This window comes from Neolamprologus brichardi, chromosome 11 (assembly GCF_056152115.1).
Source record: "Neolamprologus brichardi isolate AB-2024 chromosome 11, ASM5615211v1, whole genome shotgun sequence".
In the NCBI taxonomy this organism is placed as follows: domain Eukaryota; kingdom Metazoa; phylum Chordata; class Actinopteri; order Cichliformes; family Cichlidae; genus Neolamprologus; species Neolamprologus brichardi.
In genome coordinates, this window is record NC_142114.1 from 8,716,031 (window position 1) to 8,788,119 (window position 72,089).

General features: G+C 41.3%; 2 protein-coding genes across 4 annotated transcripts; both read right to left on the minus strand.

Moving 5' to 3' along the window:
* Positions 1 to 207: 207 nt before the first annotated feature.
* zhx2a (zinc fingers and homeoboxes 2a) lies at positions 208 to 27,652 on the minus strand. 3 transcript variants are annotated; one of them, XM_006794881.3, is made up of 14 exons: positions 27,221 to 27,652; positions 25,577 to 25,629; positions 13,090 to 13,577; positions 9,537 to 10,253; positions 8,726 to 8,938; positions 8,301 to 8,564; positions 7,950 to 8,165; positions 7,473 to 7,557; positions 6,429 to 6,614; positions 4,920 to 5,323; positions 3,126 to 3,372; positions 2,837 to 2,993; positions 2,375 to 2,494; positions 208 to 1,791 (listed from the first exon to the last, which is right to left on the minus strand). In XM_006794881.3, exons 3-13 carry the CDS (start codon positions 13,186 to 13,188, stop codon positions 2,377 to 2,379), a joined length of 2,706 nt encoding a protein of 901 aa, XP_006794944.2. In that variant the 5' UTR covers positions 13,189 to 13,577; positions 25,577 to 25,629; positions 27,221 to 27,652; the 3' UTR covers positions 208 to 1,791; positions 2,375 to 2,376. The 3 variants fall into 3 exon arrangements, with proteins under 3 accessions (XP_006794944.2, XP_035765407.2, XP_006794943.2); XM_035909514.2 differs by lacking the exon at positions 27,221 to 27,652 and adding an exon at positions 26,331 to 26,423; XM_006794880.3 differs by lacking the exon at positions 25,577 to 25,629.
* A 26,174-nt stretch (positions 27,653 to 53,826) lies between these two features.
* Positions 53,827 to 55,842, minus strand: LOC148100493 (uncharacterized). Its single transcript, XM_087847734.1, has 3 exons — positions 55,713 to 55,842; positions 54,924 to 55,412; positions 53,827 to 53,984 (listed from the first exon to the last, which is right to left on the minus strand). The coding sequence occupies exons 1-3, from the start codon at positions 55,840 to 55,842 to the stop codon at positions 53,827 to 53,829; spliced, it is 777 nt and encodes a 258-aa protein (XP_087703860.1).
* Positions 55,843 to 72,089: the final 16,247 nt, after the last annotated feature.

A 72,089-nucleotide genomic window follows, 5' to 3' on the forward strand; every position in this document is an offset into this window, starting at 1 on the left:
TCCTAAAACACTTTTCTTGAAACTTTGTAGTAAGTCCTGTGGTCACTGTGCATTGCAGTATTTTATATTCCTACTTGTTTTGAGCAAAAGTGTTACATACTTAAGTAGGTGAGCATCCTCAAGTAGTCTTCTTAAACCTGGATTTGAAGAAAGGCTTTTAAATTTGGTGTGTGTCATTTACACTGGAAGACCAAGGGAAGACTTTACAGTTGGTTGTGTTTTTATTGAGTTACAGCAGACTGTAAGTAGAAAATGAAAATACAAGCTGTATTTCATACTAGCAAAAAAGAAAAAAAAAAAACCAAAAACAAAATTACAGTATCCCAGATACATAACTGAAAGTGAAACTAAAGCAGTAGCAGCAGCAACAGACATTCAGCCAGCGCACAGCCATACACCTGCTGTTAAACCGAGGGTTAACTGAACTTTCTTTGACTGCACAAATATTTAATATTTATTATTAAATATTTATTCCTTTTAATCATTCCTGAAAATGAGTACGAAAAAAAAGTTGAAGTACATGCAAGTATTTCATGACAGCTTTGGGTGCTGTGACATTCCAAATGTCTGTCTGTACAGAAATCAGCTGAACCCGATCTGGCTTTGATCAGAAGAACCTACGTAATCACCAGCGGCGTGCTCACAGATCACAGCTGAGCAAAGTGGATACCTGACACGGCTCAAGTAAAGGAGCTTTGATTATTGTGTGCCATGCATTAAAAGGTTTTCAAAAATATGCTTTTGGCGTTTTCAGGCAAGTTTTTAAAAACACTGGACCGCTAAGCTGAAATCCTCAGCCCGGCTGTGCTCTGCCCACTTCTGAGGCCGACGGGAAACGTCTGATAAGAGAGCTGAAAAGGCAGCACGGTGCGATCGAACAGACACTCCGCCCTCCGCTCGGTGGAGTTAATCAGGAACGTCAACATTCTGTACTGTTTCAGTGTCTTGGACATGCCTCGGGTTCTGACGCAGGAGCGAGCCGATGAGGAAAGATAACAGAGTTTAGGATGTACGGAGCGTTCATGCATCCACCCTAATGCGGTTAGTCTTGGTCTGTGGCTGTTTGTGTTCATTCTCTGGTCTCTCAGCGGTGAAGCTGTAGCTGTGTTCAGTTTGCCCAAAAGAAAAAACAAAAAAATACCATCACTCCTTCTACTTCCTTCGCTCTGACACTTGTGAGTGATTTCCATCTTCTCTACTGTAATTCTACAGAGGGCGAGTTAAGGTGCAGAAACAAGCAAAAAGTTACAAAAGTTCCTAACAGTTTTCATTCAGGCGGTCATGACAATATCTATCACTACCACAGGGAAATATGCAAGTGCCATCAAAGTCTACTCATAATGAGTAGTGATTTTCAAAAAATACGTCTGATCTTCAGCAAATGACAGACTATATCATACAGTTTGATCTCAAAGAACAAAACCAAACTGAACATTCCAGGTTTTTGGGACAACAATCAGCCTTTTTCTTTAAAAAAAAAAAAAAAAAAAAGTCTTCTCAGGAAAACTGTACAAACTCTAGTAATACAGAAAATATTTACAGGGCTCTTTTTTTTCTTAAAAAACAAAACAAACAAAAAACAAAGAGAGCGAGCACTGTAGTAAGAGCAATGCATCAAGTCCAGCTTTGGCACTCCTCTAAATGTCAGGGTCTACGCTTCCATCAAGTGCTTTAATGGTGCAACTCCACAGTCCCCCAGGATGTTGGGATGACATCACAGGCAGACAATGACATCACTGCTTCCATGTTTGGTCATCTCAGGTCGTCGGTGACTCAGCAGTCAGTGATGTACTGTAGAGAACCAGAGACAAAGCCTGAATCAATACTTGGGTTACAGTTCTTCCTTTCGTGTTCAAATTAAATGTATTTCATCTGCTTCCCCAGACTAGAATTCAATATTTTTATGACAGTTTGCTGTTGTGGACATACAGTAGAAACAGGAATTTATTGTCATCTGCTCCCTTTGTGACTGTAATGATTTGTGTGTGAACATGTAGCCCATCTCCATGCTAATTGATGGTGTCTGCTATCTTTGTGAAGGACCAATCAGAGGTAATTGCACACTAATAACTTCCTGGGTAGCTGGAGGCTGCAGCTGTGGCCTCTTAAAAAAGGAGCAGTTCACCATTTATTTAAGCCAAGCTTCACTTGGCATGAATAAATCTCTTAGCACTATCCATGTTTCCTATAGGATGGTTTCAGAGGACTGGAACATATCCCAGCATGAGTGAGAGGCAGTGAGACACCATGAAACCTATGTGGCAGACTTTGAAGGTGCAATGCTTTCACACATCAGTCTTCTGTTTTTACTGCAACAGATTTAAGCTCACACTGCTAAGAAATAAAAAGGGCCGTTTCACCCAGTTCAACTCACCATCAACCAGTGACCCTCCCCGGTTGCTCCAAGGTCAGAATGTCCGTGTCAGTTGCCAACCTTTGTCTTTCTGCTCCTCCTTCACCATCCTCCCCCACAGCCAAGGTCACCTTTACCCACCTGGCAAGAAAGCAGACTAAAAGTTTGAACACAAACAGACTGCTTCTGGGAACTGGAAATAAAGAAAAGACTTTCTCTTTAAGCTTTGCACTGATGTTTCTAAGAAATGCAGCATAAACCCTTCATGAAAATCAGTAGCTCGGCACCCACAGCTTAGAGCGTCCATATGATGCGGTACTTCTGGACTGCTCTTGGAAAGGTATCTTAAAATAACTCCTCAGATAGGAGTTTAAAATAAATACATAAATAAAAATCAAATACTGGCAGCAAGTTGCTTCTTTTTTTTTTGTTCTGCCTAACATGACTCTGACAATAGAAGATAAAAGACTTTCTTTGCCTCACCTTCCTTTTTCAGTGGCATTTGAGCTGTTCTGGTCCGGCCTGGTCCGGCTCAGGTCGGTCACACCATCTGCCAGTCTGTCTGTCAACCGCTGGACTTTGTCCTGCTCTGGCTGTTTGGACTGTTCTGGAGTAGATACTTTCTCAACAGACTCGTCCACTGAACACAGAGATGTAGAATTTGGAAAATGAGCAAAAGAAGCACCAAAACAAGCCAAAGAGTTTCAGACTCTACAAAAAAGTAAAGAAAAGAAAAAAATGACACTACTTTATGTTCTCCTCCGAAACCTACCTTTTACAGCCTTGATTTCCAAGGAAATGCACTTGTTCTTCTCAGAACTCTGACCGTTCTGTTCCTGGCTTGCTTTCTGCTTCTCTGCAACGCCTTGGAAACCTTCCATCCAGTCGAGAGTTTCACCGTTCTTCAGTGCAGAGCGGTGGTCCTTGAACCAGCGTACAATGTCAGTGCGTCCAAGACTTGTTTGCACCTCCAGCTGACTGTACTGCTCAGGAGATGGCCACTGGGTCCGGCAAAACGTCTGTCAAGGCAAGCAACAAAGATATACGTGGAATTCAAAAATTACAAAGCAAAAACAACATGTTTTATTGGGCCTCTGTGCTCTTGCTTCAAGTTAAACAATTAGCAACGAAATAACTTGTCATACAAATATTAACAACTGGCTTATGGATTATTAAAATCTGGAATGCAGTGTTATACATTAAATGACAGACAAATGACATGTAAAAATGTGTAAAGAGCACCAATAACCAACCAAAACTAACTACAAAAGCCAACTTAAAAATGCTCACCTGAAAGGAACACATAAATATATTTTATGTATTTTATAACATTATCCAAAATAAAGCATTCAAAATGACAATGTATTTGTTCCACCCTGGATAACACATGCAGTGCTGGCACACAGGAAATGATGTCAATATCAATCGCAGTATGTCCTTTGCCGATTAGTCACATGACCTTTTCCAGCAGAAAAAGGCAGCAGCCTTGACAAGCAGTGGTGAAATCAGCGGGTTACATGTGCAAGGAGCTCTTTTGTACTCCTCACCTCCTCTACAGGACATCACCACTTGGATGACAGTCAATCAGCTCAGTATCAGTGGCAATAAAAGTAAAGTTATTCTTACCAAAAGATCAAAAAGCCTCACTTTCCAGAATAAAACCTTTTGTTATCGCTAGTGGATGATTGTCACTCTAATCCCACATGAGTAACGTCTCGTGCTCAGCTTACTTCCACCTTTGTAACATTTCTAGACTTCGCCCTTTTCTTTTTTTCTCAAACACAGCATACAAGCCTTGGTTCATAGTCCAGTCACCTCATTTGGATTATTCTAATTGCATTCTTTCTGAGGAGTTCTTTTCTGGGACACCAATTGGCTCCAGATGGTAGAGATCTCTGCAACAAGTCTACGGACCATATTACGTCCACCCAGCTCACTCGCTCCCTATTTCTTGGAACTTGTTACGATAGCACCTTCGTCAGCTTGACTCCTCGACAGAGTTCAAATATCAGCTGAAATCCCATTTGGTTCATTTACATATGATCCTGTTTTAGATGTTCTATATGTTTAATATTTTTGTTATCCTGACCTTTCAACACTGTTCTTGTTGCTTTGTGTTGTAAGTTGACCGAGTGTTTTGAAAGGTGCACACAAATAAAATTTATTATCCTTTATTTTTATTATTGCAAATGCCAGCATTTACAGCAGGCATGTGCAGTGTGCGTTAATGGTTATGCAACATGTTATTAGGAGTTTTAATGTGGAAGATTATATGTGAACAAAGTGCTAAAAATATATGCATGTTATGTGTGAAAATTTTTCTGTTCCAAATTTGCAGAGTACGTGAAACTCATCTATTATCTTGCTGTGAGTTACAGAGTCAATCATGTAGATTTTTTCTATATGATAACCGTCCACAATGTTTCACTTCTTTAACATCTCACCAATTTGAAATACCTTTCCCTAAAATTAGGTTTACATTAGTTCATGTTTATACTCTGTTGCCTATTCTAACACTCTGCTATGTAATCAGCATAAATGGAAACGTGTCTTTATCAACTCTTACCTCCCTGAGGAGGGCGAGGGAGCGGCTGCTGATGGGAGCTGGGCTCGTGGAGGCTGACAGGATGGGAGGATGTGGAGAAGAGGAGCAAGATGACGTGAGGATTGGAGGCGATGCAGATGAGGGATGGGTCGGAGGCCGAGGGGAGGAAGCGGCAAGCACAGGGGGGGAGGAAGATGAGGAGGAGGAAAGGACAGGCGGATGCGGAGAGGAGCGGAGAGGCTTCCCGTCCTGCTCTCGATGAGAAGCCCCATTAAGCAGCGCACCCGGCCGCTCTATTCTGTCCTCCGTGTTCTTAGAAGCCATCGTGAGTAAAGTCTTCTCCATATTGTCCCTCAGTGCCCTGCGCTCCGAAAACCAGCAGTCAACCTCTGTCTTGGACAGCCTGGTGTCCTGGGCCAGCTGGTCTGCAGGAGAACAACAGGAGTTCAATAGCTCACACAGTTTTATTTATTTAAGTTCTTTTTTTTTTAAAAACCTTGGAATTTGGTCTGTCTCTGGGGGTCTTAAAAAATGGCCTCATTAAAAATATTCCGGCTATTCCTGCCAACCAGGCACCCACCAGAGATGAGCCCGTAGCTCCTCTGGGGTGGAAGGGAATTAAGTCGCATGCTGTGAACTAGTAAAGACTGAAGAAAATATTACTTTTTTTTTATGCGTTGTGGTTAGCAACAACGACAGTGTCCGCTTGCTTATGTACCACATAAACCTTTCACAATAAAGCTCAGGATCCTGTTGAGACTTTTCAAAATAAACTCAATCACGTGAAAGAGCAGATTATTTACGGATGAGAAGTAGAAAAGAGCTGGCAGGTGCTAGAAAATAAACCTTAGACTCAAACGTTAGAACAGGCTTTTCCCCGCAGCACGCCGTGTAAAACATACTCAAAGAAAACAGCGGCTGTTACAACTTATGTCTAAAAATGTATCGTTTCATGCATCGGTTAAAACACTCAACTCCAGCTACATGACGCGCAGCTGGAAACACTTCCCGCAAGACGAGCTGCCCGAGATTCACAGAATTTACAGAAAATGTTACATTTTTGTGATTTATATCGTTATCGGGACGATAGAATTCTTATATCGGGATATGAGAATTTGGTCATATCGCACAGCCCTATGACAGATGTCTCCACCTGTAGCTGGTGTTACGTATAACATGACAGTTTGCTTCCTGTTTCATATACATGAGCAGGACACTTGCCAACACTTTCCTGAAGAAACACGTTTGTATCATTTTTGCTACATCCAGCTTTTCTGTGCAACCACTGGAGTTCATCATTACAAACTAGGGGTGTTGCAAGGCAGTGGGTTTTCTGGGCTTGGGCTTATTGTGATATACGTCACTGATGTTTGTGCAGTACTGCCTGGCAAAATTTAAACGACAAGGCTAATGTAAAACACTCCAACTTGACCCACAGCCTTATTTTTTTATTTTTATTTTTTAAATACTTTTTCCTATCATGCACACAACTATTCCCCCCTGTGAGAGAGACTTTGCTGCAGGCTTTACCTAGCTCTGCCTCTGTTGGAGAGCTACTCTTCTGGAAACTCTCCTCCAGCGCCTTCAGCTGCTCCGATGACTTCCCCTTCACCCTCTCTAACAGTGGAAACTGGCTGGGGACCGCTTTCTTTACTGGTGCATCCTTAGGAAGTGGTGTTACCTCTGCTTTGACCAGCACAGGTGGAGGAGGAACACCTTCAAGTACGACAGAAAGAAATATTTACGGACCAAAACATGCTAGGATATTCTTCTAACACAACACATGTGAATATTATTTCTGGATGATACAGCACAATACCTAGAAACTATCCTTAAAGGCCAGCTTTAGAGTATAATTTTCTAATTATGGTGATCTAGCCATTGAAATCCACCTTTTAGTACTAAATGTACTTGTTGCACATAGAGAAAAATGTAGTTCTCTTGCCAAAAAGAGGCAATTTGTAATAATTTGTCTGTTAGCAGATTAGTATCCAGTCTTCAAAGATATAATTGTAAAATTTTGTAGAATATTAGATAATAACAGAATTTCAAGCTAATTTAATTTAGGTGAAAATCAGGTCACAGTCACACCAAATCAAAAAAAGAAATCAGACACTGCAAAATAAAGATATAATCTTATAATTTTTTATTGCTTATAAAGATAATAAAATACACTATTTTAGTAGGCAATGCTTCAAGCTCATGACGGGTCATATGAATTAGGAAAAAGAATTAGTTTCCACTGGATCATCTCCAAACTTTAAAGCAATGTATTAGTCACTGGAGGACATAAGCACTCTGTTTGAGCTCTTTAAAACATCCCCCCCTACAATATTCTGACTTCACAATGACTGAAAAAGATTAAAATACTACACTAAATTTAAATGTTGACATGAGCACAAATAATCTATGAAAACAATACAGAGGTCAATATTAGGGATTCCCAAAAAACAGACTGACGTCAGTATGTTGTAATAAAAACATCATAAAACACGAGTTTTAGTATAGCACTTGCCCTTCAGTGCTCTTGTTTTTCACATGTTTCCTTATTGCAGCACTAAATACGTCACATACCTTTGAGATTGAGGAGTCTTTGCTCACTGAACCACTTCTTTATCTCTCCTCTGGATAACCCGGTGGTCTCTATCAGCCTGTAAATCTACCACATGACAAGATACATCAAAGTAATAACTACAGTAATTTTCCCCTCAACTGCATGTTTGGAAATGGACATGTACACAGCAGGGATACAGGATATGGAAAGACCAAAGAGGACTACCTCTTCCCCACATCCATGAATCTTCCCAGAAAAGATTCATGGTTGTAGTGAAGGAGGACATGGAGGGTTGGTGTGACTGATCAGGATGCTATGGATAAGTCAGATAGATTCACTGTGGCAACAACTAAAAGGAGCAGCCAAAAGAAGAAGAAAAAAAACAAAACATAAAAGAACCACCTGGGTGTTTGGGGAAAAAAAACACAACTAAAAAATACAAGCAGTGATACCTATCATGGTAGCACATAAAACTTTTCTCACTCGCTTATTCTTACCTCATCTTCCTCAGGGAAAGGGCACTGTGTGTAGCTGGACCTCAGCACAGACAGCTGCTCTGATGTTTTATTGGGGTCAACGGTGAAACTCAGCACTTTAGGTGATGCCAGCTTGGATGTGGCCATCGGGGCAGAGATGGTCTGAATGATGGAGGGCCGTTTACTCTCTGTAGCAACCGTAGGAGAGGCTAAGGGTCGTTTGAGCGACTGCGCCACCTGCAGTAATCATGAAAGAAGATTTTACATGCTCAAAGCTAAGGCAAGTTAAAACAGTTTGGTCAAAGGCAAACTTTACCCCTCCCCTGCTTCTGCTGCCTTAAAGACTGCCATTTTCCACCTAGAGTTTTGTACCTGGTTAGCCACTGTGAGTGCCAGTGGTGCACAAGTAACAGTAGAGCCATTGGCTACAGGAGTCAGCACAAGGCTGGTCTGTCCCAGGAGCTGACAGGGCAGGGACTGCAGGACAGAGGCTGTTGGCTGCATGGGTTTGGAGGGCGTGCTTGAGGTGGACTGGTTGGTAGATGATTGGGAGTTGAGCTGAGGAGTAACCACGGTGAAAGTCTGAGGCACGGAGGATATTGTACCATTGAACATTTTCTTCCTCGCTTCTTCCACCTGTCATTGAAAAACAGACATGTTATACATGTCCCGCAACCTGATTGGTACATTTAGTGACTGTAAATTAAATACAATTATTATTTATATTACTATGTTTTGTTTTTATGTTTATTGTGAAAAACCGGGACACAGCTAAAAAATAAACACAATTCTCCTACCTCCTCAGGTGACCAGCTGATACCCTGTTTGAGCCGCTGTGTGGTGAACCAGACTTTGATCTGCTCCTCTGGATGTTTTGATGCTGCGGTGAGCCACGAGAGCTCAGCCTGTGTTGGGTAGGGGAACTTGTTGAAGGACGAGATCAGCGTCAGGTTGTCGTCCAGTGTGGGGTTGTATTTGGTTGTGTTGAGGGGCACTGCAATCTTCGGCACCTAAAAAAACAAAGAAAGAAAAAAAATGTGTAATGCAACAATCAGATGCACTCCTAAGAGTAAGTACTTGGTGACAGTGGGAAGGAAAAAAAACTATTTTAACAGGAAGAAACCTGCAGAAAACTTAATTCGCCATGTAAGCTTTTCGCTTTTATGGACTGCAGATGAAGATCGTGTTTTTTGTATGACTAGCTATGCAATGATAAACTGCACAAAATAAACACTTATCCAAATATCACAAAACTAACTGGGTTATTGAGTGCATGGTTGTAACAAAGCATTAACAGCAAAATCTGCCAACTTTTGTATGGTTATAGCAATATCGCTCTAACAACCATCTACTAAATATGGAGCTAAACCCAAGAATTAGAGTTAGCATAGTTAGCACAAATTCTTTAGGAGAAAAAGCTAGCCAGGCTACTAAGCTAACAAATAATTATGTTACATCTTGTATAATTTAAAACAATGACATTATTTTTTTTTAAAAAATGCTTCAAAATAAAGGTTTTAAATGTGAACAGAATGAAGTTAGTTGTTTCCACTCATGTCCAGCTAAGCTAAGCTAATTCCTGCTTACTGTTCCTCCACTTTTTCCTACCTGGGTATAGTTTAGAGGCCGCTGCAGGGAAGGCATGATGTGAGAAAGGCCGTCTGCTTTAAGGAGAGTTGACTCCGGGATGATGACCGTACCATTCACATTGACAGCTGTGATTGGTTTCTTGGTGAGATCCGCAGTTATTTTTCCCAACTGGGAGTCTGTCCGTTTGTTATCCGATGTCATTATTTTTGGTTTACCGATTTTGACTGTGGTGGGTTTGCTCAGTGGCACAGTGCCGAGTTCGTCCCCTTTGCCGGAAATGGCACCAGAAGTGTTGTAAATGACAGCGTTGTTGCTGCACCCCTCTATCGTCTGTTCTAAGATTGTCTGGTTGTTCATTTTTATGCGTTTAAATTTAAAGTTGCTCTCCCCTGGGTGGCACCTCTCATTGTGTTCCGTCAGGGTGTCAAACTTTTTTGTGTTGAAGTTACAGACAGCACACAGGTACAGGGGGTTAAGGATGACATTTGGGTGGTTTGCGTCTACATGTTCTTTGAAAGTATTCAAATTCTGGGTAGAAAAGGGGCAGTATTTGCACTCATATCCCCCCTGCTGTCTGCGCTGAGGCTTAGAAACGTCTGGTGGCTCAGCTGCTGGTTTGTCAGGAGCCAAAGGTGGGTCAGAGGCCTTTTCCATTACATCCAAGTCCATGGATTGCTCGGGTTGTGTTGAACTGCTATCCATAGGCACCCCTTGGGTATGGTTCTCTGTTGTTGTCTGGCAGGAGAAGGTACAACAGAATTACATTTTTAAATCTGGATGTATCAATTTATCATCTGAATCATGCCCACTGAACTCCAAACAAATCTAATTCTTCCTCCCAACAATTATTCAAATATGGATTACTAAAAGTAATTCAACTAAGCGCACCAAAAAAATAAATAAGACTCAAATTCAATCAGATTTTCAGAGATGGAAATCGCTACCTTTGTCCCTAATTGGTCGGATCAATGCTGTAAAGATAAACATTTTGCCTCGATTGTTATTTCTGTTTCAGAGTATTCCTATATTTTTACCTAAAGCTTTTTTCAAAAAGTTAGACCAGCTAGTTACATCGGTTTTGTGGGGAGGGAAACATCCCAGGGTGAGGAAATCATTATTACAGAGACTGGCATTTGATGGTGGTCTTGCCTTGCCTAACTTTTTATTTTACTATTGGTCCTCTCATATTCACAAATTGACCCATTGGCTTGAATCTCAAGAACTGCTGTGGTGCAAACTAGAGCGCCTGTCGTGCACTTCCTCATCCCTAGAAGCTTTATTGTTCTCTCCACTACCACTTAAGCCTTCTCACTTCACCCAAAATCCCGTGGTACAGTCTAGTCTAAGGATCTGGTCACAATTCAGGAGTCATTTTAAGTATATCTCTGCATCAGTACACATGCCCATCACCAGTGTTGGGGAGTAACGGAATACATGTACCGCCGTTACGTATTTAAAATACAAAATATGAGTAACTGTATTCCGTTACAGTTACCGTTTAAAAAGGTGGTATTTAGAATACAATTACTTTGTTGAAATAAATGGATTACACGGCAGTACTTCCCTGTTTCATAATGTGGCGGGTCAGGCCTGTTTGCGTGTTGTTTGACAGCTACGTTCTGTTGTTCCAGGTGGCAGCGTTACGGTTGCCATGATTACAGGGTGACGCTCTCTCTGCGTGTTTGCTGAGTGAGAGAGGCCTTTTTGTTGTTGTGCCAAGCTAATAGGCAGAATGCTACCGGTATAGCTCTAATGAATGTAGCATCATAGGCAGTGTAGTCCGTGCTGCAGGGAGAATGGACTGCCATACACGTTATGTGTCTGTGAGCGAGGGAGGGAGAAAAAGGAAAAGTACGAGCTGTCATCGAGCAAAAACGGGAGCTGGAAGCATGTAAATATAATAATAACCACTGCAGCCAAGAAGAGTGCCTGACGAGCCCAGTTGTAAGTAAGCTATTAAGACTCGACTGTACACCGTGTTCGTGTTTTCCTCCAAAAACAATAAGTTCCGTTGGAGCAGCTTTTCAACGCCTCTCTCTGTCTCTCGCTAGCAAAGTTGACCCAGACAACAAAGTAAAGCTAGTTTTCGGCTACGAGCCCGACACAGAACCCACCGTATTAGCCAGAGGTCCCTTTACTACGGTTCGGAGCCGTGGACCTTCAGTAACAGTAATAAATCACAGCAACAGTACATTCATGTAGTTGTAAACAGCATGATAATATATTAAGTAATCCAAAGTATTCAGAATACGTTACTCTCATTGAGTAAGTAACGGAATACGTTACAGAATACATTTTGGGGCATGTATTCTGTATTCTGTAATGGAATACATTTTAAAAGTAACCTTCCCAACACTGCCCATCACACAGAACCATCTGTTTACTCCTGGCCTCATTGATGGTACCTATGTACAGTGGAAGCGTCATGGTATTAATACGTTTAAGGATCTCTATAAAGATGGCACTTTCTTAACTTTTTTAGACCTGTGTTCAGAAACAAATCTTCCGGCTACCAATCTATTCCGTTATTTTCAGGCACGGCATTGCACTTCTGCTCTCTTCCCCTCCTACCCTCTTCTTCCAAATGTCCAACCGTGGGAGGAATTCTTATCCCTTAAACCCAATAAGAAGTCAATTATATCTTTAATATATAAACAACTTATGGATTTAAATGTCCACTCAATTGTTAAAATTAGGGGGGCTTGGGAGCGGGAGTTAGGAGTAATTTTTTCGGATCAGCAATGGGAGAAAGCAGTATCCAATGTCCGTTATAGTACGTTCTGTGCCAGGTTACAACTTATCCAGTTTAAGGTGTTGTACAGGGTTTACTATTCAAAGTCTCATCTGTCTGAGATTTACCTACAAGTAATGGATCAGTGTGAGAGATGTCATGCCACCCCATGTGACCTAGGTCATATGTCCTTTCTGTGCCCAAGACTCCATGACTTCTGGAGTCAGTATTCAGTTATTCTTTCCAAGGCTCTTGGTACCCAAATCTGCATGGACCCTTTTCTAGCTGTTTTTGGGCTTCCAGTCAACACTGGTCTAACCGACCCTACACACTTCAAAATATTAGCCTTTACATCACTTTTGGCTAGACATTTCATCTTACTCCTTTGGAAATCTTCAAAGCCACCTTCAGTTTCTTTTTGGTTTAGAGATGTGATGTCATTTCTTAAATTGCAAAAGATAGGCCTTGTGGCGAAGGGCAAATACAGAGAATTTTATCGTATCTGGGGCCCCTTTGTAAACTATTGCAAGTCATTAAACGCTCTACCAGCTGATTAATATCATATCCCCCCCCCCTTTTTTTGTGTGTGTTTTGGGGTTTGTTGTTTGTGTTTGTTTTGGGTTTCTTCTTAGGTTTTGTTTTGTTTGTTTTTTCAATTTTATTTAAGCGTGTGTGCCTGTGTGTGTGTGTGTGTATTATTGTATCTGTTCATGTAAGAAAAACTAAAAAAATATGTGAGGGGAACAGACTGTATTGTCATTGTAAACTTGTCTCTCAATAAAAATATGAATAAATAAATAAATAAATACTGAAAACCCACATGCTGTTGGCAGATCCTACCTCCATGTTCTGAGAGTCCTCCGCTTCATCATCCAGCTCCACCATTGTCTGCTCTGGTCGGATCATACAGGGAGTGGAGGCCTTACGTCGACTGGACATGGTGGTGGATGGGTTTGTCCTGGTGCTCGTGTTTGGCCAGGGATGCTGTAAAGGAGGCTATGGCTGAAGTTCCAGGATGCAGGACTTGTATGCAAAGACAGTCTTAAGGTGCTGAAGTGCAGTCAGGAGGACTGCCTACTAGAGGAATACAGATATAGATCCCGAGGTAGCAAGCACCGGACAACTTGTGAGACTGGGATCAGAAGCCAAGGAGTCTGAGGAACACTCACCCCCCCAGAGTAAAATTATTGGCTGGAGGAAGGAGGAGGACAGTAGGCGGTGAAAGTCTGGCAGAGATGGGACTCCTGTAGTGTCATGTAGGCTGGGCTCACTGACAGTGTCAGCTCCAGTGCTGGCTGATCTCCTCGAACTGCATGATAGGACGCTACCTAGATGACAGAAAGTAGAGAAAAAGCAGTGTAATTTTTATATATGTTTAAAAACATATATTTCCCTTTTCCTTGCATGTACTCTACTTCCTAAATCACATCTATGACACTATGATATCTTTAAAGACAAGGAAATCAAAGCTGAGCTAGAATGACATATTTGTATGCAGATAGCAACATGTTACAGTTATATCAGCAAGGCATGTGTGGTCTAATGTGTCTACATAAGACGCAGGCAATATATGAATAACATGAGTCATACCAGCTTTTCACAGGAATGATTTTAAAGAATTACACCAATAAATAAAATATGTTGGGCTCTAAAATAAAAATAAAAAAACAACAAATGTTTTTTTCTATAATGTACAATATACGCAATGCACCACAAAGTAAGAACCATAAACATTCTCACAACATCAGTTCCCTTTTAACAGACACACACACAAAAAAACAACATTGGTAGAAGAAACATGAATATTCTTGAGTTGGCACCAAACTGACCCATGTAGAGGTGCAGCACACCACTGTCCAAAGGAGGTAAAGCCAACTGCTGGGCAGTGAGCAAAAATGGCTCAAAGTAAAAAAGGTGGCTGATACATAAGCACAGCAGAAAGCTTACAGGTGGTCAGAGCAGTACAAAGCTGGCCCTCAAAAGACTGGGAAACAGAAAAAGTCCAACAGTGCTTTGGACTTTTCTGGCCAACAACCTTTTAGAAGCTAGGTGAAGTAAACTAGAGGAGCAAACAACACTATACACTGGAAGACTGATGCATAACTCTGTACTTCTTCATTTTAATTCATATACTGCCAAGTTCAACAACCGCTGGGAACTCAACATGCATGTTACATAATAAAAAAAAAAAAAAAAAAAAAAAAACTCAAACAGAGAATCAGATGATCACCTATGAGCAAACATGGCAATGGTGGCGAGAAAGAGGACGTCTATTTATCAGGAAGATACCATTCAGAGGGGTGCAGCTGCAACCGGTATGGGGGTTAAGGGATCAAGGGATATTTAAATCCCACACTAAGTCTTGATGAATGAAATATTCAAGTTGAAATCCTTCACTTATAATTTTTTGAGCAGCATAATCATTTTTTCTTCTTTCAACTGCTTCCTTTTAAAGTTGCCACAGAGGATGAAAATCTTATTATTTCTGATCTGCATATTTGATTTGGCAAATATTTTGTACCTGATGCAACCCTCTAATTTACCAGCAGTATACTGGCTCGTGACCTCCTGTGGGTGGGTTGTCTATACTGCAATTTGGATTAATTATTCACTGATCAGACATCTTCCTGTGTGTGGCTAATGAAAAATTTATATTGGATCAAACAGCAATTCTCTGAAATGGCAACTGAATAAATACAAATATGTGACAAATTAAAAGAAAATCCGAGATATTATACATTACACCTGTGTTTCATTCCCTGCAACGGTCTCATTCGGTTCAATGGAAGTAAATTTTGTCATATGAGGGCTCTCTGTCCATGGGGTTTGTAGCTCCCTGTGTTTAGTCTACAACAGAGCACAAACCTGGTCTTGTCAGGTGTTGTCCCAGCATCGATTCTGCCTCAAGACTCTGGACAGTTTGAGACCAGTGGACCCAAACAACGCCAGTATAAAGCCACCCATAACAGTATGACTGGATCCTCTCACTAAAGGAGCTCACGAGTCCAGTTCTTCAATCTGTCACTCAAGCAACATTTATTTAAATCACACAAACCTATTGTTCCAGTCTGTCAGTTTCACTTGGCCTTCATAAGTGGCAGATATATTCAACTAGATGAGATGATTTTTATTTTAAGTTCCACAACAGTGCTCCAGTGTTGTCTATTTATGTAGAGTAAAACTTTTAATCATCACACTTTCATCACTGTGACTCGGCAACACGGCCGGTATGCAAATATATGCAGCTGACAGGTCTGCTGCTGTAAGACAAGTTGTCCTGAGAAATATTGACTAATCATTCATAAATCAGATTGTGCTGCCAAGCGTGAACAGAGTGAGAAACCAGAGAGAAAGCAGCTTCTGATCCAAATCTTTTAAAGCTGCGAGCTTCTTTATTTGAGTTTTAGTGGAAATGAGAACTTCATAAAGTAGCAGCAGTTACAAAAAGCTGAAGGACTGAGAGAATAGAAAACTTTTCTTGGGTAATATTGTACTGAGTAGGAAGAGAGAGGAAAAAGAAAAGCTTATCTGACTGAAAAAGTCTATTGATATTCTGGAGACCTCACGCTGAAGCTTCATACTCATATCCACATGAGTAAAAATCAAATGAGTCGATGCAGCAGCGGTGCTCTTCTATCAACCCGCGCAAGCACAGAGGACGAGAAAACCTCTTCCAAATATAAATCCCATGTGTACAACACCATTTAAATATTTCATACTTCTATTTACTCAGAAGCATCACATGGCAATTTAATCTGGACAGAAGAACGATAAGTAGTATGACTGTACGATGCAGAGCAAGAGCAACAATGTGACTTCAGGGTAATCCATCAGCTGCAAATATTAGGCCTGAACTTCGCGATCATGCGAGAGTCTCACATACTTTTCCTGGATCTCTCCATCAGCTACACATTAATCAAAAGGCGCGATTCCCCTTCAACACGCCATCATTCGCAAGTCCACTCATTGTCCCGAGATATCTCATCCCCTCAAACGACCCACTGAGGCATCATTAAAATGCAGACTCATTACCATGGTGTCGCTATAGCAACTGTGGAGCTGTAGTCAAGTGGCTGCTACATCCTGACGGAGGCTGTATATACACACACACACACACACACCACCCAACTGTGTTTGGTGCTTTTAGAGACAAAAACTAAAATAAATTTTTAGGCTCAATGTTTTGACAGTCTGGGAATTTGCAATCCTGCTGGATCCATACACTGGCACATTTCTTGTAGTTTTCTGAGCCATTGTGGAAGGTCAAGATACAGTCAGTGGGAAGGAAAAAAAAAGAAAAAAGAAAACCCACTTTCCAGAATATTGACTTCAAGGCATGAGCAGCACTTAGAAGAGAGTTCTCAGTCTTTTCAACATCCAAAAGCAAAGTGAGCAAACTTACAGTATGGCAGACAGTCTTTACACTACTATGTAAATACGGAGCTATTGTATGCCATGTTATTTCTGGCCATTTAACAAAGAGAAATACTATGGCTGAGCTCATTTAACAAAACGGATATAAAAATACTGCAGTGCTGTTTTTGGCTCAGTTTAAAACCTCCTTGGGATGCTTTTTATGTGGAAAAAAAACATTTGAGCCCTCAAGAGCACCACTTACCATCAGTGTCTCTCACTGGCCTTGCCCAAAATCCAGCACTGTAGCACACATCTGGTAGGGCAGAATGGGAGATGCATCTGTCAGCTGCATCTGAAGAGCCACTTCACATGACCCACTGAACCAGTGCCGCCTCACAGGGCTTGAATGCATTTTTTGGATTTCTGCAGTTAGGTGATTGAGGCACAACAGGGCAGGGGGGGCACTGAGATTAAGCCACACAAGCAGGGTGGATGCAAGTTAAATGCTTTCCTTTACGCAACATCTGTATTTGTATGCTACAGCAATTTCTATGCGCCTCAACAATGACTCAGTGCTTTCAACTCGCTGCTCCAAGCTTCTCAAAAATGTTCTCCAAGTCACTGAATGACATCAAGAGGAGTTTGCTTCATAAGTCAGTACTACTGAGTCACCGGTTTTATTAAAAAAAACAAAAACAAAAAACACGCCGAGAACAAGTTTGACTCAGACACTGCTCAGAATCTGATAGAAGTCCATCATATTACACAACATAAACACAGACCGCACTGCAGTCTGATTTGTTGCAGTCAAGTTAAACATGTGCGTGGACTGACTCAAACAAAGAGAAAAGCCTGTGTAAATACTGGTGAACACTGAGGAAACACTGGCACAGACAGCCTCTTCCTCTCTCTACTCTGTCATTTTCAGCAGAGGAGGGAGGGGTTGCACTCCCGCTGGCTACTTGGGAGCCCCAAATCCAATGATGGAAAAGAGAAGTACGATTAACAGCCACAGTGCTGAAAAACTCTGTCTAGGTTTATCTAGATACCTTAATAAACTTTTTAATGGATGCTCTGAAGTCTCACGCAATAAAAAAATAAAAAAAAAAGTATATATTATCAGGTGTCCTTGAAAAGAATATGAGGCCTTTCCAGAATGATTACTTGGCTCTAAACACCTCAGCTGCAGAGCTGAACGAAATGTGAACTAGTTGGCTGTCTGAGCTTTCGCCATGGCAACTTTCACTTCATACCAAATACCAAAAATGTTAATCACTCCGTACTCAAACTTGGCTATGGCCACAACCCAGGTGAAACCTTCAGTCTCCCACCTGTTTGTTAGTGTGTCTAACCTCATCAGCCAGTCAGTGTCTGTGTGCAGAGTGCGCTCCGAGCTGGAGCCACAAACTCCCGACTGTCTGGATGCTCATTAAACTTGTATGAATACTCAGCCTGGCAGCCCCCTTGCCTGCCTGCCTGGCTGCCGTCTGTCTGTCTGTACTTTCCCGTTGTCTAGCTGTCTGTCTGCTTGGTGCATTATATTAGTGGAGCAGTCTTTCTGAAGAAGCAACATTTTAATGCTGCCAGGCAGCGAATACATTTATCATCCCAGGCAGTAATCAGCGTAAGATACACACTGGCATACATACTGAGGAGGACACAGGGGAAATCAATACAAACCCTGCATACCACAGAGCCTGTCTAATGTATGAAGACAGACATCATGATTTAATATGACAGAAACATAACAGTGCTATAAGGCGGGACATCTATCCAAGCGGTAGCGAGAAGGAAACGACAGTGAGCAGATGAGTCACAGCAGCTCTCTCAACTCAACTCCTATTTCTGGACGTCATTAACATAATCTCAAAGTGGGGTAAAGGATAAAAGTGTCTCAAAGGCTGGACTTTTGGTCAAGCAGGGCAGCCTTCTGTCGCACAAAAACACCTATCAGGAGTATAAAGCCCACGTGCCAGCTTGTCACTACCTATTAAACTGCTAATAATTCAAAGCAATGCTTTATTTTTCTAGAAGTTAGCATTTTTTAATGGATAATTTAAAAAACTGCAATGAATCAAAGTTATAAAGCAAAAACTGATCAGGTGTCTCTTGCAAGACCACACTGGGTCTGAAATGTGAAATGGTTAGCGTTGACTCATTGCTCTATACAACCTGAACTAAGATTGAGTTAAACAGCTGGTGGATTTCATTGTTAGCGGAGGAGCAAATAAGACTGAGGAAATTGATGTTGTAACACATACATAGTACCAGAGTTTTCAGGCATCCAGTCACAAAGGCACATGAATGGCAACCTCTGCGGTTACCGCACTTGAAGCCATGCATGAAGTACAATCCAACCGGGCACACTGAAGGTCTAAAATAACAAGCAGAGGACAAGAAGGCGGCAGAGAAACCAAAAAACTGCAACTGCACCGACTATAAGAGTGACACGACTTTGCTGATACTTTAACAAAGGGAAGAAGAAAAAAAAGACTCCAGGGCTCAGTCACACATCTTCTATCACTAAAACGTATTGCACGCACTGCTCTTTTGGCTTTGCTGTCTGGGGCGTGCTCCTCTCTCCCTGTCTTGTTTTGAGTTTTCCCTCCTGACTGCTTGTTCTAAGAGTCAGCCACTGCAGTGAGGAGGACAATGCGTACGTCTCACTTGTGTGGTTGAGGAGAAGCACCGTAACCATTAATACAACGTGTCCCAGTTGGGGCGTGTGTGTGTGTCTGTGCGTGTACATGTGGGGAGGGGAGAAGAGCAGAATTTCGGACCGTCGCAGAATTAATTTAAATCTCATCACGTGGCTCCTCTAGAGCAAAGCGAAGTACTGCACTGTGTTTGAGGGCTTGGTATGTTCTGCATAGCAACAGAGCAGTGCTACTTTTGCTGGACTGTTATGAAGACTAATGATGAAAATGTTGATTCTGCCAAAAGGGAATGTGGCCCATCCTATGCTTCTTAAATGGCATTTCATTGTTACATGTGCCATCTTGGAGTCGTGATTAAAATAGTGGTACAAGGACTACTTTTTTCAAATCTACCTGCCCTACTGTACTCTCTAAGCTACTAAAGTTGATGGGACTGAGCAGGAGTTTTCTTTACTAGAATAGATCAATTCACCAAATCCTGATATGACATCTCCAGGAAACTAGGCTCATCATCCCTGTGGTGACCCCATTACAAGTTCCCCATGCAGTACACAGGAAACGCCATCCAGCAGGCTACACTGCATTTGATCATGAATCCAGTCCTCCATTTAATCTTGTTCACACATTAAAACTCTGCACGGGCACACACACACACACACACACCTGTCTCTTCATTGAACACACACAAGAGCACCGTCTCTCACACACACAAAAGGGCAGGCTATAAAAATATCCAAGTGTCACCCACTCTGCACCCGATGGTTGTGTTACTATGGTAACACTGTAACCAACAGAAAATGTGCGCGAGTGTGTGCTTGCATCCAAGAGCAGAGATGCTGCAGAGGTCAATCAGTGTCACGACAGCTGCGATGTGAATAATCCAACTCAACATTGATTTTTTTTTAAAGAAGAGTTTAGTCTTTGAAAAAAAAAAAAGGGGGGGGGGGGGGGGGGGCTTGATCCTAAAAAAATAAATATATTTGTATGGCATTGGATCCCACATTACTGGACTCTTATGGGATGCATCTTAAACATATGAGTCACACTATGGTGGGCTATCTTAGATTTTGTGTTGCCTGAAGTGTGACAGAAACTGACTTGTAGCCAACACTATTGTGCAACACGTCTACAGTCACAACTTACATGTGGGCAGCTATTGCCACTAGGATCTACTTGGGACCCTAGTCCAGGGGACAGTCCCTGAGGCCTGCTAAGCTAGTGTAAAGTGTGGCAAGGAGACACTTGAATAATGTAAACTTCTCTAGCATCATATTTGCCATTAGCTAACTTTACTAGCAGAGCAGCCTGGTGTTTAACTTTGCTGACATGACCGAGACGTATGCGTACAGCTGCGAGTCAGACTTGGGATACCAGCAGTTTACTGCAGGCTGAAAGAGTGTAGAAGCTAGTTACAGTATTTATACTTCATAACCATCAGCTCAGTCTTGGGCATTGTTACAAAAACAAACTTGGTCTCTGCCATTTCTAGAGTAACGTTTTACCTGTCGTTTTATAGGACTGTTGTTATTATAACATATGTTATAACAATTGTGATGAACACTTGTTGATGGGGTTCCCCTGGCGACCCAAATGATGAGAGCCAAAATGTCATTGAGCACTCATTTAATACAGCAAGATGTGGTGTTGGGTAACCACAAGTGGAAAAAAAGTTAAAAAATATATCTCTCATTAACATTTTTTTTTGTTTAGGCAAATTGGTTCTGTGTTCCTCTTTGCACACTACTCATCCACTGCAACCACACCCACCCCAGCTGTGCACTCTTTTTTCACTCTCCCATCAGATAAAACTCTTGTACTCCACACACTTTTAAAAGCTTAAAAGACTTGCCAAACCATACTATATTAGGCTTTTCCCCAAAATGTGATTATTCGGTTATATTTAGGGCACAAATTAAGTAGGGCAAAGTTCAAATCAGGTCAACAACAGAACATGAGAGGGATTTTTAAAGCTTTAGTCCAAAGTTTGCCCCAAGTGAAATTGCACTGTAGCGCAATGCGGTGTGATGTTTGCATATAGTATGTCCTCAATATGCAGAGGACACTCTGCCGCCACATTTCTCTAAACTACCTTGCAATGGAGTGTTTCGTGTTTGCCACGAGCCTCGGTGAGCAGTCAATGCTCTGTGCGGATGGATTTCCCACCTGTCAATCTCTGCCTTCCCTGCAGTGGGTGTGGCTTATGTTGTGAACGATCTCCAGCCTTTCCCCATTGGACTCGGCTGTGCAGAAGGGGTGTGTCTGAGCGTTTCCACTGGCTGACGTGGTGCAGTGCAGAAAGGCTTTTAGCAAGCTCCCTCTTCTCCAAGCACCCTCTCCCTTTCCCTTAAACTTGAAATTCTTGAGGACACAGCCTGATGGTAGCAGAGAAGCCAATGTGTACACATCCTCAGGCACAAATGGTCTACATGACTGTGTGCAGGAAAATAAAACCAACTTTCTTTTTTTTTTTTTTAAACTTCCATGTGGTGGTTAAGTTCAGATTTCACCAGTGGATTTGTTCAGCACAACTTATTTTAAGTTTGACCCTGCTGCAGAAGCTGTGAGAAACAAGACCACTGGCTGGTGGATGGCGTACACAGGAGGGTAAAATCCTTACACAAGGAAAAAAAAAGAGAATTATTTAAGCCTATTGGTGAATAGCAATGTGGCAATTAAGCAGTGAGCACTTTAATAAAATACAATGATCCACTGCTTATAAAATGACTGACTGCAGATATTAATGGTGGGTTCCAGTGTACACAGTTTTCTCCCACACACACCCACCTATCTTGCAGTCTCAATGCTAGACTGTCTCTTGTTTCTCTCTCTCTCACACTGCTTAGACATTCTGACTCTAGTGTCTCCTTTCTTTTCTTTGTCACCCCTTCTTTCTCTCCGTGTCACCAGTTTTCTCCTCGACACCCTTCATTCAGTTTGAATTTCCAGCATTGTAAATGTACATTCAGTTCCTTATCCGTGACCCGCCCCCCATTCGGCGATAAGATTTTCAAGAGAACTAGCAGGCGACACCATATCAAGTGATCCATTAAGAGATGGGGATTGCCTTAGTGGAAACGTAAAACTGTCAGCGGTTAAGAACGCTGCGACCTTTTGTGTGCTTTACCTGGAAATGTTTCTGCTGTGGGGGAATATTTCAAGGAATTCAGCTAGGGCCTGAGGTGACGAATGGCAGCTCTTTTAAGCTGAAATATCGACCTGATGCTAACATGGAGAATTACTTTTACAGGTTAAAATGTGTGTGAGGCTCAAGTCTCCATTGGCTCAGTTGTCCGTCTGCATCACTTTCAGTACGGTAAGTGCTAACCAACGTCTCCTTATGTACCAAGCTCAGACATCACACGTAGTCTCTAACACAAGTGTTGATTTCTTGTTTTCCCTAAGTTGTCTCCTCACATCCTCCCTCTCAGCCCCACCTACAGGTGATGAGCTCATCTCCGTGGTTACCTTAGTCACCTAACAACACGTCTGAGAAGCCGGCGGAAGCACAGTGGAGAGGAGGACCTGAACTGAGAAAACACTGGAACAAAGCACAGCGTAGATGCTGGTGATGTCAGTACTGTGCCAAGCTGAGCACGACAGGCCGTGATGACAGCAACAACCTCCATCCTCCAACCCGTGATGACTCATTCCAGTGTTTCACCAAGAGAATGGACAGCCATTATAGGACTCACAGTTTGATGTGGAAATGTGATGTGTGGACAGGAAATGCATTCCCAATTAGTATAAAAGAAAAAAAAAACTCTGTGTTAAAAACCCACGACAGGTCTGCTAGTCTCTAAAAATACAGCAGCCGTATATTGTGGAATACAAGCGTGAGCTAAAGACAAACACAAAAATGATGGTTCACTGTGAACATACGGCTGTAAAAAAATAAAAAATAAAAAAATCGAGCAGACGCCCATCGAGCTACTAAGCGTACATTATGGCAATGACCCCTTTTAACACAAATTTCCCATCATTACACCCTCCTAACTGTCACTATAAATTGAACAGGCTCTGATGTTATCGTGCTTCAGATTATTGTTTGAGTTAAACAAACTACAACAATCTGCCCGGGGTTAATGTGGAAACCTGTTGCTTACTTCAAATGCTAACAACAGCAGGAAAAGTATATTTTAAAAGTACACATTATATATAGTACTGTGTAAAAGTCTTGATTCACCACATTTGCTTCAGAGGATATTTTGTTTGTTAAGAGATTTAACACTGATCTATGAATTCCAGTAGGCATCCAACTCAAGATATGAACTATTGCGTGCAAACATAACAGACGACTTATCAAATAACCAATTTTAATAGGTTTCTTTTGTTGCTAGCAGCCTGTCACAAAAACATAATTCTGTCCTTTCTTTAGTTGAATTTACAACTTCTTTTTTTTTTTAAATATGCCAAAGATAGAAGTCTGAGAGGTGTAAAATAACATTTTTTCACCCACAAGGTGATTCCCAAAGAGCTATGAGCCAAAAACCTGCATGTCTCTCCATGGTGTGTAGTGTTCTGTTGGAGGATAAAAGAAGTGGCAGGCCTAACATCCAGGCCAGCAAATGTAATACGTAATGAAATGCACAGATGCATCTGACGCTTCAGTTGATCCATCTACTGTTTACTGAAGTCTCATCAGGAATGGTCTTAGTGAAAGGGTGGCTGTCAAGAAACCATACTTAAGGAAGGGAAGGTATGACAAATTACACAAGAGCTGGACTGGGAAGAGAAAAGCAATCTGAAAACCAAGAACAGTTCAATTTGATCAAATCTGTTATCTAATCCTAATGTCATTCTCTGCCTTCAAGGAAGCTTAGACCCCTAAAAAAACAAACAAACAAACAAAAAAAAAAAAACTCAAGCTGCCTGTCCACTTTCATTTATCGAAACAAAAACAAACAGAAATTCTCTATTACAAAAACAACAAAAAAAACCCCTCAACTGCTAGTCTTCTGCTCCATATTAGCTTATTTGCACTCTGACAATCTCACAAGATTGCTAGCATGATTGGCACATACAACATCTGTGCCAATCCTGATGACTGTCAACAATGAGATATCACACGTCCTCTCTACAAGTCACATTTGACTAGACTGCACTCAATTCATTGTCAGAATACAAAAACAATGTTGAAAGATAAAAAGCTAGCTTGGTTGCAGCGTGTGTGTAATTTTTTTATTTTAAATAAACAAAACATCAGGCTTTAACGCCTTGACTTTTCCCGCTGTTAACGCACCTTTTGGCTTTGCTTTGATTTGGAACAGCTTGTTTACAGGCTGTCGGGACTGAATCAAACAGAAAGATCTTTCTGTTTTCATTCAGTTCCTCGGTTATAATTTGACACCAATTCTTGATGCTCTGATTTTTTCCCCCCTCTTTATTTGAATAACTGTGACAGACTGAGTCTTGTTCATTTTCCACCATCTGACTAGAGCAAACGAATAAAACGCCTCTAGGAACAAATAGAGCGGCTCACTTCCCAGCTGGATGTTTTGGCTGTGACATTCGAAGGGGTCACAGTACATTGAGAAACACTGTTGAGGAAGCTAGGAAGGAGAGAATAAATAAAATCAGCTTTTAAACAAGAGCAGATTTGTTTTTATGCCAGTTCTTTAAAAACTATAGCAGCATAACGCTTTAATAAATAAACCCAATGACTGTCTGTTTGCTAAAATTCTCCACAGTGTTGTGATGGTGGACCGATGGCTGATGCATCGGACAAGGTAGGACACTGACATCTGTGCATTTCTCTAATCCCTAGAGCTATACCGAGAACATATCCCTTAAAAATAAATAAATAAATTAAACTGTGTTTCTCACGGGATTAAACACATCTGCCAAACTGTAAAAACAAATCAGTAATGTTGTCCCATATACCTGATTTCAGATGGCAATAGGGATTTTACTGGCTTGTAACAGTCTGTTTGTTGAGCAAATTTTCTGGTTTCTTATTAATTTTGGCAGCAACGCTCCCTACACCATTCTGCAATAAAGCGAATTACAATTTAAAAAAAGAAAAGAAAAAAAAACAAAATGTGATTGTGTACTTCTAATCCAGAAAAGAAGGTATCCGCTCTGATTGTTCAGCTACCGATCCGGCTGTCATTCCAAATTACATAACATCTTCTCTGATTTTGGCAGATCACAAGTGGAAAACCACGCGAAGAACAAAAACACGAGCCAAATGTCTCTTCACACAGAAAGAGCAAGGGTGCGTGGCTTAGTGAGCGGAGCCCAAGTTTATACCCAGAGGAATTGCTGGTAACGCTGCTGACAGGAGGGTTAACTGCACTGTGATCAAAATCACTTACATCTTTAACACAAGAGGGTGGGAGGGGAGGAATCGCTGTTGATCAGAGAAAGCCTAGAAACACAAAACATCAGGTCATCGTAGAGCTGAGGGAACAGCGTGAAATGAACAACACATTTTAAAAATTTACACCAGACAGACAATTGCGGGAATGTTTTTTTCTTTTAACCAACTCGTTTCTTCACTTGTAGGGAGTGACCATGCCGACTGTACACTACTGTACGTGCACTTTTAATTATTATACACAGTATTTGCAGTGTGGCTTTATTTTTAATCTGCGCACTGATAATCAAACCACAAGTGCCACTGGCAGTTGCTGCAGACTGCTGTAACTGAATGTCACCATTAATTTTCCTTATTACTCACACAAACACCTCTGTCTGTTATTTGGTAAATAAGAACATTTAACAGTCACCCACATTAATGATTTTTCCCCATGTGCTGCATGGAAAATAATAATGATGACTGCCCACATGAATGAAGTGCTAACAGAGCCAACTGCACTGCATTTTACTGCATAGCTGGTAAAGAAACTTAGTGCCAGACTGAGGTATCACCCAACTGTCTTTAGATTGAGTTTAGCTCTCCTGAAGGACCTCAAATGTTCATAATGAGTATTTATCCAGTAATAAAGATGACAGAGCCAGATCTGTATGCAGTGTTATGTGTAAAAATAAATAAACAATTATTAAAGGAAACATCCTGAATGTATAACTGGGCAATGTGTTAACATTTATGTTTGGGCATTGTGTCACCTCAGTGTGTACACGCAGGTTACTTCCAAAAACGTACTGGTGGACGGACAGCACTGACCCCAGCTGAGTGCTACAGAGGCTGTTCACAGTTTGGGCCACGGGCCTCATGACCAAACTTCATATTATTAATAAAAGAGAACCACGCCTGGCTTTTACAGCAGTTTCAGACCCACTGCAACAGCACTGCCTGCAGTAAGAACCGCGGTCTCGGGAGGGGAGGAGGCATCACCAGGGGTAACGTTACGCCTACATCGCAGAGACGCACGAATCAAAGTCTATAAACAACGTCGGACTCCAAAAGTTACACTCAAACCTCAGCACGCCTGAATGCGAGCTGGTGCACGCCGCTGGTAAGGAGTCCCAACGGTTGTTTCCTCTGGCCAGCCCGAAAACGTGACAGAGGGGCGCAGGGAGGGAAAAAAATACTCTCCCCAAATGTTCCCCCTCTCGCCATCGACGTAACAACATGTCGGCAAAGGACGGCCATGTTTTGCTGGTTATGTCGACACGGGGAGGAGGAAAAGTAGGCACGATGTTCCTCCCGTCTGCCTTCCCCCGCCACGGTCACACAACACACCGAACACACAACTTGAAAGGCGGAGGAGGCGAAAACGTCCAATTAAGAAGTTGTCGGGAAACGTTGCGAGAGCACGCAGGTGGAAACGGCAGGGGCAGGCAAAGTTCACGCGGCCAGACAAGTTAAAATATTTATCCAGAGGCGCGTGGGTGTTTTGGGAACCACGCTAAGCCCGAACGAGCCGCGAGAGGGGCGCAAACAAACAACTACACGCAGTTTTAACTTGAGAGACTTTTCGAGGGGGGAGCCGTGGGGAGAAGGAGGGAGATGAGGGAGAAAAAAAAACACGAAGAAGAGTTTCTCCATTTCTTACCTGCCCACCGTTTTGGCGCGACGCTCAGGTAGTGCGGTACAATCCCAGAGCCGCTGGAGAGCCGACAAACACGCCGAATCTGTTTCAAACACTCTCTCGGCGGCTCGATAACCGAGCAGACAACAGGCGACAGGAAAGAAAAAATTGGCGATCACAAGGAGGATCTACGCCAAAAGCCACATGATCGCCGACGTCAGAGTACGTATTTGCATGCCGTACCGAAGCGCCGGTGCCCGTCCACAGCGGGTCCATGGTGTTACGGCCGTGAAAAGTTTAACGGCAGGCCGGAGAAAGTGAAACAACTCTCCGGGAACACAACATGAGTGCTAGTGTCTCCATGAAGCAGTCCCGCTGCTCCAAAAATGAATGAACCGCGTCTTCTTGCCGTCAAGTTGCCCCCCGTGCTGACGCCTGCCTCTCTGCTCGGAGCTAATTGAATATTTAAGAAGCTCAGGGGGTGGGCTTTTGCGGCCCTTAAAGTCCCGCCCCCCGCCTGTTACCACGCCCACTCCAGTATCTCCCTGTATGCAACGTGCATGTGATGTGAGGTGTGGGGCTGCTGCAGTGCCTTCTCAGCTGGAGGCTGTCCTGCATTATGCAGAGGGGAATCCTGTATTCACCTCTGCCTCTGCAACACGCTTACATCTGGATCCAAGAAGGTTACTCTGAGGTCAGCTCATACTCAGGAGTTTGTGTTGGTAAATTCTGCCCTGAGGTGACACATGAGGACCAGCTCCCACACAACAGTGACCTCCACTGGATTCACTTTAGAACTGATATTGACCTTGGATTATCCATGCATGTGTCATTCATGTTTTCTAACTGCATACTGATGGATTCAGGAAAAATATTAAGAAGCTCTGATTCTCTCTGGTATTCACAAAAGTCAGTGTCAAGAAATGTTCGACAATCAGAGATCAGTGGAGGTTAGATAGGCCAGGGTTGGTGGTTACAGAGCAATGACCCTGGAGTTTTCATTGTTTGGCTTAGACACATGAGCAGGATTAAGCCACTGCAAAGCTTGTTGTTGATGTGGAGACACTCAAGAGATTGATATAGAATAGAATAGGCCTTTATTGTCATTGTACATGTGCAACAAAATTGTGGGTGCTTCACACCAACTGTGCCGGAATAAAATATAAATAGTAGTAGACAGCAGGAATTAATAGCAAACAATACAAATATATACAAAGCAAGAGACATATATACAAAAACAATAGAAAGGCACACGTTAGAGAACAAGTTGCAAAGTGCTTGGAAGTAGTGCAAAGATAAAGACTTGATCTGAATAGGAAAGTATCTGGGATTTTAAAAAAGTAACAAAAATATTTATAGATTTGGGATCTGTAAATGCAGGAGGACACTGAATTCATCTCATCCATCACTCATCATTCATTCATTAATCCCAGCTGCCATAGGACGAGAGGCAGGGTACACCCTGGACCGGTCGCCAGTCTGTGGCAGGGCTAACACATAGAGACAGACAACCATTCATACTTAGATTCATACCTATGGCCCAATTTAGAATCACCAGTTAACGTAACCCCACTGAATGCATGTGTTTGGACTGTGGGAGGAACCCGGAGCACCTGGAGAGAACCCATGCAGACACTGGGAGAACGTCCAAACTCTACACTTAAAGACTCTGACCCCAGGTTGGATTTGAACTCAGGACATTTTTGTTGTGCCACCATGCTGCTCCACACTAAATAGAAATATTTAAAAAAAAAATAACAGTGTAGAAAAACAGTCAGCAATTTAGAAGACAACTGCAAAAGGTCACTAAAAGTATCAGTGTGTTGCATACAATGCTACCACTTTTTTGTTGTCTTGGTTAATCCAGTGATGTTTGATCTGGTTTCCTTAGCTCTGTGCACATTGGGCATATTAATTAACTTGTCGCAGGAGAGCTACTTGTCTGTGGCTACTTATTTGATTGACGGTGTGGTATGCTGATAAGCTAATGGCTCCTATTCAGATTTCAGCCACAAATCATCTTAAATATTAAGGTCAGAAATACCAGCTAAATATAAAGAGTGATACAGTCATCACTGAAAAATAGATCAATTGTTGTTTATGCAGAAATGGCATGCATTGGATTATATAATTTAGGCCAGTATATGTCCGATATAATTTTTTTCAGTCCCTGATTTCCTGATTAGTCAAGTCATAAAAAGGAAAAACTTAATCAGCAGCTTGTTATTTGCATTTAGAGCAGATAATCTACGCTGGTACTGACACTTCCAGAGGAAGTTCACAATTGTTAATATCAAGGTTTCAGATATGACTAAAAAACTTAAAAAAATAAAGACTTGAGTTTAGTGATCAAACTGTCCGCACAGATCCTTTGCCACAAAACAGCCCCACTGTTTGAATGATGCTGGGATCACGCTGTTCTTAAAGCTAAGTGCCTCTTCACCGGTGTCTTTCCGGCCTAATCTGTACCTACAGTGGTTTAGTTGAGCCTTGATATTGTTAAGGATTTTCTGCTGAAGTAGATGAAATTAATTGACCTGTCACAATATGTCTTGATCTCATGTGGCCCTTGGAGAAATACTGTAAAGCACCATGTTATCAAAATATAACAGGGAGAGTCTGTGAGGGTTCTCAGTCATCCAGGTCATTGTAGTCAAAGGAGCTTGCAAAGAAAAGCCCACCATTTGACCTTAGAACTGAAGAAACTTCTCGGATGAGAGGTGAAACGTCTTCAAGCAACTTAAAGAAGTCCAGACGCTTTTCTTTGCAAGCTCCTTTGATAACAGGGAGAGGTTTTCTTGCCTACCTGTCAGCATTTTCTTAGAACAGGTCAGTGCAGTCAGATCTTCAACCAGTCGCATTTGTGTTGGGGGCATTTCACACACTCTTTGAATATTTAAAAATGTTTCATTTAGTAAACAAGTGTTTTGGGGTCAAATATATGCAGTGCAGTCTTAAGGTTTTAGTTTTAGTTCATCACGGACATTTTTCTTTATAAAATTAAATAAGAACAGAACAGAACAGACATTGACTAGGACAAGCCCACAAGTTCATTAAAGCTTCAGTTGTACACAACCCTCTAGGCTCATTGTTAAGAAATACAGAGATAAGAGCTTTTTACTTTGAGGAGGTTGAAGTCTTGTGCGTTTTTATTGTAGATAATGTCTGCCGAAACACTCGCCAAGGCCTGAGTGGGCCTTAACCTTTTTTTGATAAATGACTTAGCACAAAGGATAAGTAATTGAATTAGAAGACATCTGTTTCTTTGCTAAGAAGAAAGCTCATGCACATAAAATGAGAGTTAACTCACAAGATGTGTTGTGTAACAAAATAAAAACAAAAAAAACACAATTACATGAAGTTCTCTTGAATGCTGAGCCAGTTTTCCTAGAAACCTTTGTGTATTCAACACTTTAGATAAGTTCCCTTTAAAAGTGTGGGTAAAATGTGCGTCTCTAACTGTGGTACCGTACTACACTGAGTTTGCTGCACTTTCATTTGAAGATCTCACTTCCTTCTTTGCTGTAAAATGCTAGCTGAGATGCATATTTATGGTTACATTTTAAGCCTTCCAGCATGATATCATTCAAGCAGAACAATTATAATTCTGTGCAAGTTAAATGCATTTTAAATATATAAAATAGAGGTTTATTTATTAAAATAATTGATCATTAAGGAAAATATGCTTGGCACTGTATACCAGCTGCGTAAATTTCATTTGACCAGATTTGATGAGATTTAATGTTTTGCGTTTTGCTTAGGGAACAAATTTACATGGAAATATTTCAAGTGATCAGACTGCTTAAAATCAAAATTTTAGGCATATATATTATTTTTTTATTATTTCATCCAAAATATCTTTTTTTTGGCAGCTGTAAGAAAGGGAATCAGGTATGACAAACTTTATGACGAGAAACTTGTTAGAACTATTTTCATCTTCATTTTTTCAGTGTTTTTAATGGTAGAAACAGATGTGCATCAGGACTTGTGTGCAGATCAGAAAATCATTACTCTTCCCAATATAATCGCGATAGATAGAAATGGTCACTAGATGGTGCCAAATAACTGTATCATCACGCCTGACTGGCACCGAGCTGTTGTGTTTGGATGTGCTCACTGTGAAGACTGGAGGTGCTGCCAGCTAAACAGTGACGTTAACTGTCATTTATATTTTTAAATAAAGATGTCTTTAACATTTTAGTCAGCCAGTATATTTGCGGCCTCAAAGACAACTCCAAATATGACGAACATTTTTAACTTATTACTTATTCCTTTACTTATTCCTGATTCTGACAAGATTAATATCACTGCAGGAACTATAGAGTTGAAAAGAGCTGGGAGGGGTTGAAAAACTGAGAAAGAAAGAGGGAGATGCATTCAAGGAAAGGTGATTTAATAATGGTATAGTATTCTGACAGGGTGGTTTATTGAGTGTCAGTATGTGCATGGAAGCTTGCTCATAGTGATTATGTAACATGGAAAAATCTCTCTTGTGTAGATTCATATATGTAGAGTGATGCTTAAGTTTCAAACAGTGTTTATCTATTGGATTTTAGTTTGTTAGACATTTGACTAACATAAATAATAATAAAGCTAGCCTGTGTGAGTTTTCTGAGTTTTTTTTTCCTTTGTAACCAACAGGCTTACTAAAAAGAACACATCATCAGAACAGAAACATTTGTCAGTCTTCAGGCTTTGCTAAAAAACATACACAAATGTTTCCTGACCAGCTATTGGTAGCTTCCTCTTACACAGCCTAGGGCTAGTGCATGGAGTGACAAGATGATGTGTTCAGACCCAGACGCCTATCAAGCATTAAAAATCTATATCACGAAGGTCTTAAGACCTTAAAATTGACACAGATTGAACTTGCTTTGGTGGATTCTCCAGCTTAGCATGTTGGAAAAACTGTGCTGAAACAACAATTAAGTTTAAAAATGGTTATTTTCTCTGAGTTTACCTCCGGTCCAAGTGAAACGTAATATAGAAGGTTGCAGATTGTCATATGGCATACCATTTTACCATCCTCATGCCAGGACACATACAATTTTGACCACTTCTAACACACGTGATAAGTCTCAGTTTCCCACTCTGTTATCCCCTCAAATATGCGATCCATTCACAACAGCACCACCAGTGCCACCTCACTAAACCTCACTAATGTTTTTATCTTTATTATTATTAATTTGTTAGTACCAATAAGTGCTTGGGTTCTTTTGGCTTCCAGAAATAATATAAGCTTGGCCTTTTGGACCTGTTATGCTAAGTTCTTTCTCAACTTGTTTTATTCTTGACTACAAGAGAAGCTTTACATGATCCACAGCTCAAAATAACCCTTATTTATCTTATCTTAGACTGCAGTGCTGCCCCAGAGTTCATCAGCTGTCCTAAACAACTCTGCTCCTCCCTTTAAGCAAACCTTCTTCTGATTGGCTGTCTCTTATAAACACAAGGTATAAACAGCAGCTGGGTGGCTGTTCTATGATCACAGCTTGAGCTGTGTGCTTGGGATACTGGCTCACAGTGACATCATACAGAGCCAAGAAAAGGGAAAAAGAAAATCTTAAAGTGTTTAGAGGAGCTTTTGGCTCTCAGGGACTTGCACAGACACTGACCCCATTATTATAAATTTAGGCCTGGAGTATGAGCATGACCATAACAGTGTACATAAATATGAGAAAAAACATTCAAAAACATGCTGACTTGTTTAAAAGTCTCAAAAGGTGAGACTGGAGAGTCTTCATTTGTAATGAGCTCTGTGGAGGATGTAGTTAGTGAATGATGTGAATGTGTTTAGATGTTGTCTCCAAGTTGTGCATGTTCTTCCCCTGCGAGAAGTTTTGGCCCATTCACACATTAGACAGCTGGAATATTATCAAGAAGCTGCTTTGGTAACAATACATTCACAGACAGCTGAACCATTGGGAGTTTATAAATCTTGTCAAGGCTCTTCCCACATTACACACACACATCCCGATACAACCATGATACAGCAAATGAAGAGTGGGGATACTATGAAGAGGGAGAGGGAGATGAGAAGGAATGGCAGAAAGATACAAGGAAGAGGAAGGGATGGCCAGGTGGCTAAAGAGAACATGTTCTTACAGCTGCGCTCCCACAGCGCGTTCTGGCAAAGCAGCTTGGTAAAATATCTCAAGAGCTAGACAAGAAGAAATGAGAAACAGGATACAGAGTTGAGCAGCTAAAAAGTGGAACAGATAACATTTTTGGAATAAGAGCTATGCATAAATCCTCTGCCGGTGTCAGGAGAGAAGTGCTTAGTTAATTCAGAAGGATCAGGAGGTCAATTTTGTTTATGGTGTCCGTAGATTGAATAAATACACAGATAATAAATACTGAGGGCTAGGTTTACAGGGATCAGGCCTCATGCATAGCTTAGTTTATTAACATTAACATCAATAATTTGAATTTGATATATATATATATATATATAAAAACGAAACAAAACTGTAGATGTCCTAGATTGTGTAAGCTTGTTTTAGGTAGGAATGCATCCTGGATTGTAGTATCAGATGGTCTTGTCTCAGTCTACGGAGAATCTTAGGATCCCCTTGTTTAGCCTACTGCCAAGATCTAGTACTTTGTAGTAAAGAGCTTCACTTTCTGTCATCTTAATGATGCAACATATTCAACTGAAAGCATTTTCATAAACTAGAATCCACTGCATCCACGCCAAGTGCTTGCTCACATGCTGATCATGGTCCATAATTACCAGCTCGTGCATATCTGCTTACCACCTTAGCATCTGTGTGTCTGCATTTTTAAGAGTGGCTGCATAGTTCTTAACTGGAGAACACTAAACGCTTATAAACTGGTGAGCGGACCAAACTGGCAGTAGCAGAGGGCTCACTGCCTGGTGGGAGAGCGACTAATATTTCCTGTCTTTCATGTTTTTTACACCAATTTTTGCTAACGAGCTGAAAGAATTTAGACTCCTTATTGGAGAAAATTGTACATACTGCATTCACTTTTAGTCGTAGCTTATAAGCAGAGCCATTAATATACTCTTAGCTACAGGTCTTTTGAAAGTTGTCTTCCTCCACAAGTGTTTTCCTTACTCCTTTCACATGTTCTTAGTTATTATTAATCTCTAGCTCTTTTCCACAGCGTGTCTTTGTCCTGTCTTCCTCCCCTCACCTCTAAATGGTCCCAGCAGATGGCCGCCCCTCCCTGAGCCTGGGTCTACCATGGGTTTCTTCCTTTTAAAAGGGAGTTTTTCCTTCCCACTGTCGCAAAAGTGATTCCTCATACAGAGTCATATGATTGTCGTTTTTTTTTTATTATTGTACGGGCTTTATCTTACAATATAAAGTGCCTTGAGGTGACTGTTGTTATGATTTGGCGCTATATAAATCAAATTGAATTGAATTCTTATTGACAGCAAAACCGTAACGACTACTTGCTCATTTCACTCGCCTTGAGAGCACAATCCAAAGCAGCACAGCGCTGTAAGAAAATCCAGCTTTCTAATGGTCGTGCTGGAGTGCCACTGGAGTGGCCCAGAACGGACTGCACATACAACCTATAACTTGGCCTTCGTAGGTCAAAATATTTATCAAGCATTTTTAATTTTTTTAAAGGAACTACTTAATGTGTTTATAATAATGTGCTTTGGAGGACAGGGCATTTATACCAGAGTAATAAACTTAAGTGTATTTACTTTTAAATGGCAGCAGAAAGAAAATACGAGAAACCTGGATCCTTCTTTCTACTGTACATCCTTCAGAGGAACAGAGAGTCTCAGATTTCTTTGGGTTTCAATAAGTGATTATAAGTGAGAATATACAACGGCATTTTCTCAAATGTGTTTTTGAAGATTCCCATCTGCTTCTACTAACTTGATGAGAAAAAAAGCCCAAACCCTTACTCTTCTCCTCTTAACAAGCAGGAAACCAGATCACTGCTCTTCCTCTTCTCTCATGCCCTCTGCTCCTGCCTCTCTTCCCTCTTTGCCCCAGCTTTCTTTAATTTCAAATCCATGTAATTTTTTTGTTTTGGAGGACAAAAACAGCATTCTTTCTAATTGAGAAAATCAGCAGCACAATACACAAAGCCTGGCACTATTATATTTTCCCAGGGCATACAGAAAAGAGGAAGAGGACCATTTATCCAACGATTTGTCACCCCCATTTCCATTTCTGTGAAATGCTTATCCTTGCGGTTTGGACCACTGTCACTTCACAAAACCATGATATGAAAATATTTACCACAGTGACATGAATTGGGAGGAGACACTTTGAAATTGCTTCCTCTCTATGTGTTTTTTTCCCCTTCTTCTCTGGAGTCATCAATGGCACAGATGTGTGTGTGTGTCTGTATGTGTGTGTTTATCTGCACACACGTGCATGTGTAGGTGCCGCCTCTATGTGCTATACTTGCATTTCTCAGAGTCTGACAGAGCTACCACTGTAATCATCAAACACGCAGATGGTTACAATTAGATATGGCTTCGAGTATCCGAAGGGGAGGAGTTGGGGGTGGGGTGGGAGCAGAGGGAGAGATAGCAGAGGCAAAGCCGATTAGCTGAAATCACAGGGATAGGTAAGCAGAAAGCGTGACGCAGGGAAACAAGAGAAGATGATGGGCAAAAGATGAAGACAGTGGAGACAATAATGAGAAAAATTGTTTTTTTAGAAAGCAAAAAACAAAGCAAGGGAGCACACAATGAAAGAGTGGCTCCAAGAAACTTACATCCACTTATTTATTTTAAGGTGTGAGCAACAAACTGTCTCTTTACTTGTCATCATTTGGCTAAGTGGCACTTCGGGCCCAGATCAGCACAATGAAACCAGTCAGTCTAAACTCTCTTGCTCTCCTTTTCTTTCCTATTCCTGCTCCGGCAAACCCATATGTCATCTGCTTCCAGCAAGGTACAGTTATGGGTAATTTATAGTTCCGCAAATTTGTCCGTCTGCATACACGTTTTTGTTAGGACAGGGGGTTCACCCACCTTTGACATGCTCTTGTGCAGACCAGAAAGAGCCTGACTGACTGTGCATCACTGATGACATAAGCGTCTGACGAATGCTGATTGGTTGAGAAACGCGTGGGAATACGGAAGGGACTGACTGAGGAGCTAACTGGGAACAGGAGAACTGTGGAAAAAAAGCCATAAAAGATCAAACAATACAGTATGAACAGCACTGACCATGCTAGATACTTGTCATTGTTTTTAACATTTGGTTACATTCAGCTTTGTGTGTTATAACTTCGCTCTTCTACGCGGCTAGCCGATGGACCAATAACAGCAGAAGCATGAGTGGCCCGCAGACTGGTTGTTGCACATACTTTGTACACTGCCTCCATGTGACCAGTCCCTGGACTGGTGAAGAATGTGAACACGCTACACTGAACCATAAATTTACAAATTTGGAAGATTTCATGAGTACATGTCCAGGATGGTTTCACCCTAAGACAGCAGGGATGGTGTCCAGGGTGGGTGAAACTACTTGTCTGCTCACCGACTGATGGAAATGTGAATGCAGACGAAACACATTTTTGAGACCATAAATTATGCTTCAGACGTACTCCCGTGCAGTCCTCCCAAGTCCTAACCATGAATTCAACTTCAAAGAAAGGATGCTACTGTAGCTTTTTAGCTTTGTTTTACAACTCTGTTTTCAGTTCATCTTGCCGTGCAGACACTTACAACGCAAGGGTCTATAATGCTAATACGCACAGTTATTAACTAAGCTACGATCACAAGTTTGAGAATATGCTGACTTGAGCATGACTGCTGCAGTCTGAGCCAGAGGCTGTGTAATTCTGCTGGAAAGTGGTCATATTCACTATTTTTGTTGTACAAGTGACAGTGAGGGACGTGTTAAGGCAAAGTATTGCAGTTAACAACACATGAAATGCAACTTTTCTCACCATCACACACTTGACAAATTGGTGCTTTCAGTGAGTGACTGTCAGTGACTGTTTGTTGGCTTGGGAAGTGCATGAGAGCAGAATGTACTGTAATCTGCTGCCACAGCAAATATAAGAAGAGTGGTAAGTGGAAAACCCGAAAAATACAAGAATGGTTTGTTCAGTGTGTAGTATGGGACAGTGTGTGTATGGGACACAGCAAAGGACCGGAATAAGAAAGCATAGACATGATAACACGTTACTAAATAAAACATCTTTAGCAGGACATATGCTTAAATGTATTTTACATGCAGATAGTTCCAGAAACCTCAGTGGGATTCAGCGCAACGCAAACTAACTGTGTTTCCTAGCTGGAGTAGGAAATCAGGCTCCACACAGAAACAATGCTCTCTTTGTGGCATAGTCAGTGCAGCCATATGGATAGGCCTGACAAAACACAGTTGCATGTCAAAGCATAGAAACCGATCTCATCTACTCTGTAACCATCCACCTTGTTGCTGCTTCTTTGTTTCCTCCATTCAGTGGACGCATTTGTGTGTGCATATATGTGAAACTTATGTCAGTTTCACTGTGTATCTACCTCGTTTATATATGCATGATGCACTTGGCCTCATGGTCTGTAATCAAAGTATACAAGACCAACATTATGTAATCTGTTGCAATGCGCTGCCCATTTTCCCTTTCATTTGGTTGTATACAGCGTGTCAGAGAACCTCTCTCTTGCTTGTCTGGTAGGAACTTAACATGTACCTTGCAGCAGAATTCAGACAGGGCTCTAAACAGCACTGTGGTTGTATTTGATAAATACACGGCTCAATAGTTTATATGAAGTTTTTATTGCAGGGCTGGGGACTAAGGCTATAATCTCCTGAAGAGCACTATATCTTCTCAGCATTTTTCTCTGTTTTTGCTTGTTTTTGAATAAATATTTTTCACTGAGTCATTTAAGGGTTTCCCTTTTTCACTCTCTCTCTCTTCCTCTCTTCTCTGTTATTTGGAAACCGCAACATTTTTTTAGCGTTTTTTCCCCCTGTCTGTCTCTGTCATCATTTCGTTTTGCTGATTACAGATGTTACAGTATATCGTAGCAAGTGCTTTTCTGTTTCCCTTTTATGTCTTGTAGTTATTGAATGAGCAATGTGTTCGTGTAGTCATTAAAGCATTTCAGGATGCTCAAAAATCCTCTAGTAAGACTAAAAATACTGTAAATTACCGTGGGATACAGATTGAAATCAACACCAAAGTTCTGATTCACTGCCTCACATCCTTTCCTTTTCGGTCTCTCCTTACCTGACCTTTCTACCTCTCCGCTCCTTCTCATTTCCTTCCTTTTACTCCCTCTTTTTCATCTGCACCACACTATTAAATGCGTCAATGTCTTTGCTGAAAAGCGTCAGTCTTTAATTTGCAGCCAGCATAACACAATAATGGATGTTTTGTTATTAAGCATTAAATTAAAAAAAACAGCTTTCCACATTGTCGTGCTCCTCACAGTCTCCCACTTCTTTTGTCTTTGTTAAAACCTAAACACGAGCTTTCCAGCTGAGTGTGTTGCGTGTCAAGGAAAGCTAATTGGCCTAAAGTGGCTTAACGACCCTACTGGCTAATGGTGTCCGTTTAGAGCCAAGTGAACCAAACCCAGCAAACGAGTGAATGGGTGCACTGCTGTGACCACAGCCTGAGCCGGTCAACTTGAATCGGGTTCATCTTGGAAGCAGGATATATTCCAGCTTGATTCACTCAGATTTACTAGTTTAATTGAACGTCTGACCCATGGTCATGGGCGCGGGTTAAACAGCTTGCTTGAATAATGGGCTGGAACAGAAGTGAATAGATATGTGATCGCTGAAGAGGAAAATTGTTTGAACCCTGAGAACACTGTTTGATGTCCAGTATGGGTTCTGGAGGTCTCCCTGATTTCATGCTGTTTCTTCTTTGTGTTTTGTAACAAATTCAGTTTTGGCTGGTTATTCAAGAGACGGCAAAAGAACCAAAAGTGATGGATACTGCGTACGCTGTTATTCTGGGCCTAAAGTTGTACACGTTTTAATTGTTTCTAACTTGCTGGATGTAATACTTCAGGTTGTTCTTGGTTAATGGTAATTTGCTTCCATCTGAATCACAGTTAAACATGATTATCTCTTAATCTTATCGTGCATTCATGTAGCAAAGACTGAAGAAAACCACTAATGTGGGCATGCAAGGGGAGGGTAGCAAGCTGCTGCATGTTTGCTTATTGTCACGAGACAAAATGAGATTTTATTCGGTGCCAGTTAACCATGTCACACAGTCATCTACTGCGATATGGTCAAAAGCCACAGAACATGCAAGTACTGTACTTAGATCTTGATTACTAATAGTTACTATTGATTTTCTCTAATTGGTTGCAGATTTTGCACTAGCCGTGGCTGGCATAGTGCTTCATTGTGCAGTTTCAATCAAGTTTAAAAGTGACTACTGCTGATGTTTACAAATGTAATGCAGTTCTCAGCACTAGTCACTTTAATCTTTGTGTTCTTTACAAGTTCATTGAGGCATACCCGGAAATTTGATGGAACAAGTCACAGTACTCATCCATCCCTCAAGAACTTACTGCACATCAACTGGAATTATGCATGGATTGAGAAGTTTCTTCACATTCTTGCTACACTTTGACACTTAGATAATTAGAGAGGAATTATCTTATATCTAGCTATCCATGCACGCTTTAGCAAACCAATTAGACAATTGGTAAACTTCAGCATGGAATAAGATGCAGACCGTAAAATGACAACCACAGTATCATCTACTGTTAGAAGATGACCTGTCTCTGTGTTTGGGATTATTTAATGAAGTTGCTATGCATAAATAAATAAACTTGGAAATGTTCATAAATGATTTTACTGTTGTTTTTCTTTTTCTTTACTGCTGAGACTGTGCCTCCATTTGAGTGAGACAAACCTCAACATGAAGAAAAAAAAGGTGTTTGGTGATTCTGGAGAGAGGTCTAGCGTTGAAATGAAAACACATATTCAGATTTTGTCCAGTATGCAAAAAAAAAAAGAAAAAGAAAAAAAAGCTGGTTTTAACAAATATTTGATATTTGTTGACGCCACAAAGGCGGCTTCCATGACATTAGTTTCAGAAGCATATAACTGTGAGAGACAGAGTCTGACAGATGGCTGAGTCACAAAAGTCAGTTTTTTTCTGATGTTGTTGCTTTTGAAGGCATTTCCAATACATGTCTTTTAGTAAGCTGAGCAAGGATGCAGACACTGACAAACAGTCCTTTATTGTTTGTGCCTATTCATTAAGGTCAGGCTATGCACGCAGACTTGAGCAGTGATAAAAGTGAGAGGTAAATGTTAATAGCAAAACTGACAAAAGTGGGCAGACATGAAACTGATGCCTTCAGATGCTGTCAGATTAAAGGAAAAGAGTGCATCTCAAAGGGGACTAAAAGGGGCTTTGGGAGCCTCTACAAAATAGTAGTATAATAATCTCAGCAACAAACATATTCAGAATTCGTTCATGCACAAAGCCCCATCCAAGTATTTTTTAAATGAATGTCTACTGCAGTGGCCAATTTGGTGCTGATCTGGTTCCAGATGGACATTTTCTAACATTAAGATAATGAATTGAGAGAATGAAGTGGCCGTGTGGAGATACGTGCTGTTTGGGTGGTTTCTAGTTAGGCTTACTGGTAACCATGCTTTGGTTGCTTGCCAAACTCATGGATGGGCATCTCATCAAAGCGGGTGACATAAATTATATTTTTATTTTATTTTATTATTTTTTTACCACTCACTCTTTGGGGGAAATGAATTCTTAAAGACCCATTCCACCAGTCGCCCTGCCCAAAACCTTAATGGTCATTGTCTATCATTAATGTTTGATTCGATAACAGCAATCATAAGTTTGTGTCAGGAGGTAAAAAAACAGAGCATGCACTCCTAAAGGAAACCCTCTTCGCTTTAGGCTGCTTGTTGAAGTTTTCTTGTAAATGTGGCCACAGTTAGTCCCCTCCTCTTCACTTTTTAGTGGCATGTGAGTGTGTGTGTGTGTGTGTGAATCAAGTGTGTGTGTGTGTGTGTGTGGCGGCTAGAGGAAGTTGAGTACCATTCTGGTTTCCTTTCCTCAGATCTATAAAAGCTGGGAGACCATTTGTTAACTGTCAGTCGGTTAGCCTCTGTCCCCACTCTAACCCGAAATAAAAACCACTGCAGATCCACACCAGCTTATACTCTGCTGTACCTTCACCACCTGGAGGCTGGGGCACTTAATGTCAATGGGCGGTGTCTTTGATCTTTAGTGCTTTCTCAACACTGGGTTAGCCTTGTCCACAGGCCATTTTGCAGTTTCTGAATGGCGAAGTACTGAACATTACAATAAAAAGTGATTCACATCCGTGCCTAGTAAAATAAGGATGTCTTGAAGACCTTGTACTCATTACCAAACACATGGAATTCAGATGTATTTCTGGACCAAACCAAATGATGTCACTAGATAGCTAAATAGCTATAACACTAATTGCAAGAGTCTTACCAGTTTCCTCCTTTTGCATGAGCCATTCACAGCTTTCACTTTGATCTCACTTTTCAAACTTTTTAATAATGGCAGCTGCTCTGGAAATGTAAAAATTCGCCTATGTAAAATAACTTTCATATTGTCATTTTGGCTGCTTGAAGTGTGGACAAATCGTACATCACAGAATAGTAAGTGTACCATTAAGGCTTTGTTATGTTTTCCGATAAACTAAACAAATCCACCATTATGGTTTTCACGGTACTTAAACAGGAAACATTAAATATAAATCACGTCTATCAGCTGGACTTTAGCCTGGTACGGTCATCAACAATGGGAGTATTGCTCCAACACTCATGACTCACTAAAACACAGCATGATAAGTCTCATGTCTTTGACCAATAAAAGATGGTTGGATAATGCATCCGTCTTAAACTTCCTTCGCAGCTGTTCTGTCCCTAACAAAGAGAAAAGTGGAGCTATTATCATGCATAAATCTCCAAATCAGACTAGCCAAACAGCTCACAGCTCCAAACTGTAATGTGCAGCAACTCAACACGGAGCTTCTAGAAACTGTACGGTTTCATAAGGACTTTCATGAGATGCATCCATATCATATTATCACATAGAGAGTCTGATGTAATGTAAATAGATACCAGAAATTTTTAAGAGCACTGATGGTAGGCTGCGCTATGTGCAACAGTATAGTTGCAGTTTAGATTGTAGTGTACATCAACATCCTGCTTGCTTTATAACATAAACAGAAATCTAAGTTTTATAAGCCTGGCGCTCATTTAGAAAGCTGTAATCAGAGCTCAATACGATCAGTAGCTAACAAAAAGATAGATGTTATGTATACTTTACTTATTACAAACATAGACTGTATAAATGATGGATTTCACTACCATAATAGACCCTGTGCATGAGAACTTCCTGGTTTGAGACCAGATGTGGGGTTGTACATTTCCGGTAGCTTTACTTTGTGGTCAATTGCTACAGCGAAGATATACTCCAAAACCATGTCCAAAACTCGAAAACGGAAAGATCGCGTTAAGTTACAAAGAGCAGAAGGTGGGAACACTCACCACTGCTGTGTTATAAAAAATCTAATGATCAATTTTGACGTTTAAGGAGTTTAGATCGATCAGTTGTTTACATCACTCAACATAAGCAGAACTGCATTACTGCATGCAGAAGACACATCGTCCACATTCAGAAGCACATCTCTGTATAGTGACTGGTCTTATGATTTAAACAGGCAAATGTTCAACATTCAAACTACAGGTGAACAATAGTCAAACCAGATGTTTCCCCGTTATGTCGATATCAGCTAGTCAAGTACACACCTACACAGCATGTTAACAAACCGTGAAAAAAAGCCCCACAAAAAATGAACGATTGCTGGTAACGGTTTCTATACATTAGTATGTACGAAGAGTATGTTGTGACTTACCTTAAAACTACAGTGGTCCCTCGCTATAACGCGGTTCACCTTTTACCTCGCTGTTTCTCCGATTTTTTTAGTGCAAGTTTGCATGCTTATTTTTTTACGTCACATTGTGTCCTGCGTCCTGATCGCTGCAGACGATCTCCTCCTTGACGTCTCTCCTGTACAGTACAGAATCGCTGCATCGATCGCTAGCAGTGTGACTCTGAAGTGCAGTGCAGTATGTAGACGATGTCCACGAAATGTTTTGCACCGTCAAAAAATAAAATTGGCTACTTGATTTCACCTATCGCTGGTTATTTTTAGAACCTAACACCCGCGATAAACGAGGGACAGCTGAGAAATATAACATTTGAATCCCTTTTCTGTTTTGCTCTGAGGAGCGGGGAAAAAATATCTACCAGTCGATGAACATCATTTACAGATATATTGGGTATATTGGGTGGCCCAAGACATCTATAGAAATGTAAACCGCCGCTTGATTCATTCATTTGCTTAACTTGTTTTGGACCATAAACAAAGCGCGAATAGGACACCGGAAACAAAGCTCCCCACAGGAGTTTCTGCACCGGAAGTAGCATATGCTAACGTGCACATAGTCTATTTAACTTACTGGTTTGTGAAATACTGGGTTGAAATCTCCAGGTGAGTGTTTTCACCAAAATCACCTTGATGTTTTGAAACTAGATGTGACAATAAAGGGAACTGAAACTAGTTGTTAGTTGATGAACACACATAAGCCCTTCTTTAATTCAGTATAACCTGAAATGAGCTCTTAGCCTATAACCTCATCAGGAAAGTGTTTACAAAGCTCAAGTCGGAGAGTCGCTTTCCCACAAAGTTCTGTTGGACTGGAAGTCTTTAGCAACCACACCTACTGCCCCTGGTGGCACACTAAGACTGCAGGTTTAAAGCACTTCATTGCTTTCACTTTTTAGCCCTGGAAGCCACATGCATCTTTTACATTGTCTTTGACTACAAATAAGGCAATGACCAAAAAGCTGACAGCATCTTAAAAATTTTTAGTTAAACATTAATAGCCATGCTACCACTTGGGCTCCGGATAGGCAAAGACAATATCCCATCTGGTTCACCACTTTGGTTTAGACCTTAAAAAAAGTTATTAAAGGGATTACCAGAAACCTTTGCACAGACATTTGTGATCCCCAGTGTGTTAAGTGCCATTTAATGCAAGAGTGGGCAATCATTTTCCCAAGGGGCCACGTGACAAACTGGGACTGTTGTGGAGGGCCCCACCAATGTGTGTAAAGAGATTAAAAAAAATTAATACTGAGCATGTTATTGGTGGGGGCTAACAAAAACAATAGTCGCAGTTTCTTATGTGGCCCCCGGAGAAAACTAATTGCCCACCCTTGATTTGAGCGATCCCTTAGTCTTTCTTTTTTCAGTACAAAACAGACATTTTGGTCTTTTAGCAGAAATTTGTGAGCAAATATTGGATGACCTGTCAATCAGTAATCTAATTACAATCCTACTGACCTCAGCTTTATTTGTTGTTTAGCTCTAATGAGCTATTAGTAATTTAGTGCTAATGCTAACATTTTTAGAATGCTAAGTTTAGCACGCAGGTCAAAGCACAGATGCAGAACAAAACTGCTAACATTATCAATTTTTGACAGAAAGAAAGAAATCCCAGAATTTAAAGATTGCAGTGGACTACAGAACAGATTATAACTTTGTATAAATAATAATAATAATAATAATAATAATAATAATAATAATAATAATAATAATAATAAAATAAAAATAAAAAGTCCAAATACAGCATTTGAAATTACTGAATGAGGAAGAGATACTACAGAGAGAACAAAAAAGGGTGTGATGTCCAACACAGAGGCACAGTGTCAAAGGTCATTCGCAGTAATTAACCCTGGGTGGTCTACTGGTATAGGGACTCCAAATGACTCAATAAGTGCTCATCCTGAGGGGACCCCAGGCCAATTAGAGAAAGTACAAACACCAAGAGTGAGCTTGAGTTAATAACTGGACCATGAGAATATATGTGTATGTGCTCAGGCTGATGTAATCTTGATACCAAAGGTCACGGCAGTTAAAACAACCCATTGGTCCGGCACTTACAGAGTTCATTAACAGAAACACGTGCCTATACACGCATGTGGACAAAGCTGGTTGATATTTTCATTGTAAGCATGATGACATAGGAAGTGACCATTGACCATCACTGAATTGTACAAAAGCATAATGTATCATTCAAACGTTTTTTTTTTTTTTTAAAGGAAATGACATTTTCCCCATTGCATGTGAAAATGGATCACAGTGGAATCTTCTGATCTAATGTGTTGAAATCCCCATAAGTGCTCATTATACCAATGCAGTGACTCGGAGTCCAACCCCTGTGCAGCTCAGTGGGCTTACTGTGGGGGCTTTGTTCAGTCTGTGAGCCTATATTTTAATACAGACGGTGGGGACTGCCCTGGTGGTGGCCTGTTATGGAAAAAGGCAGCAGGAGGCTAGGTACACACACACACATATGGTGCCTCAAAACGGACATAGATACATGTGCATCCGCACACGTAGCCACCGCCCCCTCCCCCCTTGCACACACAGAGCCTCATCAGAAAGGTTACTGGAGGTAATTGTGTCAGAGATGTTTGGTGTAGGAAGCTGAGCAAAGGGGGTAGCTGTAAAGAGAGAACAGACGGGGCTGAGTAAAAGGGAGGTAGAGAAAGAGGAAGCTGGAGCTAGAGGGGGCTGCAAGCTAATTGGAGCCAAATGGGCAGCAGATGAAGTGGTCTACTATGTAGCCTCAACATTCACACACCCAGATACACATGCACTCTGTCTTCATTGTTCTTTATCTGTCTTTTTCAATATAGTTTTGCATAATTACTTTGTGTTTTATCCCCTTTTCATCTTCCTCTCTTGCTCAGCCCCTCTCCACAACATACAGTGTTGGACTATATATCACACGGGATAAATATATACGATCATAGGGAGACCATTAACCGTAATGACAAACTTAAAAGACCTTATATGGCTGTTGATGCATTAACAAACAGGCAGGTATATTAAGAATACCAAATGCTCCAATGTATTCAACAGAAACTAGCTTTGTTTATTTTCGGGTGAGGGTGGAAACCAGGGCCAGTATTCACAGACATTCAAAATATCTTCCAACAAAATGTCGTAGCTTAAGAAAATTTTAGGAAAACATTGTGGTTTTCCCCTGGTGCACTCCTGCTGCTGTATTTCTGCCTTTTCCCCTCTTCTTAACTGACCTTCAAGTCCTCCATACTCCTTACAGTTTTGACATAAGAATGCTCTCGAGAACTACAGTACTTTGTGAATGGGTTTTCTTTTCAGCATGATTTGGTCCTGGGGAAAATGTCATACTACCAAGATTTTAGCAACACTTTACACATCATGTCCTTTCATTCATAGATTAAATAAAACACTGAGAAATGCAGCAACAAATTACTGAGAAACAGTGGAGTAACACCAAAGCTCAATAACTGGCATTTGTATACAGCTTTTAAATAAAACCGGCAAGTCAACTTTTGTGTTACATTGCTGCATACAGAATATTAAAACATGGGGAAAAATAAAATGACTGCAAATGTTCAAATAAGTCTTTTAGCCATAGTGGGTCCACACAGACTTTTACTCTGGATTGTCCTTGGATGGCTCGATTTCTGACTCCTCTTGGTCTTTGACTACGTCTCATTCACACATTAGGCAAATGTGTTAACAACTACACTTCTGGAACACAAATAAAGAGAAAGAAAAAGCTATTCAAATCTTTAGATACAACAGGAAGAGACAACCAAATGCCCTTTCCAGGGACTTTTTTCATTTCCACTTTTGATTTTAAAACATTACATTGCAGACTAAACAATCAAAAGGAGCCAGGCAAAAAAGCAACATATCTTATTAAAGACAAGTTAGAAAAACATGACAATATAGAGGAAAACCTTAAAAAGAAACCTAAGAGATTGCTAAATTGAAGACATAAGTAAATACAATAGAGAGATGCTGAAAAATTTGACATATTTGATTTCCAGTTATGAAACTGTTGTCAAAATAGGGTTTCCTATGAGCTTAAGCTTTCAATAAAGCACTTAGCTTAGTCTTTATCTTAATTCCCAAGTCTTTACTTACTGAGTATATAGCATTACAACAACAGCAAACTGCTCACAGAACCTTATCATCAAATAGATGAGATTACAAAATCCGTTTTACATACATATGTAAGATAACATCGATGTGTTTGACTGTGCACAAATGCATGCAAATATAATGTTCAGTTTATACATCCTTACATCTATAAGTGTTTCAAATAAAATTTTGGAAGAAAGAAAACCTCAGCATAGATAATAATGTGAATAACTGTGTTGATCCAATTAGGTGCTGGCCTGCCGTGTCAAAGCCACTCAGGACACAGAGCACCAGGGGGTGGTTAGAGAAGAAGCAGAGGCCAAACACTAATTAGCCGGCTAGCTTTTAATTCTAGCAGGCTCTGTGTGAAGAGGAAGAACAGACAGGAATAGAGGCACACAATCAGGCACCAGACATACTTCCTCTAACAGAGACACGGGCACACTGGATGTAGTGAGTGTGTCCGCACAGTATTCACCTGCTGGGATATTTTCGAGAAGCACGCTGTAATCCACCTGTTAATGCTTGACTTAATGATGAAGGTTAACACTCGAGTGCAGCCACCAAATCAAAGAGAACATCTATACAAAATATCCAACTGTGACTAAATGAAAAATGTCACAATTGTATGTAAGAGACCAAATTTAGTTATGTTTGCTCTGTGTGCGCATATGTGTGTGTGAAGGTGTAAGAAGATTGTCAAAGGACCTTGCAAAGAAAAGCGTCTGGACTTCTTTAAGTTGCTTGAAGACGTTTCACCTCTCATCTGAGAAGCTTCTTCAGTTCTAAGGTGAAATGGTGGGGAGTCCCAGATTTAAACCTAGTGGGAGTATCCCCCCAAAGAGGGACAAAAGGACCACCTGATGATCCTCTAATCGCCTGAGCCAAGGTGTGAAACTGGGTGTGGGTCCCAATCAGCCAGGGTTTCAGGTGAGCTCATTGTGAAACCTGGCCCCACCTTATCATGCGAATTCCTGAGATCAGATGGCCCAGGATGTGAGTGGGCGTTAAGGCGTCTGGGGAGGGAACTCAAAACTGGATTATAGATGGCAGACAGTTGGTGTTGTAAACCACCACCTCTGTTCAAAGATGGTCGCTCACAGTGGACATAGATGGCTTCTTTCACTCCTCTTTCAAACCATCTGTCCTCTCTGTCCAAAATGTGAACATTGGCATTTCTGTGGGGGGAAACTCCCACTAGGTTTAAATCTGGGACTCTCCACCATTTGACCTTAGAACTGAAGAAGCTTCTCAGATGAGAGGTGAAACGTCTTCAAGCAACTTAAAGAAGTCCAGACGCTTTTCTTTGCAAGCTCCTTTGACTACGATGACCTGGATGACTGAGAACCTTCACAGACGTGTAAGAAGATTAACAAAGGTTTGCTATGCTGAATGTGCTGACCACTAACTGCAACTGCAGAGTTCAGAGCAAACCGCTGACTCCGTGCTTATAGTGATGTTATCTATGTGTTAATAGTAAACAGTATAATATATTATCTAAACTCCCCATAAAACATAAATTACCCTAAAGTGCAAAAGCAAGATAAGAAATAAATACACTTAGAAACTGCATTCATGCTAATGATATGTTATTGACCCAACTGGTTTAAAGTGTACAGTCCGAGAGAGTGTGTGGTGTTTTTCCACGCTGGCTTGAGCCACACCTGCCTCCTTCACCTGTTCCTCATCGCTGGCAATCTGCATGAGGGATATTTAAGATCACGCCAGTTTGTCAGCTACCCTATGGTGGTAACAGGCATCTTGGAAATTAATTAATAATTGAACTCTCCCCGCTCACCGTCCTGGAATGCCTGTCCTCCTGCCCACCCGCTTATCCTTAACACTGGTTGGATTTCCATTATCATCTTTCACCTGGACACTCACTGGAAGAACATCCTTCTCTTGAGCTTCTTGCCTCCTCTCACAAGTTATGGCGCAGCAACTACAGTATTATTCCCTTTCTTCCCTAGCCCACTCAGAACATTAACCGACTTCTCCTTCTTTTTCAGTGCCACCCCTTCAAAACCATCCACTCCCACTTTCCACGGCCACGCCGTGTGTTCACTGACTCATGTTTCACCATTGAGATTCTGTGTTCTCGCAATAAACCAGTGAAAACCTATTTTTCTCCACACTGCATTTCTGCAGTTTTGCATTTGGGTCCACACTTTGTACTGGCCAGATTTCAGGTAACATTGTTGTCCCTTTATCTAAAGAGGGTTATTTGTCCACAAGATTTAGGGCATTTTACCAATGACTGAGAGAAAAAGTTGTCCCTGTGGTAACTGGAGTATTTGGGTAGGTGCCCTCAAACTGGGCAAGTGGCTAAAGGAGATCCCAGGAACAACATCTGAAATGTCAGTCCAGAACAGTGCAGCCCTAGGGACAGCAAAGATGCTCTACCACAGGTGCAGGACATCTGGTATTATCTTTGCTCTGGTAGGGGGCCCAAGCTTTAAGGATAAAGAGAGCCCACAAGGGTGACTTAGTTAGCTACCAAAACAATTAGACCAAATGTGATAGGAGCATACATTCCATGGAAACACGAGCTTTAATAAATGGGGTTTGTTGGAGTTTATGAATTTTTGCTGTTGGATCCTTAGTCTTTACATTTTGCCACTTCTTAAATATAGTTTCCTTTTAGAGTCTATTAATCATTTGCATCGGATTCCTTCCCCTCCCCAAGTGTTCCTCTGAGTGTCAGTGTCTTACTTCTGTGTGTAGTTTGTTACTTTGTGTTTTATGTTGTTAGTTTCTGGCTTGACTTTAGTTTTATGTCTTGTGTGTGATTATCCTGATTATGTTCAGCCATGTCTTTTTTTCTACCTGCCCCAGATTACCTTTATGTGCATGTATAATCCGGTCTTTCCTTTCATTCTTACTGTCTGTTTTTCCTCTGCATGCACATGTTTCTAAGGTTGCTGTAATTTGGGACTCTGATGTCAACCTCAATGAAAGGTTCTGTTTTCTTTTTGTTTGCTACAACCTGTTTCTGAGTCCTGCATTTAAATCCTTTAACCTTCAAATCATGACAAGAATTTCTCATGTTGGACTGAAGGAGCTCAGTGGATACAATGTCATAGCTTTATTTTTTAATACACTAAATATTTTAAAATCAGACTGCAAGACGTCCCGCATAAATTTCAATGTATGACAAGCTGTGAGTGAGATCAGTCTGATTATTGCATCAAGTCACAGTCAAAGAGCTGCCTGGGCCCACCTCTAATGAGACTGCATTAACATGCTTCTTTCTGTATGAAAATTTCAGTATAGATAAGTAGTAAAAAAAAAAAGCATTGATCTTACAGGGTTCAGGATGATTTAAACTATGGTTTTTAGGGCCATTTCTTTTATATTACCATTTGAAAGGAAATGTACAGTGTACAGTTGACATTTGGTGTATAGTACAAGTTTAATTTAATTTATCTCATTATCCTTACCATGGGAATACATTTCTTATCTGAACGCATATAATTTATACAAAAAAACAGTAAACTTGATAGCAAATAAATTCTTTTTTTCTATTGATATTGGCTATATAAGAAGGAAATCTAATAATCTTTAAGAATTTCTGGGCTTCGTTTTATGGAGTTTCTGTTGTTTTCCAGCTGCTAACTGTCTGAAGATGAAGCAATGGCAGATGCCAGCATATAAATCAGAAATACAGTGTCCTATCATCTCCACAGCGATGCCAATAAGAAGTTATGTGAGTTTCTGGCAAGATTAAACTCTTGAAAGTATCATTATTGATTTAGTGTATGAAAAAAAGAAAACAGATGAACTAAATGTGTGGGCATATGCAGTATTTTTGTCTATATGTACAGCACTGTGCACAAGTCTTGAGCCACTTCCTTACATTTTGAAATGGGAAGTAGGAGCAGCAGTTTATACTCAGAGCTCATCTTTGGATGCTGACTGCCTTTTGTTCTGTTGTCAAGCTGATTCCACACTGCATTGGGGAGGCCAATCCATGACTGACAGTGTTTCATTGTGGAGGTTTAACCCCCCACCCCCCAAACCTGAAAAATAAAGCTGTTGCCAATTACTTTCCAGATGGTGCATGGTGGATCACAATCTGAAAGTACTTTTCTGTACTTTTTTTCCTCCTGTAATTTTCATCAATTTCAACAAAATTGGCAACACCAAACCATGACAGACCCTCCATGTTTAAAGATCTGTGCAGAGACTCACTGTTGTGCACCTCTTCTGATCTGCTCTGTACGTACTGATAGTGATTTCAACCAAAAGCCTCAAATTTTGATTAATCTTTCCATAAGATCTTTTGGCAGTCCTTGTGTAATTAGGCATAACTCAGATTTTTATTGTTCTGATGAGGCCTCAGTAAACAGTGAATAGATCAGCTATAGGTCTCAATGACTCTGAGGTCCTTTGTCAGGTCTTTGATGGCTTTTTTCATATTTTTAAGGACATGACTTTTCAGATACTGAAACGTTTTAGCCCTGACATTTCATTTGTCCTTCACTTGTCCAGTTTCCTATTTTTTATTTTGTAAGGAGCTCTCCACACTATGCAGAAATAGAAATATATCTTAGCTAATAGCTATTTGGGAATCAAGATGTTGGTGAAAACATAATTGTTTATTCCTGTCAAACTCTGTTATTGGTGGCATTTTTTAATAGATTTAACTAATGAAATGGGTTCAAACATTCAATTTGCCAAATGTTCCAAGATTTTAACTGACACATGAATTTTATGTTTACAGCATAAATGTGCGTGAATGAGAGGGAGGCAGGTGGAAGGGGGAAGATGCAAGGAAGAGTTTGGAGACAGTAGCACTCACAAAAAGAAAGGAGGCAGAGCTGGAAGTGGCTGAAGGATGGAGATCCAAACCAGAATGAACAGAAGTAGAAACAAATGTATCATTGAAGATGAAACACTAAAGATGTGAGACAAATTAGCACCCTTATCCCAGGAAACAATGCCCCACTTCATCTAGTTCATTAACGGTTTTACTAGCAAAATATTTTCTTGGCCATTCTATGCGATAAAGAGAAACTCCCAGTGATCAGAATGGTCCACATGAACCAAATTGTCCAAGCCAGCTGCAAAATATGGCTTAGTGTGTTTTTGTTAAGTGACCCTTAACACATTGCCAAATAGTTCTGTCCAACATTTAAGGCTGCATTTATGTGCGTCACTTGGCTGAAACCTCTGTTTGAGTTCATTGAGGTCACCTCTGCAGGGAGATCATTAGTGACAGTACCAGTTTTAGTGGCTGAATGAAACATGATATATCTCTTCATATTGTGCTTAACGTTAAACAGATATCACTGGTTTTCACATGAGTTATAAAAAGCTCAGTGTGGGCAAGAGGAATATTGAAAACCTTTTCATTCTTCTGCCTCTTAATTTTCTGTATTTTCTGGATTGAAGATCTCTATGTTAACCACTTTCCCTCAAACACTTTTACATAATCGTTTGAGATGATAAAACCATATCTGTAACTAATCAGTAAGTCTACAGCTGTGGTTGTTCCATGTTATCAACCCGATGCTTCACACGCAAGATCAATTATGGCTCAACTCCACCAAGACATTTTTCAATTTTAATTATAACAATGGTTATTTCACTGGCTACTTTTCTTGTCTGTCTCATTTTATGTCTTTCATTTTGTTTCTCCATCGTGGTGTCTTTTCATGTGAAAGCATGCGTAACTGGCTTTTTTCCCCCTCCAGTGTCTCTAAGAAAACATCCAGGACACTTAAGCCAATTACATGCTTCCTGACTCTGAAACAGGGATGTAGCACATTGAAGAAGTGTAATAAATCAAGTTAAATGCTCAAAAAATTGGCCACAAAATACTCAAAGTCAAAGTGAATAGAAGTGACATGCATCAACAATAATGGGAATCTCTGTGGTTAGGCGATATCAATCCCACCACCTTTCTTCAGGATTTTTGACCCATTTGTGGCTATTTTTCCCCCACAGATATATCATTGATCTATATTAAGGATATATGTCATACATTTGACCAGAAAATAATTTACAGTCTATTTTATTTTGTTAATAAACAGTAGAAAAAGATGGACATAGGTACAACAATATAAACCAATGATTAGTATCAGGGTTATGGGTCAGACATACTAGATTAAAACTAGGACATCATGACATCATGACTAGAAAAATCAGTGACTGCTCCGTGATTTTTGCATTCAGTGACCAATTGCAAGACGTTGCGGTGACCACCATGTTCACCTAGGGATTGAACATGCAAAACCCTCAACCTCTGAGGGAGCAACTTTGATTGGATTGCAAAAAAAATAAATGAAAAAAAATGACATAGTCAATGAGAAGTCCCAGAGAGCAGCCATTTGGCTTTTCTACCTTTAAAACCCACCTTCCAGCCAAATGGCTGGTAGGCTTTTAGCTAATATCCTTAATCACCTGTGAACAGCTGCTTTTGTTATGTAAATAAGGCGGGGCCATGCTGAGCCACTTGGAGTGGTTAGTTTCCTGAGCCACAAGGAAACTTGTGTTTCAGTTTGCCATCTTAGGGAGAAATCAACACACAGGGGTGTATTTCCTTTGTTGCTGAGATTTATTGATAAAAACAGTACAAAACAAAACAACCATTTGTACACATATTTACAAATAATAATAAAAAGTGAGTGAGTACATTTCAACATTTTCAGCAATCACTCACAATCCTGGCACTGCCATGGTATCTGTAGTCTGCATTTACCACATGTGTATCTGTAGCAGTGAACACATCGCACAGTGGCGTGATTGTTCTTGCATTTGTGTTTGACCTGACACATGGCTCTTTTTCCAGGGCTAGGTGTGGAGGGTTGTGTCCGAAGCAACTGTTCTTTTCTTGCCTTCTTCCCAGCCATATGAGAGTTAGCCAACTCTCTTGCAAGCTCCACCAGGAAGTCCACCCGTCTTTCCTGCGTCCCGGTGCATGCTTGATACAGCACATGTGCATTCAGTGCTGCCATGTCAAACATGTTATAGAACACGGCAACTGGCCAGCGCCGTGTTCCTCTGCGGACAGTGTACTCCCGCACCATCTGGTCCATCACACCCACGCCACACTTTGTGGTGTTGTAAAGGGTGACAGTGTTTGTCTTCCTTTTGGTGGTGTTATCAGTCTGAACCACGCTGTGCATGCTGCTAAGAATATAGACTGTCTTCTTCCGTTTGGCCGCATACGCCGTCAGCGTGGCAGCAGAGGTTGAAAACACCTAAGAAATAAGATAAATTGTTATTTCCATAGCACTTTTACACACAATGAAACACATAAACATAGAACCACAAAAGACCTGCAACATACCTGTGTAGTGAATTCATTGCGATCTGTGTGTCTAGCGGATTGAGGAATTTCCTGGCGAATCTTGTTGACTGTGCCGAGGATGGTGGTTTTCCGTCTAAGAGGTTTTTGCGCAAGTGAAAGCGATGTGAAGAAATTGTCCGTGGTAACATTTCTGCCCTTGTCTAGGAATGGTTCCATCAGCCTCATCACTACATTTTCCGACAGTCTCTCCCCACTGGGACAATTGGGGTCCTTGCCAAGATATGGGAAGACATTGTAAATGTACTTGGATTTTAGGTCGCAAGCCACCCAAAACTTGATCCCAAACTTGTCAGGTTTAATTGCAATATACTGCAGGAAACAGCACAGAGTCTTTGATGGGAAAAGTTGTTCATCAACGGTGATATGTAGACCAGGGTTGTAGCACGTGATGCAGTTGGTGACAAATGATCCCCACACACTGGAAATTGCAGCGAACTTATCAGTCTTTGCTCGATCACTGCGGGTGGACCTGTCATCAAAGCGTAGGTGTTGCATGATGTCTTGGAATCGGTTTTGCGGCATAGTTCCAATGATCTGTGGGTTTCCCAGGTTTGCTGACCAGCAGTCATGTAGTGATGGAACCCTAGTAACAATTGCAATTGCAATGACAATTGCAATAAATGCCATTAGTTCAGGGAGGTCCATGAACCAATGAACATGCTCCGTTTGCTGTGCATGTTGAATAGTCCATTCTTGAATGCTATGAAGCATGTCAAGAGTGATGAAACACAGGAAGCTTTGAAGGCGACTCGAGATACTTTTCCTGGCCTTAGCTGTTGGCTCTCCATCTGCAGCGTACGCTTCTATTGGGGTGAAAGGGAGACAGGTCCCCACCTGTTCTTCATGCCACACTGTGCCATCTTTCGCTGTCTCAGTCCCCAAACAAGCTCTCTTTTTAGGTTGAGAAGCAGTCTCCTCATCTGCAGTGTGAACAAATTCAAATTGTGAGCAATGGGAAGGTCAAACAAAATCACAAATGCATGCATAGATACTAATTATAATTCCAGTATCTCCTCTGTATCGGAATAATGTCTGAAATATCTTACTTACTACATCCACTTACTTGTTTGAAATGAAATAGGAAATGATATGAAATGAAATGTCTTCCTAAATAAAAAGAGTTAGGGTTACTAGCTAACCCTAATCCTGCTCTGCTTTTTTAGTATTTTTCACTTACTTGTTTGAAATAAAATAGGAAATAATATGAAATGAAACCTAACCGGAAGACTGATCAGACAGCTCTGAGTCCGAATCCGGCTGAAGTTCTAGGTCTTCTCCATCCGAGTCACAAGGGTTGACTTCACTCAGGATCATTTCCAAGGCCTGCTGAGTGGTGAGTCTTCTCTGCATTTTCTTTCCTTGGAGTGGAGGTTCGTACACCACAGAAATCTTCAGGGCAATTAAGGATTAGGCTAAGTGCAGTGAGATTGTATCCACCTCAACACAAAAGGAAGTTCACAGCTTTTCGCAGCCCCCCCCCCCCCCCCCACCCCCCACACACACAAACAAAGAGGCAGTTAGAAATCAGCAATCATTCACACACCCCCACTCCCCTACAGAATTCTCAGGTAACGACCTAATTTACATATGAATTGATGCTAAAAGACTAGCCAAGTTAGCTTCCACTTGGCTGACAGAGGGTTAGAAAAGTCTGGGACTTCTAATAATGGCCATCTAATTTAGAAATACTCACAGACTGCCGTTTACTAGAGGTGAAAATGTGATGCACAGTTTCAGACAGATGTCCCTGAGTAAAATGACTTTATAAAGCATACAGAATGCACTTAACCAGAGCATGAAAATAACCTGTCTAATTTCTGAGGAATCAGATTGAGTCCTTTTAAGCTTAAAAAGATTTTTCAGTGACTCTTCACAAACAAAATTAAAAGTTTGTGAGGTAAAAAAAAAAAGCAGAAAATTTCCTCACACCCCTATTCATACTACTTAGACTCATGAAAAACGTATAATATGACCAGCTTGCTGTACCTAAATTACAGGTTGTTCCATCCTATGTGCTCGTTTCAGAGTAGTAAGTTGGTTTTAGTTAAATGGCTCTTTAAGTCGAGTGGAAGTCTTAGATCAGGTTTGTCCTATGTGTTTGTTTGTGCTTTTGTATGTGTAAGTATATCTGCGTGTGCATGTGTGGTCTATACGGCCTTATTCCTAAAATAACACTTCCCTGCTTGAGAGGTCATCAGCAGTCAGACATGAGACAATCAGCCATTGTAAGGTGATTACATGTTTGGTGTCAAGTTTCTGTTTAGTGAATGGAAGCGTGAATGAATCAGTTAAATGTAAAAGTGTGAAACATTGTGTAATAGTAAGAACAAATGTAGGGAAATTTTTGTTTTTGTGCAAAGTAAATGATGAACTGAAGGAATAAAGTAGCATTAAGAAAGATTACATGTGTGTCAGAGAACAGTGTTATAAAGTTAAGCGTACCATTACTTTTTAAAGGGCTCTAGTCCCTTGTACACATTTGATGAAATTACAAAAACGCTATTGTCTTAATATTCCATAAAAACGATGTAATAATTATAATACCATTTCTAACTGTAATATCCATCCATCCATTTTACATCCTACTCAGGATCGCGGGGAGTCTGGAACTCATCCCAGCTGCCATAGGGCAAGAAGCAGGGTACAACTTGGACCTGTCGTCAGTCTGTCACAGGATTAACTCTGTATTAGCCCTGTAATAGAAATGATAATATATTGTAATAAACTTTACATATAGCTGGTGTTCAATAAATCTACTGCATGGACAGCAAAAAGGAGATACTGTATAGTAAAGGGAAATGGTGTTTTATATGATTTAGTATAAGATCTTTAGCAGTATCCAAACAACTTTTTCCTCCTTACTCACTGGTTTATTGTGTGTGTGGATGCAGAACTGTGAACAATCAAATAGTTTTGAGACTGCTCCACTGTATCAGTCTTGAGACAGGGAGAGAAATAATGTGAGAGATTACAGTGAGGTAACACTGGGCCTCTTAGCAGAGTTTAGGCTGCAGACTTTATTACTTTATCTCAGTCTTAGTATTCAATGACAGAATGCAACCATGCAAGCTGTTCAGTTGCAGCTGGAATATAAAGTGCAGGCAGCTCAGTGCGCACTCGCAGAGCAGATACTGCACATGGAGCGGACATTCCCGGACTCTCTCATTATTGCTCTTGGGGACTTTAACAAAGCCAATCTGAGCCAAGAGCTTCCCAAATACAAGCAGTATATTAAATGCCCGACCAGAGAGGAGAGGACATTGAACCACTGTTACAGCACGATCAGCGGGGCCTATCGCGCGGTGCCCCGTGCTTCACTCTGACTTTCTGACCACGTCATGGTCCACCTGATCCCCGCGTACAGACAGAGGCTGAAGCTCTCCAAACCTGTCGCGAGGACTAAAAAACTGTGGAGCAACGAGGCTGTGGAGGAGCTTCGCACATGTTTGGAGTCTACAGACTGGGACACAATGAAGGCTGCTTCTAACAGCTTGGATGAGTTTACGGACACTGTCACCTCCTATATCCACTTCTGTGAGGACAGCATTGTGCCATCACGCACCAGGGTGAGTTATAACAATGACAAACCCTGGTTTACTCCTAAACTCAAAAAGCTGTGGCTGGAAAAGAGAAAGGCGTTCAGAAGCGGAGTCAGGGACTGCTACAGAGAGGCCAAGTACAGGTTCACTAAAGAAGTGGACATTGCTAAACATCAGCACTCTGAGAAGATGCAGCAGCAGATCTCAGAGAATGACTCGGCCTCTGTGTGGAAAAGTTTTAGGAATATCACCAACTACAAGCCTAAAACCCCCCACTCCACTGATGACTTGCTCTTGGCCAACACCCTAAACGACTTTTACTGCCGTTTTGACGAGCCATCAAGCAGCCTTCACACCTCCAACGGCCCCAACAATAGAGACACTTTGGACACTCATTCCCCCACCTCTCCCCCCTCCATAGAGCCATCACCCCCATCAAACACTTCACCTACAACACCTCCCTCCAAACCCCACACCAAGGAGGATTTCACACCACCTTCTCCCACTACAACCCTTCATATTCATAAAGCAGATGTGAGGAAGCAGTTTAAGAGTCTGAATGCTCGAAAAGCTCCTGGCCCAGACGGTGTGTCTCCTGCCACCCTCAGACACTGTGCAAACGAGCTGGCCCCAGTGTTTTCTGGCATTTTCAACTCCTCACTGCAGGCATGTCATGTGCCCACCTGCTTCAAGTCCTCTACCATAATCCCTGTCCCCAAGAAACCTAGGATCACTGGACTAAATGACTACAGACCTGTGGCTCTGACATCTGTGGTCATGAAGTCATTTGAGCGCCTGGTTCTCTCCTACCTCAAGACCCTCACGGCCCCCCTCCTGGAGCCCCTGCAGTTTGCATACAGAGCCAACAGGTCTGTAGACGACACTATAAACATGACTCTACACTTCATCCTGCAGCATCTGGACTCCCCAGGAACCTACGCCAGGATCCTGTTTGTGGACTTCAGCTCTGCCTTCAACACCATGCTTCCAGACCATCTCGAAGGCAAGCTTTCCCAGATGAATGTGCCTGATCTCATCTGCAGATGGATCACTGACTTCCTGACGGACAGGAAGCAGCACGTGAGGCTGGGAAAGAATGTCTCGGACTCCCGGACCATCAGCACCGGCTCCCCTCAGGGCTGTGTTCTTTCTCCTCTGCTCTTCTCCCTGTACACCAACTGCTGCACCTCCACCCACCAGTCTGTCAAGCTAATCAAGTTTGCAGATGACACCACCGTTATTGGACTCATCTCGGACGGGGATGAGTCTGCCTACAGGAGGGAGGTTGAACGTCTGGTGTCCTGGTGCAGCCACAACAACCTGGTGCTGAATGCCCAGAAGACAGTGGAGATTATTGTGGACTTCAGGAAGCACACAGCCCCACTCCCCCCCATCATCCTGACTGACACCCTCATCACCTCTGTGGACTCATTCCGCTTCCTGGGTACCACCATCACCCAGGACCTGAAGTGGGAGCCCACCATCACCTCCGTCATTAACCCTTTAAGACCTACCATAGAACCAAGTCCGCCAGAGCTTATATTATATTTTTACATGCTGTAGTGCCATTTTTGGGAGCATTTGAAGTTGCTATACATCAATACAACCATTACAGCCTAGATTTTAATAATATGTATGAATTAAGTGCATAGTGATTACATAAATTGCAAAAAAGTGCAATAAACTACAAAAAAATTGAAAATCGTTTTTGTTTTTTTAACATGTATTTCTAGTTAGAGAAATTTAAGAGGCTTATCCCTCAAAACTGTAAATACAAAAAAGTTGCACAAAATAGTTTCCCACCACAGGAAATTTATTTTGAGTGCCTTCATAGTTTTATTTTTTAAAATACACCAATTTTTATACACTGCAGGAAAAACGAAAATAAATATTATAGTGCAAATTTGCAAACAAGCAGCATATGCATCAAAATAAACTATTTCCAGCAGTGCAATATGAGTCCTAAGCTTCCCAGAAACGACACAGAAAGTCATAAAGTCAAACATAACTTTTAAAAACACCAGTATAGGCTCATTGAGGCCCGGACCATAAAAAACTACATTTCCGCGAAAATGACGTCACTTCCGGTTTCGGGCAGGTCATGGCGGACATGCGATAGTTCGCGCTGAGGTCTAATCCAATGTAGGAAGTGTTATGAACAGCTGATCGGATCGGCAAAGCGTGTTTCTGGAATATTATGTTTTTGTTGCTGCAAGCGCTTTTTATGCAATTTTTGCAAAGCTATATGTGGAAGGAAACTGTGACCTAGCACAAGCTGATGGCATAAGATGTAAGTACAACTCCTCAGGTTTCATATGCAAAAAAAATTATTGCGCTAGCTTACGTGGTTGTAGAGCTACAGGGATTTAAAAATAGTTACGCAAAACAGAGCGTGCCTGCTCCAACCGGTTTTAAAGGGTTAAGAAAGCCCAGCAGAGGATGTACTTCCTGAGGCAGCTGAAGAAATTCAACCTGCCAACACGGACGATGATGCAATTCTACACTGCAATCATCGAGTCCATCCTCACCTCCTCCATCACCGTGTGGTACGCTGGAGCCACTATCAGGGACAAACAAAGACTGCAGCGTGTTGTGCGCTCTGCTGAGAAGGTGATTGGCTGCAGACTCCCATCTCTGCAGGATCTGTACACCTCCAGGACACTGGGACGTGCAGCTCGGATCTCAGCTGACCCTTCTCACCCTGGACACAGTCTGTTTGACCAGCTCCCCTCAGGCAGGAGGCTCCGGTCCATTTGCACCAGAACCTCTCGCCATAAGAACAGTTTCTTCCCCTCTGCTGTTGGACTCATGAACAATAACCGTATGACTGTTCCCACCACTAACACATGACCCTACGCTGTGTTCACTGCATCATTCCATGTTTGGCACTGATCACCACCTGCACTCATGTATATATCTATCTACTTAGCACTTTTAATTCTTATTTTTATTTTTATGTCTATTTAAGCGTTATATGACAGTATGTTTGCACTAAGTACTGCAGCAATTTCCTAATGTTGTAAACCTGCTCAACATTTGGCAATAAAACCCTTTCTGATTCTGATCCTGATAAAGGACTGCTGTTTTTCTCCCTTAATGCTGGCTCATGAGTGAATATACTGTAAAACATGTTCCAAACCAAAAGTGTAAAATAATGGAAAAACTGACACTGCTTTCACATTTTTAAACTAAAAATATAGCCGGAGCGAGTAGATGTTATCTCAGCTGTGCAGTAAGACTGAAATTACGAGGTAACAGCTAACCTGGCAAAGGAAAAAGCTACCAAACTAACATATTTAAAGCTCACATATTAGTGTGGCGTCCTTAAGATGATTAAAGAAAAACAGAAAGGTTAAAATGACCCTTGTTGTTGCCTTGTCTTTAAGCAACACTTGGTTCACCATAGGAATCCAGTGAGCACCAGCACAAGTATTGGCTACTGATATCAGGATAACCCAAGGGATGGGGGATTCTCTCTCACCTCTAGTCTGCATATCCCTTCCTCTGGGTGGGGGAGTCCGGAAGAGCATCTGGCAAAAAAAACATCAAATATGCTGTGCTGCCTGCTGTGGCGACCCCTTGTCAGTAAGCAAGCAGAAAGTAGCTTCATTTACTGACTATCAAATTCCAAAAGTCTGCGGTTACTCTCAGTAGCAGGACGCATCCTCCATGTCCATAAATTTGCAGATGTTGATAGAAGAGGGTGATGCACTGCAGGTGACGCTCTGCAGGAAGGCAGTAAAAGCCTATCATCAAAGCAGACTGTTTTTTTTTTCTTAAATCTATTTCAGTAGAATATTTATTTATCCTTTTTAATGACGGAATTCTGTGTGATTAGTGTGTGTGTGAGCATGGAACACTGTGGCTTTATATGCACACACACACACACACACACACACACACACACACACACACACACACACACACACACACACACACACACACACACACACAGTAGCCACTGAGGACAACTTCAAGCCAATAGCACAAGTCACCATCAAGTGAGTGAATGACATTGATTCACTGATCCACACCACAAGGATATATTGCAGTGACCAACATTGGAATGTCATTCAAACTGGAGAAGTGTAGTCGGATGGTAATGAAACGAGGGAAGATAGACAGAACTAAGGGGATCACACTACCAGTAGGCAACATTGCAGACATTGAGGACAGCTACAATTACCTGGGAATCCCACAGGCAAATGGAAACCTCAAAGAAGCTGCAAGGAAAGCTGCAACTATCACATACCTGCAGAGGGTCAGGCAAGTCCTCAGGAGCCAGCTGAATGGTAATAACAAGATCCAGATGATCAATACCTACACCTTGCCCTTGATTAGGCACCCTGCTGGGATAATAAGCTGGCCAAAGTAGAAGATAGAAGCTGCTTACATCAAGACCAGGAAGCTCCTGACCATGCATGGAGGGTTTAAACTCAAATCCAGCACCCTGAGACTGTACGCTAAGCGTAAGGAAGGAGGTTGAGGACTAGTGAGTATCAGAAACACGGTCCAGGATGAGACAACGAACATCCAAGTATACATCAGGAAGATGGCCACAACCGACCACATGTTCAGTGAATAGCTGAGACAGCAGAAACCCAAGCAAGAAGAGGAAACATCAGGGAAGGATAGGCTCCTATATGATATGTACAAAGCTGGACTGAAAAACACAACAGAAACACTAATCATGGCAGCACAGGAATAAGGTCCCATCACAAGATCCATAGAGGCTGGGGTCTACCACACTAGTCAAGACCCCAGGTGCAGGCTGTGTAAAGATGCCCCTGAGAAAAATCCAGCACATAACAGCAGGGTGTAAGATGCTAGCATTCAGGGCATACAAGGAATAGTATACAGAAACATCTGTGCCAAGTATGGCCTGCAAGTCCCGAGGTAAAAATGGGAGAGTCCCCCAAGGGTGGTGGAAAATGACCGTGATCGTGTGGAAAAAATGGCAATGTTAACCAACTGGATACAGTAGTGGTGGACAAGCAGAGGAAGACGGCCGTAGAGATAGATATAGCAATACTGAATGACAACAACATCAGGAAGAAGCAACACGAGAAGCTGGAGAAGTACCAAGGGCTCAGAAAAGAGCTTAAGAAGATGTGGAGAGTGAAGGTAAAAGTGGTCCCAGTGGTAATCAAAGCACTCAGTGCAGTGATCCACAAGCTAGTAAGTGGCTCCAGCAACTCCCTGGAACAACATCTGAAAGCTCTGTCCAGCTTATAACAGTGTACTGAACTTTCTCCTGTGACGTCATTCGCACATTGGTAAAGACTTATCCAGCATACGACATGTTATGCAACTGGTGGTTGCTCAGGAAGCATGTATTCCCTATAGGTTGGAAGTGGTTCCAGGAAGTTTTTGGCTCTCGATAGATAAAACTGGTTCCAAAAAAGGTGCTGCACCAAAAACCTCCTGTTGCTTTGGTTGTTAGTTGTTTGGTTGCAAATACTTGCTAGTGACCAGGCTATTGGCAGCAAAACTCGAAAAAGTTCAAAACCAACTGGAAACGGAAAAGTTGTGCCTCAGTGTTGCAGCCAGCTTTTCCTTTGCAAATGTTTGTGTCTGATTTGTGTTGCACTTTGCAGTTTCACTACAGCTAGGAGAGTAGATGAACAGTGTAGGTATGTATGTCACTTCTATGAAAACTCTGTGTGACTGCAGCAACATGCTAGCGGTTTTTGCCAACCTTGTGATTGTGATTTCATCAGTGATGTTCAAAAACTGTTTGAGAAACTCACATTTTTCCTTTATGGCAGGTGGGTTGCTAGGTAAAAATGGGGTCCTTGATCAGTCTCTAAGCCTGTGTAATTGGGGTCTTATTCTTTTGATCCTCATTGTCACTATGATTATCACTTATCCAAAATTTCCAACAAGTTAATGATATGTTGTTAATAGTCATGTGTCTGCAAAACCTCAAGAAGACTACTCTGGTTCCTTAATTACATGATAATTACTTGATTCAGATTTCTAATCAATTTTGTGCCTTCAGTCTGTGTTTACACACTTGTATGAGCTGCTCTGGCACAGAAAATGCACTGGCACTCTGCTGTGGATTACTCTTGCAGTTTCTGTCAGCCAAGTATTTCCTCACTGTGTGGAACTGAGACAAAAAGTGTCTCTTTCACTGATTTTATTGCAGCCACAATCTGTCAACTCGTTGTTTAATCAAATTTGCATTAAAGGTTATGAAGGGTCTGCTTTTGGTTAAAATTCATGGAAGCAGTTTTTGTAATTGTGTCCCCCACAAAACAAGGAGAAATTGTTTTACTGCATGTAATATACATATATACATGATACAGAGATTTACAGTTTTCATTCCTACTTCTTTGTCATTTTAATGACTAGAAACATGGACCAGAAGTGTACAAATAGATTAAACTAAATAAAATTCTATCACATTCAATCACATCATGTGATTAGATTAGAACATAGAAAGTTTCACAAGAATACATTTCTCTGAGCTGCTCCTCTTAATCTCCATTCAGACCACAGTGGAGTGTTGTGCTGTGATTTCCTAATGATGACGAATTTGTGCAATTACATACACAACTAGGCCCTCAGAGTACTGGCCCTCATGACTAATAATGCAAGGACTCACACTGGTTCCATACTGTTTGATAGCTAATGGGCTTAATGTAACCACACTGTGTATATAGCTCACTAAGAGAGAAGGGTGGAGTGAATAAATGTGAGGAAAATCAGAGACAGCAGGAGGTAAAGTGAGGGTGAGAGAAGAGAGTATGCGCATATGAAAACAGATTTAATGGTTACACTAATAGAATTAAAGAATGTGTCCCCTCTCTTAGCCAAATAAGGAAAATGTGCTTTCACATTGTTACCTACAGGTGGTCATCTATTCTCTGCCAACATATACAAAGCAGAGCATTTATTTATCTATGTTTTCAGAAACTCTTTCACAAGGAGTTCTGAGTTTGGATGAGACCGAGTCAGGGTGGTGCAGCAATAAAATGATTCAGCTAAGAGTGACAGTAGAGCCGAACTTGTTCAGTCTCCGTGGTATTGATGATAGCACACTCCTCTTAATGATGGATGGAACCTCGAAAGCACACCCGAGTACAATTTTAGAGGTGCGACGTAACTTCACTCCACCTGTTAACCCAATCAGAAAATTAAATGTTTCCACAGCAGCTCTGTATCTGGATTGTTTTTATCACTATGGAGCTGGGTAAACACAGAGAGAAAGTTGGCCACTTGTTATAGCTGAATTTTGCAATGCTAATGTGTGTGTCTGAAAGAAATAAAAAAAGAAACAAAGTCATTTAATGCAGTTGTGGGAACATTTTTGGCTTCTTGGACAAGTAAACATTTGATTATCTATAAATAGGGATGGGTAAACCGAAAAGCTATCATACACTTTTGATTCTAGCCAATCATTTTATCTTTCCAAGGATAGTAGGCGGGCCCCGGTACGTACGTTCTTTTAGAGCAGAGCTACAGATTAAAAATGCCCAAGGTGAAGCGGTCAAAAGTGTTGCTGTACCTTCACAGCAAAAGATGCAAACTCAGCAGCCTGCAAGAAGTGCTTTAGGTGATACTGTGCAAAGGAGGTAACACCTCAAATCTGATGAAACACCTGGCGACGCATAGCGTTTTTTTAAAAGCTGAGAGATGCACCGTATTTGATAGCTTGCTGCAAGCTCTCACACCGAGCACATCTACTGCGGGTGTGGTGCCTGTTATCAGACCCGGAGTTAGCAACATGCCCCAAGAACAAGAGGAGAGGAGAGTCCTGGCCCCTAGCCCTGCCAGTGTAGCAGAAATGATGACGGATGATGATGGCAGCATCAGCCGTTCTTCTCTGGGTGAGTAGCTTAATGTTGTTCGTGTGTAATTTACGTTGAGTAGGCTAACCACGTTATTAAATTAAGGCACGTAATGTGAACTAGCAAACACCGTTGTAGTTACATGCAGCTGTCTTCTTGTTTGATAGAGTGATACCATATATGCCCTATAGCTGCAGAAATGGCTAACATTGTTATCTTTTTAGAAAAAAATAGCTAAACATGAGAGATTTTAGGATAAAGTTTATGTTTTCCATTGTTTAAGCACCGGTTCCAACCAAAGGAGGTATGTTGTATCTACAGAAAAGGCTAACTTGGTTATCATTTTGCAGAAAAAAAGAGACTGCTAAAAATAAAAACATAAGAGGTTTTTGGACAACGTTTGTGTTCTCCATTCTTTAAGCACCGGTTCAAGCACCGTTTAAGCATCGGCACCATTTCAAAAGTACCGGTTTGGCACCGGTATCGGAAAAAACCTAAACGATACCCATCCCTATCTATAAAACACCGCCTGCGGGTAAAGGTGGTTCTCACTTGCATCATAGTTTTGAAGCCCTCTATAAGCCTCTATTTCGTCTTCTGTTCCTTGGTGGATTAGCTTTTGTGCTAAAGGATCATTATCATGCTGAGGGGTTATGCCTCTTCTACCTTTGGACATATGGCTTTGTGTTGTCTTCCACTACTTGACGTGACTCAGACGTTTGAGGAGAATGAATACAGGCTTCCCAGTGTCAGACCACAACATTTCTATTAACATGTATCACAGTTCATGTGGGAAGTGCTTTTGTTAGTAATGGGTACACCAGATCACATGTTTAAATAACTCAGGGTAAAGAGCTCCTAGGCATGTCTTGACACTTTATGGAATTAAAAGGCATAAATGATAAAGGTATAACTGATAAATGTTGGGTACTAAATTTTTCTTACATCAATTTGTCCTTAATCCTTCCATGTCGTGGAAGGATTAAGGAAAGACATTCTAAGCAGAGAAATCTAGACTTCCCCCACCCTGAACACCTGTTCCAGCTCATCTGGGCGAACACTGGATCCAAACCAGTTGAGACATATAATCTTTCCAGCAAGTCCTGCGTCTGCCCCAGGGTCTCCCCTCTGTAGGACATGACCAAAACACCTCACCTAGGAGGCATCCCGGAGGCATGCCCGAACCACGTCAACTACCTCATTTAAAGGTAGTTAAGTCCCTCTTGAATGACCAAGTTCCTCAGGGGAAGCCCAGCCAACCTTTAAAGACACTCATTTCTCCTGCTTTTTTCCAGGACCTCATTCTTTCAGTCACTACCCAGAGCTTGTGAGGGTACAAATAGGTAAGGGTGCAAATGCAGATTGACCAAGTCAGTTTCACCTTTACACTCTTTTACTCTCTTATTCAAATTACAAAAATGGATGAAAAAGTCAATTTCATCGATTTTGATTAAGTATATTCTGTTCATAAACACTGCTTCAGAGATGATGGTCATATATTTTCAGGTTAAAATATGTTGAAAAAGTCAAATAAATCCATGGGATGAACTTTGTTTTTCTGTGTGTGGGAATGATCCTGTTGTCAGTGTAATAGCTTTGGACTAGGTCTGCAAACATGACAATGCTCTGGTGTCACGCTGATTGTTAAAAGCATCTTGTTAGCATCTGGTGTTAGTTAGCAAGTGTAAAGTCAGCATTGCTGTTGGACTAAGTGAATAGATAAAGTGATGTACAACACAGCCCATCCATACAGTCAATTGTTTTGTTTTTTTCAAATTTTAGTGTGATATTCACTATATTCACTCTGCTGACCCCTGGCTTTCTAAAATAGCACAGCACCCACTCTCTAAACTTCTTTGTCATGAAAAGCGCTTGCAAGAATCTGTAGTGCTGAAAGATTGGTGGCCGCTTTTCTTGAGAACTTTCATCCAGCACCCTCTAGGGGAACTGCAACCACTTTTTGTTGACTGGGAGTTACAGGAAGTAAATAGGCTCTACAGTATGGCTCTGACTAACACCAGGTCATTATCATAGTGTTGGTATTGTCACTGAGAGCATGAAGCCATGCTAGCATCAAACATTTAATTTAATTTAAAAACGCCACTCTGCACTTGAGCTGAGATAACTATACATACAGTTAATCACTTTGTTGCCTTGTTTTACATCTTTTACATCTACTTTGTGACTTTGTGAGTGCTGTAGTCATACCATTAGGTTTAAATCATAGCTCATACAGTGTGCTGATTCACAAATCTTTTGGCAGCCATAAGTAAGGACTAAGCGCTTAGTGGCGCTTTTGGAATTTAGGGAGCTGTATTCTCTTTGATGCTTGATGATAAGAGTCATAAAACAACAGTGCTACAAGTCACATGAGAAAGTCTGAATAATGTGCATCTTTGAGACAGACACACAGTCACAGACGTCAGAACGATGGAAACCCCCATTTCTCTCACATACTGTCATTTATTCTTGGGGATTTGAAATGATCACTGATGCACGTTGCTTCAATTTTAGTTGTTAAGTACTTCAGCATTTATACCTATCCTGCATAAATTTAGTTACCATGAAAGACTAGCAGAAGGGTCAAAGTTCTTCAGACTCCATTAGTGGTACATAGAGCTCTTTATCCGGTTTCCTGTTCTGTTACATGTTTCCAGTCTAAATCTTGTAAAGAAGGAAAAGAAATGCACACAGTGGTTATGCATACACACACATATATATGTACATGTACATATACATCATATATATGTACATCTCTCTCTCTCAATAAATAAATATATATATATGTGTGTGTGTATATATATATATATATATATATATATATATATATATATATACACCCAGCATGCCCCTGCGGGCGGTTTATCCTTCAAGCTCGGGTCCTGGGAGCTTGAGGGTCCTGCGCAGTATCTTAGCTGTTCCCAGGACTGCGCTCTTCTGGACAGAGATCTCAGATGTTGTTCCCGGGATCCGCTGGAGCCACTCGCCTAGCTTGGGAGTCACCGCACCTAGTGCTCCGATTACCACAAGGACCACCATTACCTTCACCCTCCACATCCTCTCGAGCTCTTCTCTGAGCCTTCGTGTTCCTTCTTTCTGATGTTGCTGTCATTCGGGACCGCTACATCGATCACTACGGCCGTCTTCTTCTGTTTGTTTACCACCACTACGTCCGGTTGGTTAGCCACCACCATTTTGTCCGTCTGTATCTGGAAGTCCCACAGGATCTTATCTCCAGGATCTCCATCACCTTTGGGGGCATCTCCCATTTTGACCTCGGAACGTCCAGGCCATATTCGGCACAGATGTTTCTGTATACTATGCCGGCCACTTGGTTATGGCGTTCCATGTATGCCCTGCCTGCTAGCATCTTGCACCCTGCTGTTATGTGCTGGATTGTCTCAGGGGCGTCAGACAAGAAAGCTCCTTACAATGCATGGAGGGTTTCACCCCAAGTCCAGCACCCTGAGGCTGTACACTAAGCTGAAGGAAGGGGCCCGGGGACTGGTGAGTGTCAGCACCACAGTACAGGATGAGACAACGAACATCCAAGAATACACTGGGAAGATGGCTTCCCGTCATGGAAGCACAGGCCCCTGCACGGTATGTACCACCGGCAGATAGAGGAGGTGGCTGATATCCAGAAATCCTACCAGTGGCTGGACAAAGCTGGACTGAAAGACAGCACAGAGGCACTAATCATGGCAGCACAAGAACAAGCTCTAAGTACAAGATCCATAGAGGCTGGAGTCTATCACACTAGTCAAGACCCCAGATGCAGGCTGTGTAAAGATGCCCCTGAGACAATCCAGCACATAACAGCAGGGTGCAAGATACTAGCAGGCAAGGCATACATGGAACGCCATAACCAAGTGGCCGGCATAGTATACAGAAACATCTGTGCCGAATATGGCCTGCAAGTCCCAAGGTCAAAATGGGAGACTCCATTCCAGATATGGAAGTTCCAGACACCCCATATCTGGAACTCCCCCACAGGGGACTTCCAGATACAGACGGACAAAATGGTGATGGCTTACCAGCGAGACAGTGGTGGTAGACAAACAGAAGAAGACGGCCGTAGTGATACATAATAACAGCAACATCAGGAAGAAGGAACACGAGAAGCTTGATAAATACCAAGGGCTCAGAGAAGAGCTTGAGAAGATGTGGAGGGTGAAGGTAACAGTGGTCCCAGTGGTAATCGGAGCACTAGGCATGGTGACTCCAAAGCTAGGCGAGTGGCTCCAGCTGGTCCCAGGAACAACATCCGAGATATCTGTCCAGAAGAGCACAGTCCTAGGAACAGCTAAGATACTGCGCTAAGATAATGCGCACGATATATACATATAAAACCTTTGTAGTGCATGAGGGAGAAAAAGGCTGTGGGCAGTAGTGTAACATATCTGAGCTGTATAGACATGGTAAATTATTTCTTTAAGTGGTATTTTAGTTTTCAATCAACTCATTGCCTTTGCTCCCATTTTTAATCTTTCATGTTTTTGTCATGAGTTAATCAGGTGTAACACCTCATATGTGCCATATAACTCCATAAAGTCTAAGAGAACAGCGATGACTTTTTTGCTTTTATCTCTATGCTAATACTTAATCCTTATTTTGGCACAGAGATTTGTGGTCAGTATAGTTACTCTCAACAGATGTTGAGCAACATAAACACACAGGGAGAATGTAGCAGTTCCATATGTGTATTCAGTCCAGCTTTTGGCTTTTCTCTGATGGAGACTGGAGTGACAAAGCAAAGAAGCCAATCCTTAAAACAACAAACCACACTGTACTATTGTCAAAGCTTTGATTCTTCTGCTGCTTGTGCATTTAATCTGATTCTGCCCTTTGTCTTTTTCTGGTTGTAGAAAACTTAAATGTTCTGTTGCATGACCCCCTACCAGACTCTAGTCATTATATTGTCTGTTTAAAATATTAGTGCTGACGTTTTTTACCCAGATACAGATCTCTAGGTTTCTCTTTTGTTTAGTGTATGTGGTTTATATTTTCATTTTCGTCATTACTCACCAGGTCTGGCTTGTATCGCTGATAAGCTACTGCCACAAATGGACCGCTTATCGGACAACTTCCTGTGACACAGGATTAGTGGTCAGAGGTTTGGAAGTTCCGATATTCTGCTATTATTAATGGAAGAATAAATACATTACAGATATTTTTACAGCTATTATCACTGTAGTCTTTCTGAGAATTGGGACCTTTATTTAGTCCAATAAAGTTTACTTTGTCATCTAACCACGTCAATACACTATATTTATATGTTAAACCTTGGATGAGCAAGCTCATCTGACTTCCTTGCTGTGCGTTAAGGTTTAAAGAAGATTAATGCCTTGCCATATTCTACGAGGAAGATACCTAAACAGTTTTAGAGAGAGGTCTGCCTAAACTCCTCTCTCCTTTATGTGTTCAGGAACATTTCACTACAAAATGACAGACTGTAACAAATCTGCTGTGGGTGGAAACCTCAATGATGTCACGCACCGGGTGTTTTTCCTTCAACAGCTGATGGGAAACACCTGTAGGTCAACACTGAACTAGGTGTAGTCACATGTCAGTGTCTTATAAAATGGTGACACTGTAATTGATTTCCACCTAGATTATCTTGGTGTGTTTTCCCACCCAAAGTAAAAATAAAAAGCTTTTTTTTTAAAAATTTAAAACCCCGTTTATTTAAAATCCTGTCACTTGAGCGTATCAGTCATCAGCTAAACTGTTGTCTTCCAAGTCTCAGTTTGATTATAATATGTCAATCTACATGCCAGGGCATACAGTGCTTAAACCTTATGAAGACTGCAACCTGCATTACATGTGGTGTGTTGTCACAATAGAGTGTTGTTTAATACGTTTCAGGGAAGAGAACCTGAGGGGTTCAGAAAGGAAGAGAAAACACTCTCAGTAGTGCGCTTTAAAAAAAAAAAGTTCACTTATAACGAAATCCATTATTATTTATTTAAAACCGTTCCAATATGTTTTAATGACATTGTGTGTGACATTGTGTGTGTCATTGTGTGTGCGCGTGGGCACTTGTTAATGCGCATGCTTCAGACCTGGCTAGTTTCCTGCCTTCTGGCTCACACATCTAGTGCTAATCACACACCTGCTCCTGATGACCTCATCTGGGCAGCTTCACGAGGAAGCAGCAGAGAATCAGTGGCTGTATCCCAATTCAGGGTCTGCAGCCTTAAAGTACACAGCCTCAACGATCCTCAAGGGCCGCGTACTTAAAGACCGCTAAGGCCAGAAG

Bases quoted from the DNA above. Each gene is read 5' to 3' on its own strand.
- zhx2a (XM_006794880.3), bottom strand. From the start codon at position 13,188: ATGTCCAGTCGACGTAAGGCCTCCACTCCCTGTATGATCCGACCAGAG. The intron at 8,939-9,536 runs GTAGGAAAAAGT...TTGTTTTTTTAG, and splicing joins GGCCTCTAAACTATACCCAG to GTGCCGAAGATTGCAGTGCC. The intron at 5,324-6,428 runs GTAAAGCCTGCA...GTTCTCCTGCAG, and splicing joins TCCAACAGAGGCAGAGCTAG to ACCAGCTGGCCCAGGACACC.
- LOC148100493 (XM_087847734.1), bottom strand. From the start codon at position 55,842: ATGCAGAGAAGACTCACCACTCAGCAGGCCTTGGAAATGATCCTGAGT. The intron at 55,413-55,712 runs GTTAGGTTTCAT...TTCACACTGCAG, and splicing joins GCTGTCTGATCAGTCTTCCG to ATGAGGAGACTGCTTCTCAA. The intron at 53,985-54,923 runs CTGCAATTTCCA...TCGGACACAACC, and splicing joins AGCAAAGACTGATAAGTTCG to CTCCACACCTAGCCCTGGAA.